The sequence below is a fragment of the Heterodontus francisci genome, chromosome 18 (assembly GCF_036365525.1).
Source record: "Heterodontus francisci isolate sHetFra1 chromosome 18, sHetFra1.hap1, whole genome shotgun sequence".
Taxonomy (NCBI): domain Eukaryota; kingdom Metazoa; phylum Chordata; class Chondrichthyes; order Heterodontiformes; family Heterodontidae; genus Heterodontus; species Heterodontus francisci.
The window spans coordinates 22,234,746-22,306,834 of NC_090388.1; the positions used below are offsets into that span (position 1 = coordinate 22,234,746).

Below are 72,089 nucleotides of genomic sequence, written 5' to 3' on the forward strand. Positions count from 1 at the left end.
CTGATAGAAATGGAAAGTCATTCTGCTCATTGTATCCCTGTGTCGATGTAATAGATCCACAAATGTCCAAATGATTTTTTTCTTGACTTTGCATAAGATCTGTGATTATTGAGGGAAGTATTTGTTTTTTTTTAAAAAAGGGATAAAGGAAAGATGCAAGACCCAAAAGATCAACCTTGAGTATTATGAATTTTTTTGCACCATGTTAGAATTCTCCAATCAATAGCAGTATGGACTTGGATAGCCATAGGTATTACAACTGATCACAGCTTAGGCTAATTGGCAAGGGAATCCAACCAGATCCACCTCAAAATATGTGTGGATATTGTGTGAAGACAGGATTGAGTTTGGTGATGGAACCCGCCCCAGTCAGATCTCTTACTGACACCTTACAAATACTGACATGAGAAATGGCCACTAATGTGAGGTACTGGAGAGGAATCCCTCAGTTCCATTCCCCCACCTTCTCCCCGTAACCTTACACATTTTTCCTTTTCATTTAACTGTCTAATTCCCTTTTGAATGTTTCAATTGAACCTCCACTACGTTCTCAGGCAGCGCGTTCCAGACCTTAACCACTCGCTGCGTGAAAAAGTTTTTCCTCGTGTCACTTTTGCTTCTCTTACCAAATACTTTAAATCTGTGGCCTCTTGTTCTCGATCCTTTCATGAGTGGGAACAGTTTCTCTCTATCTATTCTGTCCAGACCCCTCATGAATTTGAATACCTCTATCAAATCACCTCTCAGCCTTCTCTGCTCCAAGGAAAACAGTCCTAACTTCTCAAATCTATAACTGAATTCCTCATCCCTGGAACCATTCTCATGAATCTCTTCTGTGCTCTCTCCAATGCACTCACATCTTTCCTAAAGTGCGGCGCCCAAAACTGGACGCAATACTCCAGCTGAGGCCGAACTTATACAAGTGTCTTATACAAGTTCAACATGACTTCCTTGCTCTTATACTCTATGCCCCTCTTAATAAAGCCCAGGACATTGTATGCTTTGTTAACCGCTCTCTCAACCTGCCCTGCCACATTAAATGACTTAGGCATATATACATAAAAGCAAAATACTGCGGATGCTGGAAATCTGAAATAAAAACAAGAAATGCTGGAACCACTCAGCAGGTCTGGCACCATCTGTGGAAAGAGAAGCAGAGTTAACGTTTCGGGTCAGTGACCCTTCTTATAGGCACATATACACCCAGGTCCCTCTGCTTCTGCACCCCATTTAGAATTGTACCCTTTATTCTACATTGTTTCTCCATGTTCTTCCTAACATTATTCCTCTGCATTGAACTTCATCAGGATTTAGAATCAGTATGGGTGAAGCTTGGAAATAACAAAGGGCAGAAAACACTGGTGGGGATAGTTTATAGGCCCTGTCATGCTAGGACCCCACCTGCCAAGATTTTGTCATGAACATTGATTTTAAACTGTTACTGGAGTGAAGAAAGGACTTGTTAAACAAATCAGCTGTGGCTGGAAAAGACATTTGCATATTAACAGACAGTGTTTGGAAGGACAAAGCAGCCATTCCCTGATACCTTCAACCTACAATGGACTTCTGAGCACCAGATGTTGAAGGTGGAGAAGCTCGCATTCCAGGTTGACTGCTAAGATGGCCGAATACACAAACAGACATGGTCAAACCAGCTCATCACATGACTAACCTGCTGGGCAACTTGAGTTTTTTGACTTTGTACAAACAGTTTGGGCAGAAAGCAGAATGTCCCTGGACTGAGAAGATCGCTCCTGGCTGGCTCGCCACAGCCTCTCCTGTCTGCCTGCTCCCATCTCTTTCTGACAAGCCTCTGAATCCACTGAAGACACATGAACCCCAAGAGAGAAAAGTGTCCGACAGCGAACAAGGTTTAAGAAGAATACTGGACCCCAACGAAAAGCAAGATCTACCTACAATCAAGGACTCGACAGTGAACTCGAGGAACCGTAACAAAAACTCTGTTTGCACATGTGTATCACTTTTGCATGCTAGCGTGGGCGCGTTGTGTATCTGTAGGCGTCAACTGCATTAGAGTTTAAGTTTCATAAATTTCAACTGCTTTAAACCTAAGAAAGCATGTTTGTTCTGGTTTCTTTGCCCTATAATTGGAAAGCGGTGAACAAGAATTCACCAAGGGGGAGCTAAAAACACTGTGTTTAAAATTAAACCGTGTTACGATAAGACCAGGTGAAGGCCGAGAGGGACCCCTAGACACCTTCTCACTTAGTCATAACAGGCCCTCTAAAGCAATCATAGTGTTGGACAGTGTATAAATCAGAAAATTAGAGGACCATGTAACAAGGAGTTAAAAAGTTTGAGGGATCAGGCAGCAAACATGGTGAGCAGCAAATATAATATACTAAATTGAAAGAAGTACAAGTAAATTGTTTCACCTGGAAGGAGTGTTTGAGGCCCTGGATGAGGGAAAGGGAGAAGGTAGTAGGGCAGATGTTTCATCTCCTGTGCTTGCAGGGGAAAGTGCTGTGGGAAGGGGAGGGGGTGTAGGGGGTGATTGAGAAGTGGACCTGGGTTTTTTTGGGGGGAGAGAATAGTCCCTTCAGAATACTGAAAGGGGAAGAGAGGAGAAAATCTGTTTGGTGTGGCATCACACTGGAAATGGTGGAATGGAAGGTGAGGACAAAGGGGGGAAGGGGTGAGAAGAGAAGTGCGGGAAATGGAACAGGCATGATTGAGGGCCTTGTCACCCATTATGTGGCGGGGTGAATCCTCTGTTGAGGAAAAAGGAAGACACGGCAGTGCTGGCGCTTTAAAAGTGTTTAATTGTGAACAGTATTGGAAAGTCTTGAGCCCTAAATAAATGGCACTTTGCTCTTTTTTTGAAACAATACTTGCAATAACGAGATTCCTTAATAAACGGTAGAATTCCAAAATGTATAGTGTAACTTTACCAAAAACTGCTACATTAGGAAAAATGTATCAGATTAAAAGTGGCCATCAAATTTACTGCAATAAAACAGGATTAACTGGGAATGACTGAAGGTGCAGCTAATGGAAAGTGGGTGTGCTCTTGCCTCACAGCTGGAGCGTCAGTTCAGCCTCGGTGGCAACGTTACCAATATTGAGCGGACATCTATCTCAGCAGTTGTAGGTTTTGTGACTCTGCTGGCCGCGGAGGCTATACGTCACATCTGAGAAGGAAACGAGTGTGCGGAGAGACTGCACATAACCGAAGGTAAACATAGCTTCTCAAAGTCTACTTGCGAGTTTCATGGGAGAAAAAGTGACATTTTAGTCGCAATGATTCGAATTATGGAAGAGGCAGGGCGACAGAGTCAGGAGTAATAAAATAAATGGCTCTCCTTCTAAAGTGAAGCGACCTGCCCAGAGGTCACAGTGGGTGGAGAACCAGGGCTCAAAGTGAAATCACAGCGTGGATCAGTATCTGCAGCCGATATTTCACCATCTGGTTTCCAAGGCGAGTGGTTTGATGTTAAGGCAGTCACCGTCACCTCACCTCTGGAATTCAGCTCTTTTGTCCATGTTTGGACCAAAGCTGTAATGAGGTCTGGAGCCACGAGGCCCTGGTGGAACCCAAACTGAGCATTTTGTTTTATTCGTTTCATGGGATGTGGGCATGGCTGGCCAGGGCAGATTTTATTGTCCATCCCTAATTCCCATGAGAAGGTGGTGGTGAGCAGGTTATTGCTGAGTAAGTGCTCCTTGATGGAACTGTCACCGACACCTTCTGTTACTTTGCTGATGATTGAGAGGAGAGAGGAGACTGACAGGGCAGTAACTGACCAGATTAGATTGGTTATGCTTTTTGTGGACAGAACATACCATTTGGTCATTGGGGAGACCAAATGCAGACTGGGTGACCGCTTTGCGGAATACCTCCACTCAGTCTGCAAGCAGGACCCTGAGCTTCCGGTTGTTTGCCATTTCAACACTCCCCCCTGCTCTCATGCTCACATCTCTATCCTGGGCTTGCTGCAGTGTTCCACTGAACATCAACGCAAGCTCGAGGAACAGCATCTCATTTTCCAATTAGGCACACTACAGCCTGCCGGACTGAACACTGAGTTCAATAATTTCAGAGCATGACAGCCCCCCATTTTACTTTCATTTTAGTTATTTTTTTCTTTTTTCTTTTTTACATTTTTTACAATTGTTTTTCTTTTGTTTATTTCATTTCATTGTAGTTTGTTCAGTTTGCTTACCCACTGTTTTTTTTTTCGTGTTTGTACTTGCTGCTGCTCAATCTTCAGTTCGTTAACACCCTATCTGTATTAATGCTTTGTCTTTCAACACACCATTAACATATTGTTTGCCTTTGCTCCATGACCTCTTGGTCAGCTATGTGGCCTTGTCCAATCTACACCTTCTCCTTTGTTATCTCTTGCCCCACCCCCGGCTCACTTGCTTATAACCTTTGACATTTCTAATATTTGCTAGTTCTGAAGAAGGGTCACTGACCCGAAAAGTTAACTCTGCTTCTCTTTCCACAGATGCTGCCAGACCTGCTGAGTGGTTCCAGCATTTCTTGTTTTTATGAACAGTTTGTTATTGTCATGATGTACTTTGCTACAAAAATTATTCTGCCAAACCTGCCCACTCAACAGGTGTGCTTAACAGAAAGACACTTGAAATAATAGTGAACATGATGGTCTTTTTAAAAAAAGAGTACATGCAATTTGGTCTTATTGAGTAACATACATAATACCCCCAAGTAAAGCTGCACTGTTTGTTCATATGAGATTAAAACATTTTTTTGGAACAAACACTGAATTTTGGAACTTTTTGCTAAGCAGAGCTGTGTGAAAATAGGTTAGCATAACCAACATTTTTTTTTGTTCAGTTCTCTTTTTGAAAGCCCAAAAGAGTTTTATATGATGCCAAAAGCGCCTGGGAGCTTTTAAGTTACAAGCAACAAACATCTGAATGTCCAGACAGAGGTCAGTTGTCTGTGCCTTGTGCCTCGTTTTTGAACTTGTTACCTACAGCACAAAGAGTTGCTGAAATTTATAGCTGCTAGTTTGGTGCCGGCATCTGCTCACAAGTGAACACCGAAAAAAAAAGATCTTCAAAACAGGCAACCAAAGTAATAGCTGTTGTGGGGGTCTTGGAATGTCCCAATGTATCATCAAGCAGCACACTGACTTACAAACATATTTAATTTGTTGTGCGTGCTCCTGTTTGTATAATTGATTTCACTGAAGATTTATTTATATATGAGAAAATACAAGTAATTATATGCCTTTTATGTGAATTTTCCCAATTGTATTTGAAAGCAATTTGAACCTTTTTGTTACACTTATTTAAAAAGTCCATACATGAAATATATATTTAATACATAGAAACAAAATGACCAAACTTGCCAATAGTTCCTGACGGCAGTGGGAGGTAGATTATGGGGGTGACTTGTTCACGGCTTTTGCTGCTTCACTACCGTAACCTCCACGGAAACCAAAATATGTGGGATTTCCGCTGAATTTCTGCCAAAGTTATGGATTTGGAGCGGAAGAAGCCCCTCTTTATCTTTGCACAAGGTTTAACTGTCAAGGATTGCAATTTCATGGATTGTGTTTAAGTCTGCAAATGGCAATTTTAGTAATTTTAGGGGAAAAAAACAAAATTATTTACTGTTTACATTTTGTTTAAGAATGCTTTTTTCTCATGCAATTTCTCCAGTCATGCATTCTCACCTCGAGATTAGTGATATAATCTGGAAATACTTTGGTTGCTCAACTGAGTGACCATTTTTTCAATTGTGAAACTTGTCAGTGAATGTCTTAAGGTTATTTGACTGAGAGGTTCCAATCCTGTTGTCACCTTATACCAGGCATGCAAATTTCCAACAGATGATGGTGAACAATAATGGGAAGCAGGGACCCTGGTTTTCCCCTTTCTTATTGATTGAGGCCAATTGTAGTCAGTAGTTGTGAGTTCAAACAGTTCACTTTCATGGTTGAGAAGATCAAGCCATTCAACAGAATGATGGTTCCATCCGTTTGCGTGAGATGGAACTAAAAGGTGCATTTCTGACCAAAATAAAAATGATTGCATCCTGCACTTATCTGTCACTAGACGCCCAAGCAAGAGAGCCTCTTTGCAAACACTGCTCAAATGACGACGTTGATTAAGTAGTCGGTGAGAAGTAGCCAAGTAGCCATTGGACTCAGGTGTCTGGAACATCATTGTCAGGTTAAGGATGACAGTTGCTACTCGAGGTTACTTGGAAGCAAGGCATGGGGCACACTCATATATGCAGGGTTGTCCTCGCCACGATTGGGCTGTTGCTGAATCTCTGCATCTCCAACTTGTGGAATTACTGTTTGATGGGTTATATGTGTGTCTGTGCTGTGATCAAGGTGGTCTCAATGCAGGCACGCATTTTAAGGAGAGTTGAGCTGCTCAGCATGCTGCTTATGAGGAATCCTTGACGCCTAATGACGACACAATCCCTCGATTGTTAGTTGTCTATAGGCCAACCAATTCCCAAGATTATACCTGTGGTGATGGAACCAAATCAACACTGTGTTGTAGACATGGTAATCCGATACCTGAAGCAGGTAGGTTCGAAGTACTACAGTATATGTATGCCCCACCAACCTGAAACCTAAAAGTTTAGGCCTGTCACTGGGGCTAAGATTCTTCCATTCAGCTGCAGATAATCATGTGAATTAGTTAGCCAAACTGGTACGCTGATACTGGCAAAAACTTTACCGGTGATAAACTCTATTAGTATACCTGGGTGGAACCTCTGTTAACCTGCATCTCAGCTCTTAGATAAATGAGGTATGTTCCTACCAGAAGATTGCACAGTCGGAAACTCTACCTATTGGAGTTCTCAGTAGTTTGGTTTGGACACTCTTGAGCATGGTGGAGGGTCTCTGCATGTGACAGACACCTCACTGTTTCACAGGGCCATTGGTTAGTAGTACACCACTGTATCATAACTGTGTAATTTCAGGGGGAACTGTCAGTATGAGGAAATGTTTGGCAAATCTTATTTTCTGTTTAGGGGGAGGAGCCAGAAGGGCTGTTGTCATTTTCATCACCCTCATCTGTAAGTTGCACTATGGATTGTGTTACAACCAAGGCGGAAGTAATGCACTGTTAATTCAGACCCATTACTCCACAGGTCACAGCATATCAAATAAAGCTTCCCACCTACCAGAAATTAGCCAAATTAAACACCATATTTATTCCCCAGAATAAAGCACACTAAACCAGGTTTCTTTAAACAATAAATTAACTATTTATTAATAAACCAATTTTAAACAATAGATAAATCTATATGTATGAACAGATTTTATAACTTCTTATTTTTCCTAACCCTCATGCATACACATCCATTCAAAACCCAAAGGCTGACTGTTTTTTTAAAAGATTGGTTTTAAGTTAGAACTGTTTTTTAGGAATAATAAAATAACTGAGTTGTAACTTCTGGTAGAATATTTCCAGATCAGTGAGGTGCCCTAGAGTCAAATAGTCAAATGCCACTCAAAGTTTCCAGGTGAAATTAATGAACAGTCTGTGGTGGGTAGGCATTCAAGGCAATTTGTCTGCAGCAGGGATAACACAGATCTCCCAGTAAAAGGTGTAGCAACAGGTCTACTTGGATTTCTAAGTAGCAGTCCAACAGTATAAAACTTTCTTGAGATTTCAGGAGCTTCCAAAAATATAACAATGCAACAAGACTCACTTGAGGTAGAGATTTTCAGAGACTGGAGACTACCTTCAACAATGCAGGCTTCCTATCAGCAAAGGAGCCTTTCGCCAAAGCAGCGATTCTCCACAGAGTGCCAGAATCCCTCTTCCTGGGTCCTCTCTCTCCCTTCAGGCATAAACAGCAATACGGGTTTTAGCGTCCATGTCTTTGATTTGCAACTCCATCAAAGTTCTTGTAACTTCATGAAGAAATTAGAATTTCCCTTGATACTGGAATTATTTTTCAAGAGAAAGAGTTTCTGGGCTGTCTTCATATCCCTTCTAACAGCAAACTGGTCTTTTGATTTCTTTTAGAAAGAGTTCTCTTGTTTTGGTCTCCAGAACAGGTTCCAGCCAAGTGGTCTTTTCTTGCAAAAGAGAAACTAAAAACTCTCCAGCAATCAGTCATGTGACAGTCATTTCTCTCTGCTGAGTGGCTTGGAAAAACAGATTGCCTTGCAGTCTGTGCTACACCCAGTTCAGCATTCACTGTTCTCAGAGAAATCCTTTTCTCAGTCTTAAAGGCGCACATCTCTTTTTTAAAAACAAAGCACTCATAACAAGTGTTTGAGATTTATGTAATTGCAGAGAGAGGGAGAGAATGTGTATAAACAAAGAAAAAATGATATACCAAATGTTTTTAGTGAAGGCACTGACTCTTTAAAGTCCCTTCAAATGGAAACAAAATCTGTGCTCTTGTACAAGGAGAAACTGTGTACATAAAAATATTTCAGTGGTTGAGCAAACTCGACATCATAAGAACAGAGCAGCAGAGCCAAAGTTATGCAACATAAATCTTAATTCAAAACTCCTACACTCCCAACAAAGAGCCTCACTCGAAGAAAGCATGTATCAGAGGTACTGCTCACAACACTGGACTCTCTGACCAGCGCTTCCATTGAACAAGAATCTCCAGTGGGTTTGCAGGATTGTGAATATAGGCTATATAGTATTTTTGGATATTTCATACAAATGTATGTACATACATATGTAATATCTACATATTTCTGAATAGATTGTATGGAATCCTATAGAATGACCTACAAATTCTGTATTGATTATGCTTCTTTATAAGTTGTTAGAGTACTGTATATTAAAGACTTTTTTAATCTTGTAGGATTTGAGAGGGGAGACAAACATTTTTGAAGGCTACTGTATCTGTTTGTACATTGAGGTTTGATATGTTTCAAGAAAAGAAACAGATAGTTCATTATTTCCACAGGAACAGCTCAATAGGAACAGCTCAATTTTTTTGTGGTCTTACTGAAGGAGGAAATAAGTCTAATGCCATGAAGCCCTTTGGGGATATTAACAGCTGGAGAGACAATTTTGATCTTTGTTGATCTAAGCATCAGTGCCTCATACCATAACTCTGAAGATATTTTTGAGATTGTATGTGTGCTTCTTACCATTAATATTATTGTATTAGCATAATATTTAATATCTGAAGGAATATAAGTCACAATTTGTTTACGAGAGGTGTGACATTCAGGTAGAATTTATGCATGATGGTGGAAATTGAAAACAAATGTAAGTATTTGTTTAAGGATGTTGTTAACTAAAAAAAATGTTTCCTCTTAAAGAGGAAATCATCGAGATTTTTACATGTAGTCAAAGGATTAGGCAAATTTACTGTGGACAAAAATAAATGCAAAGTCAAAAGTTTATGTCGAATACATCCTAATTATGACTTAAGTAAATTAGTAGTTATTAAATCCTAGTTGGTATTTGACTTTTAGTCAGACATCGCTTAAAGCTTGAAATACAACTGAAGTTCAACATTCATAACACATGCTCATCTTTCGTGCTCATAAATATAACTGTTGTACAGCGGTTTGCCCACCATCAGTTTGGGGAATTCCTAAGTGAACAACACTTTTGAAACGCATTCATTTTTGCATTTACTTTACTGTAGTTATCAAAGGTGGCTTTGTAGGACTTGGCTGCCCTGCTTTTGCACTGAATAATCTTCCAACATCCATTGTCAAAGCTCACATAAATAATGGCCACTTGGTGATGCACCAGAGAGCATCCATGAAAATGTTCAAGAACTGATACCTTTAGGAAAAGGAGAAAACTGGCAAGAAGAATAAAACTTATTCACAGTCATTTCCAGAACACCTTGCTTTTTCTCTTGAAAAGTATTTTGTGTTCAAATGATTTGCTTTATATTGATGATGTATTCCCTTCACTCATGACATGCTTATGAGAAGTGCGACGATGAGAAAATAGACTCAAATTCATTAAAATTGACTTTACCTTTTTAAAAAAATGGACAATGCTGCAAAAGGTGGCCACATGTGTGTGTTTGAACATTGCCACACTGTCTGTTTAGAACAAAGGATACCTAACTAGGTTGAGAGGTGTCAATTACAGCCCTCCTGAAACATTCCTGAATTGAATGGGTTCTACTGAAACAAAGTATGAAGTGGAAACATCATGGGCTGGATTTTAAAGGCCCTCCACCACCAGGAACGGTGGCGGGGGCAATGAAGGTTGGTATGGCAGAGGCCCGCCACCAACCCCGATGGCGGAAGGTCCCTTACCGATCTTGGTGGCGGTGGCGAGACCTTGTGGCAGCCGCCTCGTCACTTGGTGACAGGACCCGCATTAAAATATGCTAATGCATACCTACCATGCTGGCCACAGTGATTCCACCAGCACGTTGCAATCTTTATTCTGATGGCCGGCAATGCTGCGCCTTCAAATCCCCGTTTGGGGAAACGTTGCACGACACCTGTGGGGACAGGGGAGGAGGTTTTTTTCTCTGTACAGGTGGGTGGAGGGGGGGGGGGTGATGGGAAGATGTAAAGCACAAATGTGTGAAACTTTGGTGGGGGGAGGGAATAGTCAAATTTTCAATATAGGTATTCCGGGGTGGGCAGGAATGTTGTGATATGCCATTGGGCTTGGTGGGGGGTGGGGGGGGGGGGGGGGGGCGGTGGTGTAACTGGCCCTTTAAAAATTAAAATGCTAATTTCAGGCTGCAAGCCCTTTCAGACACACGAGGAAAAGATCTGCACAGACTTACATTGAATTTGAAAGAATTAAACATATGGCTTTTGATTGCTGGATATGATCTCTCAAGCTAGAAACTTCATATGAAAATTTGAGAGAAGTGATGATGCTAGAAGAATTTAAAAATAGCATCCCAGTTAGTATAAGGACCCACATTGAAGAACAAAGAGTCACAAGAGCATGAGAAGCAGAAAAAATGACCACGATTATGAGTTAATACACAAATCCTGAATTCAGAGTAAATTACAGGCGAGGGAGAGATAACAGAAAGAGAAAGCAGAAATGGGCTCAAAAGAAAAGGAGAGTAGGGAAGGAAAACCACATCGGTCTCCAACTTTTAAAAGAAGGAACCCAGGTGATAAACCAGTAGGGTTCACTAGACATGTTTCCAGTCTGGCAAATCTGGGCATGTCCAGGCAAATTGTTGGTATTCCAAAAAACCAATAGGAGGCGCTGCAGTCAAACCAGAGTCTGTGGCTATGAAAGTGGTAAGCATGTGTTCTAAAATATCTGAAGAACAGAACATATACCAGTACTTTTTACAAAAAGGAAAAATTACTCATTTTATATCCCAGGCACCAGGTAAAGAGATAACCATCCTCAGGGATACCAATTGTTTTCAAACCCTACTGGCAACCAGGTTTATAGAAATGCCACCCGAAAGCAGAACAAATGCTATGGTATTGGTAAAAGGGCTTACTAGCAAATGCTTAAAAGTTCCCTTAGTAAAAGTTTACCTGCAGTGTAAGTTGGTGGTGACAGTTGGGATCATTCTGAGCTTACTAATGCAGGGCATCAACCTGTTGCTGGGCAATGACTTGGCAGGAAGCACAGTATTGTCCCCAGAGAGTCCAGAACAGTCCACAGAGACTGGAGAAACTGAGGGGAACAAACAAAACTCTGTACAGTTGCAGAAGGCTAAGGAAATCCCAAAAATTCCACAGGGGTGATAGAGCCAGGAAAGATGAAAAAGGCTAAAGGAAAGCCAAAAGAATTTAAAAGGCCAAGATAGAGCCAGGAAAACCCAAAGAGCTAAGATAAAGGAGCAAAGGTTGAAGGAAAAGCACCAAAGATATACTTAGCTGAAACCTTCTTTAAAGATTTAAATAGAGATAGACATTCCCAAACAGACGAGCTGAAAGTGAGGGAGATACCTCATCTAGTTGAAGTGCCACAAGAGAGTGCAGTGAAAGCTGGACAATCACCTGCAAGCAGAAGTGTCCCAGAGGACTTGGGGCAGATTAGGGAAAAACTGATCCCTGAAGTGAAAGGAAAAGGGAAGATAAAATGCCCTAAGGTTAACAACACTTGTGAAAATCTCGAGAAAACTACAAGTGAGGTCAGTGTGGATCTACCCAGTGAAGAATCAAACAATCAGGTTCCAAATCCAAAGCTAATCAAACCCAACAATTTATATTCAGAACTCAACAAGAACAAGGGGCAGGAGGAAATCCCAGGTATTTCACAGTGGCTAAAAAAACAATGTATCGCCCACTATTAATCCAGAGATAAGAATTATCAATGTGCCAGAACCTGAATTGTTAAAGCCATGTGTTGTGGAAGCAGCAGTTAAGAGGTTAAAGCTTGTACCAACAAGGAAGCTTTCCATCAGCTGAAGACAATGCAGTTATGGAAATTTGCATACTACAAGCTTCACCAACAACCACATGCTTATTAAGGTTAATGTTCCCAAAGTACTACAAACTGATGCTAGAGAAACTACAACACCATTTAACAACACATAAGCAAAAGAAATGCAATTTTTAATGATACCTCATCCAAAGGAAGGATGGTGGAAAAACTCCAAACTTGAACAAGGAATGGCTGTTACAGGCAATGCCAGCTGTCGCCGCTGTAAGATTGAGGTGTGAATGAATGTGTGCAGTCGTGTGACCCTCTATCATTCTTTTAAAAAAAAAATTAAGAAATGAAATCCTAAGAATTTCATTTTGTTCCCCTTTCCTGGGAGGTGTCACGCTTACAAGAAGTGCGACAATGAAAAAATACAAAATCAAACTGAAGAGACATAAAAATTTACTTTATTTTTTTAAAAATGGACAATGCTGCAAAAGCTGGCTGTGTATGTATTTGAACATTGACACATTGTCTGTTTAGATCAAAGGATGCCTAAGTGGGTTGAGAGATGTCAATTACACCCATCCTGAAACATTCCTGAATTGAATGGGGTCTACTGAAACAAAGAAGGTATGAAGTGGAAACATCATAACCAGATTATTCTCATTCTGGGCCATTGTATGATCACTATGGGGGAGTGATCAAAGCATCTCCTACCAAAAAATGGCGTGACAAACTTTTTACCTTAAAAAGGCAGCCCTCGGAGAGAGAGAGACACTCAGAAAGAAGCATCACCAAGAGCTCGTCCAGCTAAGAGCTGGGAGAAAATCCAGCAATCCAGAAGGGAGGCACCCTGCTGTAAATTCTACATTTTCAACTTAAGCAGCATTGAATTAGAAATGACCCTCTGTCTTCAAACTGAACTTTCAACCAAGAGAGAAATGTACAAAGACCTCAGGCCTGCAACCAATGAGAATTTGACTTCCATGAGAATTCAACAGGTTTACCATGAACCCTGAAACCCTACCTCACTTGAAAACCACTTCTTCTGTATCTGTCTCTTCGTGTGTGTGTGTGTGTGTGTGTGTGTGTGTGTGAGTGAGTGAATACGTGAGTGGATGCAATTTCAGGATAAGGTGTATTGTTCAATAAATAATTAATCATTTGTTTTAAGCCCACAAGAAAACCTGTCACTGTCTGTTTATTTGACAAATAAAACACAAGGGGTTAAACCCTAATAACAAAAAACACTTGCTGTGGTCAGGTGGGAGTTGAATAGTGGGAACAATACATGCCCCTCACCACGTGGCCGTAACACACAGATGAGTGCTGAATCTCAGGCAAAGGCTGCTATGAAGAGGGGCCTGCAATTTCCTAGACAGGATTCTACAGGCCGTCATGAACTAATTTGAGTGAAAGCCAGGTAGGCTCCTTAGCTTCCCCACATCCCAGCCCTCATGTACAGTCTGAAGGTGGGTGTGGAAGGACATAGCAGAGGCATTGAGCGCCACCTCTATAGTCCCCAGGAGGGCAGGAAATTTAATGACCTCACCAGAGCAGGGAAGATAAGTCAATCACCACGCTCTCCCTTTCTTCCTTGCCCACTGTGGGCACCAACATCCTCAAATCTCCAGTCACGAACAACTTGCACTTACATAGTGCATTTTATGAACCCAGGCCATAGCAAAATGCTTTATAGCCAATTAAGTACTTAACTTGAAGGCTCTGTTGCACATTCACCTAATGCACAAACTATCGTTTCCACTGATCCACTGCTGACATCTTTATTTTATTTACTGTAATTCTGCAATTTATTACCATTAAACCAAGTTTTTCTAACCTCTTAAATATTTATTAAACTTTAATGAAGTGCTCATTACATTTTTAAAATTGAAATTACAAGTTGTTTATATTTTATACTAGTTTTAACTTGTAATAGCATTGTTAGTGGACAAAATACATCAGTATGAGACCCTTTACTACATTGGGGCCTTCTGCTTAGTCAGTGAAAACCTTGGGCACTGACTGCCCTCTGACCTCAGGCTGATGCACAACAATCCTCACTCTCTATCGCAGCTCAGAATCATGCCCTCAAACTGGCTCCTTCTCTGGTACGTTAAGGCTCAGACATTCTAAAATGGCAATTTCTTTGGAGGTGATGCTACAATGGGTGCTACAATTTATAACATATCTCCCTTGCCAACAGAGACATGCATGCATCTTAAGACGTACTATCACTAAGTATTTTTAAGCTTAATGCGCTTAGTGAAATTTTTCTACACATTCCACCATGATTTTCAGTAGTGTATTCTACATCAATTATTATGTATTTTGATTATCAGAATCTGCGTTATTTTGCTACAGTAAAGGGGAAATCCTAATTTTTAATTAGATAGTGTAACCTACTTAAACTTCTTCAAAGGGAGACGGTGGTGTAGTGGTAATATCACTGAACTAGTAATTGTCATGGAACTGTTTTATTTCTCTGTTTAAAAACAGTGTGTCTTTAAGACTCTGTTTAAAAACAGTGTGCCTTTAAAAACTATAAGGCACAGTGTGCCAGCAGCTGCACCCATTTCCTAAGCAACTGCAGCAGAGAGATGAGGTCACATGTTGTACTGCAACTTTTGACTGTGTGTAAAGACTGGCTTAAACCAGTCTGATCCAGAAACCAGTGAAATGCGCTTACTGAAGGAAGGAACCCTCTCTCCGAGCAGAAAAATCTACATTTATCTTCAGGTTCTGTATTGCCTAAGGAGAGGGGAAAAAAACTGGAAAAGAACATTGCATTGTTGGAGATAGTAAATTCCTTTTTTACTTTCAAATTCTAAGAAGTCTCTGCTTAAGAGTGACTCTCTGTTGTCTGTTTGTTTTTGCTGGAATCCTCAATAAGGTTTCTACTGAAAGACTACCAATTTCAAAATCCAAATAGACTTGTTGCTATACTCCTTGTTGAAAGAACCATGTGATGCCTGCTGCAACCAAAGTGATTTGAATGCCTATTCCTTAAAGTCTGTTCGTCGAATTCACCTGGAGACTTCGACTGGCATCTGATTATTCTACTCTGGGACACCTCACCAAGCAGAAACGTAACCCACAAAGACTTACAACCCAGCTACTTATTTATTCCTCAAAAACATCATTTTTAAAGTGGTTAACCATTGGTTTTTGAATGTATGTGTGTGTGCATTAGGGTTTAGAGAAATGAGAAGTTATAAAGTCTTTTAGACATATGTTTTTCTCAATAGTGTTTAAGATTTAGTTTATTAATAAATAGTTAATTTGTTGTTGTTTAAAGATACCTGGATTGGTCTTTTTTATCTGGGGGATTAATAAAGTATTTAATATGGTGGGAAAACTTTAATAATATGTTATGACCTGTGGAGTAGTGGGACTGAATTGACAGTGCATTACTCCACCTCGGTCATAACATATTAATCGGGGGCTAGCGTCTGGGATCATATTAATTGCTCACGTCTGGGATCATATTAATTGCTCTCGATTGTCTGGGATCCAATCCAAATCCTATGTCAATTATAAGGGCAGTAATAACTTGAAAGAAAAATAATAAAAGTAATCAGGTTTCTTGTATATATGGGTAAAGGCTGCACCATCAGAATGGCAATAGCTTTGCAGCAGAGTTTCTGGGAAAGTAGAATGTGTCCCTCAATGACTTGATAACTTTAACCTAGGTTAAACTAAAAGATCTGGCAGCAAAATTGGGGTTAGAGTTGAAATCAAAGAAGCCTAAAAAGCAACGAAAATTGACATAATAACCCAACATCTGGAATTAGAAAAAGAAGAAGACGAGGAACAAGAAGATAGTAAGTCAGAGAGTAATGCAGTGGTATTGGCTAGGATTCAGTTAGAAATTTAAAAAACTTGAGGCTGAAAAAGAATTAAGAAAACATGAACTGGAAAACGAGGAAAGGGAAAAAGAAAAAGTATTTTCAGAGTGAAAGAGAAGAAAGGGAATTTAAATTAAAAGAGATGGAACTAAGACAAAGGGGTAGTCTTGAATCCAGGTTCTGGTCAGGAAGAATCTGAATTCAGCCCAGAACCCAGCAAAAAGCTGTTTAAATTCAAGCAAGCTCTCCCTAAGTTTGAGGAAAGGGATGTAAAGGCAATTTTCATATCTTTTGAAAAACGAATGGAATGGCCAAAGGAAAGTTGGGCACTGCTTATGCAAAGCAGATTGATAGGCAGAACTCATGAAGTTTATGCTATGCTTCCTGAAGATGCTTCTGCAAATTATGAGATGGCAAAAAAGGCTATTCTCACTGCATATGAGTTAGGCCTGATGCTTACCATCAGAAGTTTTGGAACTTACAGAGATTGACTGGACAGACATATGTAGAATTTGAGAGGGTGAAGCAAATTAATTTTAACCATTGGATACGGGCATTAAAGATGGAAACCACATATGAGAACCTTTGAGAATTGATTCTCTTCGAAGAGTTTAAAAATTCAATTCCTTCAGTAGTGAGAACTTGTGTAGATAACCTGAAAGTTTTGAAAGCTCAGCAAGCAGTGGAAATTGCTGATGATTTTGAGCATGAGAACAAGTTTAAAACCTTTTGTCTGTCACTCCCGTAAATCCGAGAAGGATAGAAAGTGGGAGAGTGAAAGGAAGGCAAGTAGCCGGGGACAAGAAGGAACAGCTGGGAAAGCCCCAGGATCACCTCCTTAGGCCAGAAATGAGGTGCTGAGGGTAGGAGTGAGGTCCACAAGCTAAAGTGTTATCATTGCCACAAAACGGGTCATCTTCATTCAGAGTGCTGGAATTTGTGAGGTAAACCCATACGACTTGTTAGGGAACACAAAGCTAATGCAGAGAAAAGAGCTCTGACTGAGAATACAGCAGACTAGGCTATAGCTTTAATGGCAGCTGTAAAACCAGATACAAAAACTAAAGTGTGTGTAGAGGTTAAAAATAATATACCCGAATGTTATAATGAATTCCTGTCAAAAGGAAAAGTAACTCCATATCCTTTAAGTAGGCAGGAAAACCTATCATTATACTCAGGGATACTGGAGCAACTCAAACACTCTTGCTGGGGAAAGGTATAACGTTTCCACCAGAGAGCGCCCTAGGCACTGGAAACAGCAACAGCAAACAAGCCCTGTCGACCCTGCAAAGCTCGACTTACTAACATCTGGGGGCTGGTGCCAAAATTGGGAGAGCTGTCCCACAGACTAGTCAAGCATCAGCCTGACATAGTCATACTCATGGAAACAAACTTTACATTCAATGTCCCAGACACCACCATCACCATTCCTGGATATGTCCTGTCCCACTGGCAGGACAGACTCAACAAAGGTAGCGGCACAGTAGTATACAGTTGGGAGGGAGTTGCCCTGGGAGTCTTCAATATTGACTCTGGACCCCAAGAAGTCTCATGGCATCAAATCAAATATGGGCAAGGAAACCTCCTGATGATTACACCTACCACCTACCTCCTCAGCTGATGAATCAGTGCTTCTCCATGTTAAACAGCACTTGGAAGAAGTACTGAGGGTGGCAAGGGCACAGAATATACTCCGGGTGGGGGACTTCAATGTCTATCACCAAGAGTGACTCAGTAGTACCACGGCCAACTGGGCAGGCTGAGTCCTGAAGGACATATCTGCCAGACTGGGCCGGCAGCTGGTGGTGAGGGAACCAACAAAAGGAACTAGACCTTGTCCTCACCAATCTACCTGTTGCAGATGCATCTGTCTATGACAGTATTGGTGGGAATGACCACCTCACGATCCTTGTGAAAATGAAGTCCCATCTTCACACTGAGGACACCCTCTATTGTGTTGTGTGGCACTACCACCATGCTAAATCGGTTAGATTCAGAACAGATCTGGCAACTCAAAACTGGGCATCCATGAGGCGCTGTGGGCCATCAGCATTAGCAGAATTGTACTCAACCACAATCTGTAACATCATGGCACAGCATATCCCCCACTCTACCATTACCAGCAAGCCAAGGGATCAACCCTGGTTCAATAAGGCATACAGGAGAGCATGTCAGGAGCAGTACCAGGCACACCTAGAAATGAGATGTCAGCCTGGTGAAGCTACAACTCAGGACTACTTGCTTGTCAAACAGTGGAAGCAGCATGCAACTGTGATCCCAGACCAACAGATCAGATTAAAGCTCTGCTGTCCTGCCATATCCAGTCACGAATGGTAGCGGACAATTAAACAACTAAAAGGAGGAGGAGGGTTCACAAGTATCCCCAACCTCAAAGATGGAGGAGCCCAGCAAAATGCTGGCCTGCCAGCAATGCCCACATCCCATGAAAGAATTTAAAAAAGGCTGAAGCATTTGCAACCATCTTCAGGCAGAAGCGCTGATTGGATGATTCATCTCGGCCTTCTCCTGAGGTCCCCAGCATCACAGATGCCAGTCTTCAGCCAATTCAGTTCATTCCATGGGATATCAAGAAATGGCTGAAGGCACTGGATACTGAAAAAACTATGGGTCCTGACAACATCTGAACTGTAGTACTGAAGACTTGTGCTGCAGAACTAGCGCACCCCTAGACAAGCTGTTCCAGTATAACTACACTGGAATCTACCCAACAATGTGGAAAATTGCCCAGGTATGTCCTGTCCACAAAAGTCAGGCCAAATCCAATCCGACCAATTACCGCCCCATCAGTTTACTCTCGATCATCAGCAATGTAGTAGAAGGTGTCATCAACAGTGTTATTAAGCACCACTTAAACAGCAACAACCTGCTCACTGACGCTAAGTTTGGGTTCCGCCAGGGCCACTCGGCTCCTGACCTCATTACAGCCTTGGTTCCAATATGGTCAAAAGAGCTGAACTCAAGAAGTGAGGTGAGAGTGACTGCCCTTGACATCAAGGCAGCATTTGACTGAGTATGGCATCAAGAGCTCTAGCCAAAATGAAATCAATGGGAATTAGGGGGAAAACTCTCCACTGGTTGGAGTCATACCTAGCACAAGGAATGATGGTTGTCGTTGTTGGAGGCCAATCATCTCAGCCCCAGGACATCGCTGCAGGTGTTCCTTAGGATAGTGTCCTAGATCCAACCTTCTTCAGCTGCTTCATCCATGTCCTTCCCTCCATCACAAGGTCAGAAGTAGGGATGTTCGCTGATGATTGTACGATATTCAGTAACATTCGCAACCCTTCAGATACTGAAAAAGTCCGTATTCAAATGCAGCAAGACCTGGACAACATTCAGGTTTGAGCTGATAAGCGGAAAGTAACATTCACGCCACACAAGTGCCAGGCAATGACCATCTCCAACAAGAGAGAATCTAACTATCTCCCCTTGACATTCAACGGCTATCGCTGAATCTCCCACTATTAGCACTGTGAGGGGGCGGGTGGTTACCATTGACCACAAACTGAACTGGAATAGTCATATAAATACTGTGGTTTCAAGAGGCTGGAATCTTGCGGTGTAACTGACCTCTTGACCCTCCCAAAGCCTGTCCTCCATCTACAAGGCACATGTAAGGAGTGTGATGGAATACTCTCCACTTGCCTGAGTATGGCTCCAACAAGACTCAGGAAGCTCAAAGTCACATAAATACTGTGACTACAAGAGCAGGTCAGAGGCTAGGAATTCTGCGGCGGGTAACTCATCTCCTGTCTCCCCAATGCCTGTCACCCTCTACAAGGCACAAATCAGTGGTATGATGGAATATTCCCCACTTGCCTAGATGGGTGCAGCTCCAACAACACTCAGGAAGCTCGACTCCATCCAGGACACAGCAGCCCGCTTGATTGGCACCCCATTCACAAACATTCACTCCCTCCACCACCGACGCACAGTGGCAGCAGTGTGTACCATCTACAAGATGCAATGCAGCAACTCACCACCACCTGCAAGTTTCCCTCCAAGCCACTCACCATCCTGACTTGAAACTACATTGCCGTTCCTTCACTGTCGCTGGGTCAACATCCTGGAACTCCCTTCCTAACAGCACTGTTTGTGGACTTACACCCCAAGGACTGAAAGGGTTCAAGAAAGCAGTTCACCACCACCTTCTGAAGGACAATTAGGGATGAGCAATAAATGCTGGCCTAGCCAGCGACACCCACATCCATAAACAAAAAAAATCCAGGATTAAGCAGCCCGTGTTTGATGGGCTCCCCCATCCACCACCTTAAACATTCACACTCTCCACCACCAATGCACAGTGGCAGCAATGTGTACCATCTACATGATGCACTGCAGCAACTCACCAAGGCTCATTTGAAAGCACCTTCCAAACCACTGACCTCTTCCACCTCGAAGGACAAGGGCAGCAGATATAGAAATATAGGGCTCAGGAGCAGGGCATTCGGCCCTTCAAGTCTGCTCTGCCATTCGATAAGATCATGGCTGATCTGGTTGTGGTCTCTGTCTGCCCCCCATAACTCTCCATTGTGTATCAAAAATCCATCTAACTCAGCCTTTAATAAATCCAATCACCCAGCCTCCACTGCTTTCTGTGGAAGAGAATTCCACAGACTAATAACCTGAAAGAGAAAATTCTCCTCATCTCTATCTTAAAAGGGAGACCTCTTATTCTTAAACAGACAGGTGGGAACACCACCATCTGCAAGTTCCCCTCTGAGGCACATACCTTCCTGACTTGGAAATATATCACCGTTCCTTCACTGCCGCTGGGTCAGAATCCTGGAACTCCCTCCCTAACAGCACTGTGGACTGCAGCGGTTCAAGAAGGCAGCTCACCACCACCTTCTCAAGGGTAATTAGGGATGGGCAACAAATGCTGGCGTTGCCAGCGAAGCCCACATCCCATGAAACAAATTTTTAAAAAACCCTTTTGATTACATATTTAGATGAGCTGCTAATCCTGTTTCAAAAAATGTTCCTGCACATATAACCTCAGTTTTGGCTAGGGTAGTAGTTTTGTAATGTCTATCTTTTTAAAAATGTACCAAATAGAATAAAGGGCATTGCAGTATGGCAAAAGAAAATTCAGTGCTCCTGAATTTCCATGACAAATTCTAAAATATTGATTGGAATGTGATGAGACAAAAGTCAGATAACGTACTGGACACTATCATATGTAGGTCCTCCAAGGTCCGTTCATGCATGGAGGTCAAAATAATGGATCAGAAACAGGTAAAAAGATCCTGAATGTTCATCACCATGGAAAGCATGAAAAGCATTTTTTGGTCTGCTTGGAAAATAGTTTAACTAAGGGTCACAGTGAAGTAAAGAGTTCAATTTCTCCCATTTAATGCACAATAAAAATGTAAGTCCGAAGTATCGATATTATTGGGTTTACTTACTTTTGAAATAGTTATATTTTTGTGAGAAGAAAAGCAGAATTCACTTGAAACATTCTGAACTCATAAATGTTGAATCCTTCACATTCAATACAAAACCAGATAAATTCCATTGGTGCAATATTTTCTTTATTTTTCCAATTTATTCCTACATATGCTTCATCACATATGGTCATAACACATAGGTACAAGGAACATGTTTATATATATTTGATAAATCCATATAATTATAAAAAGTAACTGAATACATGAGTAACAATATAAATACACATTTGTGCCCTGTGTTTACATAGGCATTACTTATTTTACTAGTTTTAGGGCTGAATTATATCTTTCAGATTTACTTTTCTTTTTATTCATTCATAGGAGGTGGGCATTGCTGGAAAGGCCAACATTTATTGCCCATCCCTATTTGCCCTTGAGAAGGTGGTGGTGAGCTGCTTTCTTGAAATTGAGTTTTTCCTGACAACGCAAAGCATGTGCAGAGCGAATGTCGACATCATCAGTGCATCCGAACATTTGCCCAGCTTGCCAGTATGAATCTGCGCATGAGCGCACTGACATCCACGCAATGACACCAGACGTAATGATGTCCGAGCGTTGCCTCAATGGCTGAAATTGCTGCCTCCATTCCCCCCAACCCTCCCACCAACAGTACCCCTCTTTGGCCGCTCGCTCCCAGGCTCACCGCTTCCCCCCTTGGCCAAGCGCTACCTACCTCCCTGCTTTCCCCGACCCTGGCTGTTCCCTCCTGGCCTCACCACTCCCCCCTCCCTGGATGCTCACTCCACGCCTCATCGCTTCAGCCACTTGCTCACTGCTTCCCCACCCCCTCAGCCGATTGCTCCCCACTGCGCCACCCAGAGAAGCGGCAGGGAACATGCCGCCAAGGGTGGAGCGAGCAGCCGAGGGATGATGGGGCGACACGGGGATCGAGCTGTCGAGATGGGGGAAGCGGTGTGGCTGGGAGCGAGCTGACGGACATGGGAGGGAAAGGGGGAGTAAGTGGCTGAGGGGAGGCAGCGGTGAGGCGGGGAGCGAGCGACAAGCAGACGGGTGTGGGTGGGATCGACGAAGAGAAGTGACGGTGGCAGGAGGGAGTGGGATACTGTTGGATAGGATGGAGGTGGCGATCGCAGTAATTGAGGGGGTTTGGGCTTAATTTGTTTTTTGTAACAAATTGAGCAGTGCCATTTTTATTACCGCAGCTGCCTGAGCGCAGACAATGACTTTTCAGTGGATGAGGCTGCATTTGCGCGTGTCAATACTGCACCATCTAGTGGTTGCATTGTCAGCAAACACAGCCCTCTTGAACTGCTGCTGTGTGTGGTGTAGGTACGCCCACAATGCTGTTAGGAATGGAGTGCCAGGATTTTGATCCAGTGACTGTGAAGAAATGGCGATATATTTCTAAGTCAGGATACTGTGTGGCTTGGAGGGGAACCTGCAGGTGGTGGTGTCCCCGTGCATCTGCTGCCCTTGTCCTTCTAGGTGGTAAAGGTCACGGGTTTGGAAGGTGTTGCCAAAGGAGGTTTGGCGAGTTGCTGCAGTGCATCTTGTAAATCAGGGGTGTCCAACCTTTTCATGTGAAGAGCCACATTACAAATTTTTATCCTACATAGGGGGCCGGTGAGCAAATTTCAGAAAGATAAAGGCATTAAAAATTTATCTTACTATTAATCAAGACAACAACAAATGTGTATTTTTATGAACAGCTTTAAATGAGAAGTCTAATTTATTCTTTCTCTTCACTATGTTGAACACCCCACTGATTTAGTGAGATACCTGGCATTGTTTTTGCTTGCACAATGTCTGCCCACACACTTGATGTAACGCTGCGGAGTATTCCGAATAGATGTCCATCTGTCAGGACTGATCTTGATCTCTTTCCATCTCCCCCCTCTCTGTGTCTCCCCACCCTCTTGTGTCTCCCCCTCTCTGTCTCCCTCTCTCCCTCTGTCTCCCCCCTCTCTCTCTGTGTCTCCCCCGTTTCCACCAGTACTGTACCCCAATGTTATACAGTAACAGACCTGTCCCCATCAGTACTGTACCCCAGTATGGTACAGTGACACCTGTACAGCAATACAGTGAAATGTCCATCAGTGCTGTAAAAATTCACAAGGACAGTGTTTGCAATGTATTGGATTCTTAGTGGCAACAACAGGCCAGTTAGGAACAATGGGGAGGCTCCAGGCAGGTGCTGTGAAATTTCCCATCAGAAGAGAGAACTGATGAACATCATCACTACTTGGGTTTCTGTTGAGTCTCCTGCCCAATCAGCCCCTCGATTGGGGGCCTTGCCAATGGGCTCCTTATTCCTACAATGTCAGTTCTCAGTACAAGCCCAGTAACATTGGCGAGTCATAGCCCTTCACTAGACAGCAAACAACCGCAGGGGAACAAAGATAACATGTTAAATCCCTGCTGAGGCACGTGCATATTCCCACTAGAGGAGCAATTGGCTATGCAGCTGCTGTCCCCACATGCTCAGGTTAAATTGATCACCTTCCTCAGCGGTTCGTGAGGCAGGTAGGACAAGTGTGCGGTATCCATCGCTCCAGTCTGGGTGAGTGTTGTGACCATCGCTCCACTGGTGCAGCCAATCCACAGCCATCCTGCTGTCAGTCACACAGGATTAGCGGGTCGGATTCAAACCTTTGGCGGGCTGGATTCTGGACAATCATGTCGGAGTTGGTACAAGCTGCTGCCACTGTGCGCAGGTGGTGGAGGTAGTGACTGTTTAAGGTGGTGGATGAGGTGCCGATCAAGCAGACAGGTTTGTCTTGGATGATGTTGAGTTTCTTGAGTGTTGTTGGAGCTGCACTCATCCAGGCAAGTGGAGAGTATTCCATCACACTCCTGACTTGTGCCTTGTAGATGGTGGACAGGCTCTGGGGAGTCAGGAGGTGAGTTACTCTCTGAAGAATTCCCAACCATCTGACCTGCTCTTGCCGCCACAATATTTATATGGCTGCTCCAGTTCAGTTTCTGATCAATGGTAACCCTCCTGGGATGTGGGGGATTCAGCAATGGTAATGCCATTGAACATCAAGCCAAGGTGGTTAGATTCTCTCTTGTTGGAGATGGTCATTGTCTGGCCCTTGTGTGGTGTGAATGTTAATTGCCACTTGTCAACCCAAGCCTGAATGTTGTCCAGGTCTTGTTGCCTGCGAGCATGGGTAACTTCAGTATCTGATGAGTTGCGAATGGTGCTCACCTTTGTGCAATCATCAACGAACATCCCCACTTCTGACTTTGTGATGGAGGGAAGGTCATTGATGAAGCAGCTGAAGATTGTTGGGCCTAAGATTTACGCTGAGTAATCTTGCTTGTTGCAAGAGTTTAGATGATGATCTGATTTTTTTCCCTATCCATGGGCTCTCCATTGCAGAGCTGAAATCTCCATATCCAAATCATCCTGTCCCTGCTGCTCAGTCGGGAACTCTTTAATCTCGACAGGTGAACCAGTGGTTTATGTGTACATCTTTCAATTTAGTATACTGTATTCGCTGCTCACAATGTGGTCTGCTGTATATTAGGGAGACCAAATGCAGATTGGGTGACCGTTCAGTCCAGAAGTGTGACCCCAAGCTTCTTGTTGTCTGTCATTTTAATTCGTCATCTTGCTCCCACTCTGACCTCTCAGCCTCCTGCAGTGTTCCAGTGAAGCTGAATGTAAGCTCGAGGAACAGCACCTCATCTTTTGATTAGGCACTTTACAGCTTTCTGGACTCAATATTGAGTTCCACAATTTCACATTATAACCTCTGCCTGCATTTAGTTTCCATTTTCTTTGCAGGTTTTGGTTTTCCTCTCATTTTCCTCTTGTTCTTGCTTTTAGACAGCAGCTGTTCATCAGCCATTCACAGCTTCTCTACACACAACTTTCCTTGTCCTATTTCCATCTCTGTAACATTGCCAGACTTCTCCCCGTCTTAGCTCATCTGCTGCTGAAACCCCTGTTACCTCTAGACTTGACTATTCCACTCCTGGCTGGTTTCCCAAATTCTATTCTCTGTAAACTAGAGGTCAACCAAAACTCTGCTGCCTCTGTCTTAACTCACACCAAGTCCCATTCCCCTTGTGCTCAAGTCCCTGTGCTCGTTGACAGACTTTGACTCCCATCAAGCAGCATCTTGATTTTAAGATCCTCACCCCCTCCCTATCTCTGTAATCTCCTCCAGCCCCACAACTGTCCAAGATATCTGCACTCCTCTAATTGTGGTCTCTGGTGCATCCCTGATTTTAATTGCTCCGCCATTGGTGGCTGCACCTGCAGTTGCCTAGGCCCCAAGCTCTGGAATACCCACCCTACACCTCTGCACCTCGCTTTCCTCCTTTAAGACACTTCTTAAATCCTACCTCTTTGACCAACCAAGCTTTTGGTCATCTGACCTAATATCTCCTTCTGTGCCTTTGTGTCATGCTTTGTTTTATAATGCTCCTGTGAAGTACCTTGGGATATTTTATTACTTAGAGGCACTACATAAATATAAGTTGTTGTTGATTACCACTCCCTTTGGCCTTGCACTACCAACTTGTTTGTCATTTAATCTCTCCTATTACAGACCTTCCCTTTGTTCTTTTATCTACCTTCCCCGCCTTTCATGGAATGGTTACAGCACAGGAGGCCATTCGCCCCGTCATCTCCATGCCAGCTCTCTGCAAGAACAACCTACCTAGTCCCACTCCCCCGCCTTTTTCCCGTAGCCCTGCAATTTTTTTCTCTTCAGATAATTATCTAGTTCTCCTTTGAAGGCTTCAAATCTGCCTCCACCACACTCTCGGGCAGTGCATTACAGATCCTAACCACTCGCTACGTAAAAATATTTTTCCTTATGTCGCTGTTGCTTCTTTTGCCAATTACCTTAAATTGGTGTTCTGTGCTTCTGGACCCTTGGCTAATAGGAACAGTTTCTCCCTATCTACTCTGTCCAAACCCCTGGTGATCACACCAAATTGCTCAAAGCCTATTACATTACTAACTTTTCCCAGTTCTGATGAAAGGTCACAGACCTGAAACACTAACTCTGTTTCTCTCTCCACAGATGCTGGAGAGTTATTGCTGGCTGAAAACAAAAGCAAAGTACTGAGTATGCTGGAAATCGGAATCATAAGCAGAAAATGCTGAAAATACTCAGCAGGTCAGACAGCATCTGTGGAGAGAAACACTGAGTTAACATTTCAGGTCTGTGACCTTTTGACAGAAGTTGAGTTATGAGGGCGAGCAAAGGATTCGCCATGTTCGTGAGGGAGCGAGGCGGGAGCTGTGTCCGCCATGTTGATGAGGGAGTGAGGCGGGCGAGTGTGTCCGCCATGTTGATGAGGGTGCATCCACCATGTTGATGAGGGAGTGAAGCCGGTGGCGCGAAAAGTGAAGGCACTCCGGGAGTGAGCAGTCTGGCTTGGCTCCGTGTAATTGAGAGCGTTGGCGGGAGGCTGAGGCGAAGCGGGTTAGTTCCTCCCAGAGACCGGCAGCGGGAGCGGAGACCGGGCGTGGGCAGTGCGAGGGCGGGGAGTGGAGAGGAGGCCGTTGCGGCCTAGTGGCTCCAACTGCTGCTGCCGAGAAACCGCGGGCTGGGATCTGATTCCGGAAGCGGCGCCGCTCTAACAATATGTTCAAGAGAATGGCGGAATTCGGTCCTGACTCGGGAGGGAGAGTGAAGGTAAAGGCGTCTTCTCAGGCTTGCAAGTAGTAATTTCGGAAGAATTTCCCTCCGCGAACAGGAAAAATAAAGTTTTAATATGTTAAAAATATATTTATGGTAACCGTGGAGTTATATTTAACTACCATATGCGGCAGAAGTAGCATCGCAAACGGCCTTTTGTTAGAAGTCAGATAACAATGCAAATGTAATTCTTTTCTAGAGAATATATGTTGTATAGACTGGATGGGCTGAATGGGCTCCATCTGTACTGCCCATCCTTGAGGAAATACACAGTGAGCTTGGGTACAAAATAGCTACTAGTTCCAGAATATGCCAGTTCCTGAGTACACATGTTATCTGCTTTGTCCTGCAGTCTTATCTGTGAGATCAGCAGTCTTACTTGAAGAACTGTGAAGCAGAGGGCTATCGAAGAAGTGATTAAAAGATGTAAACTAGCTTCAAATTGATCATGAGAATGAAATTGTAAATATTTCTCAATAGGAAAATGTAAACGCTTCCATGCATGCCTCAAGGAAAGAACACCCAAACTACAGTAAGCATCAACCTTCCCTCTGCCAAATCTCATAACCTTATGACTCCCTGTACCAAATTTCATCTTTGATTAAATTTATTCAGATCATTTTGAACTTGTGCATATTGATAATCATCATTTGCTACTGTCTGCAAATGTGGACACTTTGGACCCTGGTGGAACCAACCAAAAAAGAGGCTTTTTTAGATCTTGTTTTGTGTAATGAGACAGGTTAATTAGTTTGTTTTATATTCATTCATGGGATCTGAGGGTCGCTGGCAAGGCCAACATTTATCGCCCATCTTTAATTCCCCTTTAGAAGGTGGTGGTGAGCTGCCGCCTTGAACTGCTGTAGTCTGTTTGGTGTAAGTACACCCACAGAACTGTTAGGAAGGTTGTTACAGGATTTTGAACCAGTGATGATGAAGGAACAATGATATATTCCCGAGCCAGGATGCTTGCTGTCGTTGTCCTTCTAGGTGGTAGAGGTCACGGGTTTGGAAGGTGCTGTTTAAGGAGCCTTGGTGAGTGCATCTTGTAGCTGGTACACATTCCTGACTCGTGCCTTATAGATGGTGGACAGGCGTTGGGGAGTCAGGAGGTGAGTTATACACCACAAAATTCCCAGCCTCTGAACTGCTCCTGGAGCCCCAATGTTTATATGGCTCATCCAGTTAATTTTCTCATCAATGGTAACGCCCAGGATGTGGACAGTGGGGGAATTCAGCGATGGTAATGCCGTTGAATGTCAAGGGCAGATAGTTAGATCCTCTCTCGTTGGAGATGGTCATTTCCTGGCACTTCTGTGGCATGAATATTACTTACCATTTGTCAGCTCAAGCCTGAATGTTGTCTAGGTCTTGCTGCACGTGGGCACGGACTGCTTCAGTATCTGAGAAGTTGTGAATGAACACTGTGCAATCATCAGGGAACATCTCCACTTAAAACCTTATGTTTGAGAGAAGGTCATTGATGAAACAGCTGAAGCTGTTTGGGCCTATAACACTACCCTGAGGAACCCCGACAACGAATTCCTCGTTGAGATGATTGGCCTCCAACAACCACAGCCAGTAATATCATAGTAAGGGATCCTCTGGGAAGGAGTGATCATAATATGATGGGTATATCACTCTCAAAATCAATGTGAAATTCTAAGTTTGAAATTAGCGTATTGAACTTAGTCAATTACCAGTTGGCTATGGTGGATTGGGAAATTAGATTAAAAGGTATGATGGTGGATGAGCAATGGTAAACATTTAAAGAAATATTTCATAATTCTCAATGAATCTGCCTTCCAGGTGGTTAAGGGTAGTAGCGTTAGATTAAAAGAGGCTTATGATATTGCCAAGAGGTGTAGTAAGTCTGAGGATTGGGCGAGTTTTAGAAACCAGAAAAGGATGGCCAAAAGTTGACTAAGTAAGAGAGTAACAAAAGTAAATGTGGATCCCTTGGAGGGTCAGACAGGAGAAATTACAATGGGAAATAAGGAAATAGGCAGAGACATTAAACAAATATTTTGTGTCTGCCTTCACAGTAAAAGGCAGAAAACACATACCAGAAATTTTGAAGAACCAAGGCTCCAATGAGTGTGAGGAACTTAAAGATAATTAGTATCAGTAAAGATAAAGTACTGGAGAAATTGGACTGAAACACAAGAAGTAGGAGCAGGAGTAGACCTTACAGCCCATCGAGCCTGTTCAGCCAGTCAATATGATCACGGCTGATGTTCGACTTCAACTCCACTTTCCTGCCCGCTCACCATATCCCTTGATTCTCTGAGAAAGCAAAGATCTGTCTATCTAAGCCTAATATGTATTCAACGATGGAGCATCCACAACCCTCTGAGGTAGAGAATTCCAAAGATTCACAACCCTTTGAGTGAAATAAATTCTCCTCATCTCAGTCCTAAACGATCAGCCCTTATCCTGAGACTGAACCCCGTGTTTTAGATTCCTCGACCAGTGGAAATAATCTCTGTGTTTACCCTATCCAGCCCCTTCAGAATTTGATATGTTTCAATGAGATCGCCTCTCCATTCTTCTAAACAGAGAATATAGGCCCAATTTACGCAGCCTCGCATCATAGGACAACCCCCTCATCCCAGGGACCAATTTAGTGAACCATCGCTGTACCCACTCCAATGCAAGTATATCCTTTATCCAAAACCACACCAAATCCAAACCAAAACCACACAGTACTCTAGATGTGGTCTCACCAAAACGCTGTATAATTGTAGAACGACTTCTTTATTCTTGTACTCCAGTCCCCTTGCAATAAAGACCAACATGCCATTTGCTTTCCTAATTGCTTGCTGTACCTGCATGTTAACTTTCTGCGTTCCTTGTACAAGCACACCCAAGTTTCTTTGAACATCAACACTTACAAGTTTCGTGCCTTTTAAAAAAATATTCTGCTTTTCTATTCCTGCAACCAAAGTGAATAACTTCACACTTCCCCCCCCCCCCCCCAATTGTACTCTATCTGCCATCTTGTTGCCCCCTCACTTAACCTGTATATCTGTTTGCAGCCTCTCTCTGTCCTCCCCACAGCTTGCCTTTCCACCTACCAATGTATCATCAGCAAACTTAGATACATTAATCTCCTTCTCTTCATCTAAGTCATTAATATAGATTGTAAAAAGCTGAGGCCTCAGCACTGATCCTTGCAACACTCCACTGTTCACGGCCTGCCAACTTGAAAATGCCCCATTTATGCCCATTCTTTACTTCCTGTCCATTAACCAGTCCAGAATCCATGCTAATATATTACCCCAACTCCATGAGCCCTTATCTTGCCTATTTCTCTCCCTCCTTTCTTGAAGAGCGATGTAGCATTTACCAATTTCCAATCTGATGGGACCATTCCCGAATGTAAGGAATTTTGGAAAATCATAGATACTGCAAGCAATTAGGAAGCAAATGCTATGTTGGCCTTTATTGCAAGGGGGGTTGGAGTACAAGATTAAGAAGTCTTGCTGCAATTGTACAGGGATTTGGAAAGACCACACCAGAAATATTATGTACAGTTTTGCTTTTCATACCTAAGGAAGGATATACTTGCCTTAGAGGCTGTGCAACAAAGGTTCACTAGATTGATTTCTGGGCTGAGAGGGTTTTCCTATGAGGAAAGATCGAGTAGTTTGGGTGTAGACTCTGGAGTTTAGAAGACTGAGGTGATGTCATTGAAACATATAAGATTCTGAGAGGGCTTGACATGGTAGATGCTGAGAGGCTGTTTTTGCCCGGCTGGAAGGTCTAGAACCAGGAGGCATAGTGTCAGGATAAGGGGATGGGCATTTTGGACTGAAATAAGGAGAAATTGCTTCACTCAGAAGGTGGCTAATCTTTGGAATTCTTTATCAGAGAGGGCTGTGGATGCTCTATCATTGAGCATATTCAAGGCTGAGACCAATACATTTTTGGGCTTTTAAGGAAATCAAAGGTTATGGGGGTTGGGCGGGAAAGTGGAGTTGAGGTTGAGGATCAGCCGTTATCTTATTAAATGACGGCGCAGCTCAAGGGGCCATATGGCCTACTGCTGCTCCTATTTCCTATGCTTGTTATAATTCCTTCCTCTAAGTTATTTATAAAAATTATAAACAACTGACCCCCAGCAATGAACTCTGAGGCACTTCATTGATAACTGGCTGCCAGTCAGATATCTGCCCATGATTTATTTATTGCATGTTGTCTGTCTACCAACCATTTGGCAATCCATTTTAATATGTACCCATCTATCTCATGGACTTTGACCTGGTGTAGTCAGAATGGTTTTAGGAGTGGGAGTACATGCTCGACTAATTTATTGGTCTATTATGCAAATAATGTCAAATGCCTTCCTAAAATCTAGGTAGATAACATCCACTGCCTCTTCCCTATCTCCTAGGTATGTCGTCATCTCAAGGAATTGCAATAATTTAGTCAAGCCTGACTTCCTACTCCTAAAAACATGCCCCTCAAGATGCTCTTGTATACCATCCTTCATAATACTTTAAAGCATTTTCTCAACAGTTTTAAGTAAGGTTTAGAGGTCTATAATTTGATGGCTCATCCTCGCCTTTTTGCTTTCTTCCAGCCCTTTTGATTTGCTTTGTGCCCAGTGAACTTTGGAAAAATATCCCCTAGAGCAGGGGTTCTCAACCTTTTTCCTTCTGAGGCATCCCTCCTGCGTTATAAAACTTGCACAGATTCCCTGTAACACAACGCGAGTATATTACCTGTACAAAAATTGTTATACAATTAAACATAAATATTTTTGTTTTGCTTAATGTGAAACTTGTTGCTGATGCTGGGCACCAGATCAAGTGAGGCGTGTAATGATGTGTTGCAGCTGCAGACTTTCTTGTGCCTGCATGAATGGTGAAGCCCAGTTACTGGCCGATGGCTGAATCAAATGGTCGTGGTGCTCAAGCACAGGTTTAAAATTTAATTAGAGAGGTGTAGGCTGATTATGCAAGGCTCATATTCTACACATTCTCTTGTTATTTTTGGCAGACCCCTTGAAACCTTCTCACTGACACCTCAGAGACTGTGGACCCCTGGTTGAGACTGCCCTGCCCTAGAGTATTCAGTCATTTGAATCAATTAGTTCAGGAACCTGGAATGAAAAATGTCAGAACCAGGAGCCTAATCTACCTTGAGTTACAACCTCTCCAATTATGTTGTTTCTTGTGATTTGATTCCTTTTCAGTCCATTTTTACATAAAAACATAAGAAATAGGAGCAGGAGTAGACCATACAGCCCATCGAGCCTGCTCCACCATTCATATGATCATGGCTGATCTTCGGCTTCAACTCCACTTTCCTGCCTACTCGCCGTATCCCTTGATTCCCTGAGAGACCAAAAATGTTCCTTTCTCAGCCTTAAATGTATTCAACAATAGAGCATCCACACCCTCTGTGGTAGAGAATTCGAAAGATTCACAAGCCTTTGAGTGAAGAAATTTTTCATCTCAGTCCTAAATGATCGACCCCTTATCCTGAGACTCTGCCCCAATGTCCTAGATTCCCCAGCCAGGGGAATCAACCTCTCAGTGTCCACCCTGTCAAGCCCCTTCAGAATTTTGTATGTTTCAATAAATCACCTAATTCTTCTAAACTCCAGAGAATATAGGCCCAAATTGCTCAGCATCTCATCATAGGACAACCCTCTCATCCCAGGGACCAATCCAGTGAACCTTCACTGTACTGACTCCAAGGCAAGTATATCCTTCCTTACATATGGAGAACAAAACTGTACACAGTATTCCAGATGTAGTCTTACCAAAGCTGTGTACAATTGTAGCAAGACAACTTTATTCTTGTACTCCAGTCCACTTGCAATAAGGGCCAACATGCTATTTGTCTTCCTAATTGCTTGCTGTACCTGCATGCCAACCTTCTGGGTTCCTTGTACGAGCACACCCAAGTCTCTGAACATCATCAATATTTCGAAGTTTCACGTCTTTTAAGAAATATTTTGCTTTTCTATTCTTACGACCAAAGTGAATAACCTCACACTTCCCCAGATTATACCCCATCTGCCACCTTGTTGCCCACTCACTTAACCTGTCTATATCTCTTTGCAGCCTCTTGGTAGCCTCCTTACAGCTTACATTCCCACCTAGCTTTGTATTGTCAGCAAACTTAGATACATTATTCTCTGTCTCCTATCTAAGTCATTTATATAGATTGTAAATAGCTACGGCCCCAGCACTGATCCTTATGGCATTCCACTTGTCACGGCCTGCCAACTTGAAAATGCCCCATTTATCCCTACTCTTTTCTTCCTGTCTGTTAACCAATCCTCTATCCATTCTACTACATTATCCCCAACTCCATGAGCCTTGATCTTGTGTATTAACCTTTTATGCAGTGCCTTATCGAATGCCTTTTGGAAATTAAAGTATACTACATCCACTGGTTTCCCTTTATCTGCCCTACTAGTTACATTCTCAAAAAAAGCTAATAAATTTGTCAAACACGATTTCCCTTTTGTAAAACCATGTTGACTTTGATCATACTATGATTTTCTAAGTGCACTGCATGTGTCAGAGGAAACCTACAAGCTATGTACGAAGGAATCAAGAGGGCACTTGGTCCTACCATCACCAAAGTTGCTTCCCTGAAGTTGGCAGATGGTGAAGTACTCGCAGACAGAAGTGAACAGATGTCCTGCTGGGCTGAACACTATTGTGAGCTGTATTCCTAAGCGTCGGACATCTCCCAGTCTGCACTCAATGCTCTACCCCAACGTCCTGTCATGGATGAGTTAGATGAAAAACCCTCATCACTGGAGCTCGAGACACCATAGACAGCAAAGCGAACAGAAGGGCACCCAGCAAGGGCGGAATCTCAGCCAACTACTCAAGCACGGAAAGTCCCATCTATTGCCACACCTTTTATGACCTCCTTCTCTGTAGGCTCTGTTTCACAAAAACAAAGGCAACAGGAGACTGCAACTACAGGGCATTTCATTCCTCAGCGTCACAGGGAAGGCCTTTGCTAGGGTCATACTTAAAAAAAAAACCCCCTCCATTTTCTGAGAGACCGAGTGTACCCGGAAATGCAGTGCGGTTTCCATGCCAGCAGATCTTCTGTGGATATGATCTTCTCCATACACCAGCTACAAGAGAAGTGTAGGGAACAGAGTATACCCCTTTACTTTACTTTTGTAAATTTCACTAAGTCATTTGACACCGTCAGCAGAGCAGGGCTGTACAAGATTTTGGAAAACAAGATCGAGTTTCGGAGCCACGAGGTCATGCTGCAGCTGTACAAAACTCTGGTGCGGCTGCACCTGGAGTATTGCGTGCAGTTCTGGTCACCGCATTATAGGAAAGATGTGGAAGCTTTGGAAAGGGTGCAGAGGAGATTTACTAGGATGTTGCCTGGTATGGAGGGAAGGTCTTACGAGGAACGGCTGAGGGACTTGAGGTTTTCGTTAGAGAGAAGGAGGAGGAGAGGTGACTTAATAGAGAGATATAAGATAATCAGAGGGTTAGATAGGGTGGATAGTGAGAGTCTTTTTCCTCGGATGGTGATGGCAAACACGAGGGGACATAGCTTTAAGTTGAGGGGTGATAGATATAGGACAGATGTCGGAGGTAGTTTCTTTACTCAGAGAGTAGTAGGGGCGTGGAACGTCCTGCCTGCAACAGTAGTAGACTCGCCAACTTTAAGGGCATTTAAGTGGTCATTGGATAGACATATGGATGAAAATGGAATAGTGGAGGTCAGATGGTTTCACAGGTCGGCACAACATCGAGGGCCGAAGGGCCTGTACTGCGCTGTTATGTTCTATGTTCTAAGAATTGGCTGCCCACCGAAGCTCCTCAGTCTTATCCGCTCCTTCCATGACAACATGGACTGCACTGTACAGTTTGATGGCTCCACTTCCAATACTTTCAAATGAAGAATGGAGTGAAACGGGGTTGTATCCTAGCCCCCATTCTGTTTGGTATCATCATCTCCACGCTCCTGACTTTGCCTTCCTTGCAGATATGGAAGGAGTCTACTTGCACACTAGGTCAATGGGCAAGCTCTACAAACTACCAAAGCTGAAATAAAAGACAAAAACACAGCACGTCCTGATCAGAGAACTCCTCTACACTGATGTTGCTGTGCTAGTAACTCACATAGAAACTCACTAATAAGACTCATGGACTGCCTCTCCAGTGCCTGTAACTTGTTCTCCTTGACTATAAGAGTCACAAAAACAGTGATCAAGGAACAAGGTGTTGCATCTCCACCCCTGATCACACTAAATAACACTCCACTGGAAGTGGTTAGAAAATTCTGCTACCTTGGGTCCACAATGACAGACAATCTGTCCCTTGATGCAGAGCTCGATACACACATAAGGAAAGCAGCTACCACCTTTGGCCGACTTGCGAAACGTGCATGGAATGACACCAAGCTGACCCTGAGGACCAAGCTCATGGTTTAAAAGGCCTGTGTTCTCAGCACCTTGCTGTATGGCTGTGAAACATTGACAACTTACAGCTACCAGGAAAAGAAGCTTAATAATTTCCATCTTCGCTATCTGCGGCACATTATGGGTATATCCTGGCAGGACAAAATCACGAATGTGGCAGTCCTGTCAGGCAGAGCTCCCAAGTATATTGGCACTAATCAAACCGAGGCGGCTTTGGTGGATCGGACACGTCCACAGGATAGAAGATGGTCACATACCCAAGGACCTTCTGTATGTGAGGTAGCTGGGGCCAGACGACCAGTAGGGTGCCCAAAGTGCGGCTTCAAGGATGCTTGCAAGCGTGACATGAAGGCCCTAAATGTCGACTATCGCACTTGGGAGTCACTTGCTGATGAAAGAGGAAAATGGCGCCACATCCTGTGGACTAGTGTGCAGTACCACGATGACCAATTGCTACAGCAGCTTGACAATAGGTGCCAATGTCAAAAACAACAGCTCACAGCATCACTTGGCAGCTTCACTTGCAGCACTTGGAGCAGAACCTGCCTCTCAAGGATTGGCCTTCATAGCCATCAGCAAAGGTGCACCAAGAGAAAATACCCCATCTAAATGGATTTTTTGCTGCATAGATGAAAGGATGCCAACCCAACTGTTAAGACTTCCTTAACAATAGATTCCAGCACTTTCTTCACGACTCATGTCAAGCTAACTGGCCTGTAGTTCCCTATTTTCTCTCTCCCTCTTTTCTTGAATAGCAGTGTTACATTTGCTAACTTCCAATCTGCTGGGACTATTCCAGAATCTAGGGGATTTTGGAAAGGCATAACGAGCGCATCACTATCTCTGCAGCTATCTCTTTTTGAACCCTAGGTGTAGACCATCAGGTCCTGGGGATTTGTAAGATTTTAGTCCCTCGAGCTTCTCCAATACTTTTTCTCTACTGATATTAGTTACCTTAATTTCTTCACTCTTTTTAGCCTTTAAGTTACCCTCTATTTCTGGTACGTAACTGTGTCGTCTTCTGTGAAGACAGACACAAGCTATGCGTTCAATGTCTCTGCCATTTCTGCATTTCCCATGATAATTTAAAGGGACCTTTAAACTGTACTTCCAACTTTGTCATTTTTCCAAGTTCCTTTGTAAACATTGTTAACTGTTAAGTGCTTTAGCAATTTCTCTAACTTTAGTCACAACTTCGCCATTGTCATTTCTTGGGCCAACCCCTTTTGCACCTTGTTGGTAACACATAATCTCTTGCTAAATTTGGTATGGCATGGAATCAATTATGCATTTCTCAAACATGCTAGTAGCATATGGAAGGGAAAAATGTTTGGAAATTTGGAAATGAGCCTGTTGTGTAATTTGTTAAGTATTGTGATATTTCAGATTTCTTCTCTATTTATCAAATTCCTTTACGGCCCTGTGCCATGTACCATTTTCTGCAACGGAGTGTCTCCTAACAATGGAGGGCATGCACGGTGCGATCACGGATGCCGTCAGTGCATCTGTACATTTGCCAGCTTGCCAGTATGAATGTGCGCATGCGCGCGCTGACGTCACCATGCAATGGCGGCGCAGTGGTTAGCACCGCAGCCTCACAGCTCCAGCGAACCGGGTTCGGTGCTGGGTACTGCCTGTGCGGAGTTTGCAAGTTCTCCCTGTGACCGCGTGGGTTTCCTCCCACATGCCAAAGACTTGCGGGTTGATAGGTAAATTGGCCATTGTAAGAATTGCTCCTAGTGTAGGTAGGTGGTAGGAGAATTGAGGGAAGGTGGGGATGTGAGAGGGAAAAATGGGATTAATGTAGGATTAGTATAAATGGGCGGTTGATGGTCGGCGCGGACACTTTGGGCTGAAGGGCCTGTTTCAGTGCTGTATCTCTCTACGACGTCGGACATAATGATGTCCTCACCCCTCAATGGCCGCGCTCACTGCTTTCCACCCACTTGACCGCGCTGTCCCAGCCTCGCTGCTTCTCCACCCCTCAGCCGCTCGATTTCTTCCTCCCCCGCACCCCCAGCTGCTCACTTCCCACCGCTTCTTCAGGCGGTGTGTTGTAGAGAAAATGGCTGAAGTGGCGAGGCTGGAAGTGAGCAGCAAGCAGGCGGAGCTGGAGGGATTGGCGAAGAGAAACAGCGATAGCGGGAAGGAGCAGCGTACTGTTTGGGGTGGGATGGAGTTGGCGATTGCATTCATTGGGGGGGGTGGGGGGAGTTGGGTTTAATTTTTTTTGTGTCAAATTGAATTGCGCCATCTTTATTACTGGCAGCTGCCTGAGACATCTCAGACAGTGACGTTTCAGTTGGTGTGGCTACATTTGCTCATGTGCCAGTACTGTGCCACCTAGTGGTTGTGTTAGCAAATGCAGCCTTTCTGAAAATCGGGCAGCCATTGTGCTCCCAGGTATCTGCCAGTTTTTCTCTAAGGTAAATAAGATTTTTTTTTTTATATAAGAGTTGGTCTCTTTTTTTTTTGATGCTGGGCCAAGATAATAATTGAAATTTATGGCACAGAAGGAAGTTATTCGGCCCATCGCGTCTGTACCAGGAAAGCCTCATTCCCTGACCTGGAAATTAATCCGGGCCACTCTCCAGTGGGAGTGCCATATCCTAATCACTAGATCTGATAAGCTTGCATTGTGTTGAGTGAAGATCATGAACAGGTAGGTGGCATGTCTAATATGGCCTGAAAGCACTGACTGTTGCTTGGGTTATAGTTCCATAAGTGCCTTCCAGTATGCTGTCCCACTGTCCAGTCCTCACATACGAGTCGAGGCCAACATAAAACTGTGTGTATAAATTTAGGGCATAAAATAAACCAATGCGTACAAGACAATATATACACTCCTGAGTGATTTACATAAGATCAGAAATAGGAGCTGGAGTAGGCCATTTGGCCCTTCAAGCCTGCTCCACCATTCAACAAATCATGGCTGATAATCTACCTCAACTCCACCTTCCTGCAGTATCCCCATATCCCTTAATTCTCTTAGTACCCAAAAATCTGCCAATCTCTGAATATTTAATTCTTGGAATTCAGGGGAGTGTTGTAAACAGCTGAAGCTTTGCTTCTGTGGTTAACTAACTCTTGATTTTGATCACTATATTGCAATTACTCCCTGCTGGACATTATTCTTGAGTAAGTTACAACTGATTGACTCTCAACAAGAAAAGCTGCTTTGGTGATTGAGGGGTGGTTGCTTTTAATTTATTACTTTTGCATTGTTTGCTGCAACTTGATACTGAAATGTATAATTTCTGGTTTCCTGCTTTCTTTACTGCAAGTTTTTTAAGAGCTCAACATTTCCTAAAGTTCAGGGAACATTCAGAGACTAAAACATATTTTCTTAATATTCTTACATCTACAGGGTGTCACGATAGTTAAACCGATAGTCTTTGGAAATGTTGCGCGTTATTTTGGAAAGAAACGAGAGGAGGATGGACACACCCATCAGTGGACGGTGTATGTAAAACCTTACAGGAATGAAGTGCGTTCTGCTTTTATTTAATCCTTAGTATGTACACTAGAAATACAGTAACTGTAGCTGTGTATGGAACACATTGTAAGGCAAAGCATAGTCTATAAATCATAGTATCATGCCTTTTTTTCAACCCATTAGAAGGAGGAATGTAGAACATATCATTACTTGTACACTGTAACATAAACAAGATGACTTTTTTTTATTTTATTTAGAGATACAGCACTGAAACAGGCCCTTCGGTCCACCGAGTCTGTGCCGACCAACAACCACCCATTTATACTAACCCTACAGTAATCCCATATTCCCTACCACCTACCTACACTAGGGGCAATTTATAATGGCCAGTTTACCTATCAACCTGCAAGTCTTTGGCTGTGGGAGGAAACCGGAGCACCCGGCAAAAACCCATGCAGTCACAGGGAGAACTTGCAAACTCCGCACAGGCAGTACCCAGAATTGAACCCGGGTCCCTGGAGCTATGAGGCTGCGGTGCTAGCCACTGTGCCGCCCATTTATTAAAGCTTTTGATTTAACATTGTTTTAAGATGATTGATTTTGCTCTGCTTCAAGTTTGTGACTAAAACAAAAACAAGAAATGCTGGATTCACTCAGCAGGTCTGGCAGCATCTGTGGAAAGAGAAGCAGAGTTAACGTTTCGGGTCAGTGACCCTTCTTCGGAACTCTAAAGCCTGGCACAACCCTCACCAGAAAAATTAAATCATGACTGCTCCTTGTTTTCAAAATTTCTATTTCCCTAAAATACAAAGAAAACTTTGATTAGCACCCTAAGAGTTAAGAGGAACCTTGCATTGCACATATTTCTCGATGAATATTGAAGTATCTGCTGTGTACATTTCATTCTTCTAGTTAGGAGTGAGTAGCTGAGTTACCTATGAACACGCAAATAGTAAAATTCATCTCATATACCCATATTTTATGTTGCCATAAAATAAGGATGTTAAAATAACACAGCATCAAAAAGCTCTGAGCTTCAGTAAGTGGCTATGTTGTCTAAAATGAGTGTCTCAGTTTAATAATCATAGTCCAGGCTTCCAAGCTCTCACTGGTTAAGACAGTGAGCCGTTGAGCTTTATGGATCAGGGAAGTCATTGGTTTGATGCCAATTCGTTGTGTTAGCCTTTTGCTCAGTGGTGGCACTCTCACATCTGAGTCAGATTATGGGTTCAAGCCCCACTCTATAATCAGAGTGTCTGTAATATCCATTTTAACATTGCTTTAATTTTTTTCTTAACTTTAAGATACCAGCATGATGAGTATCAAATATTTATTTTTGTTGCAGGACATGTCTGCATATGTGAAGAAAATTCAGTTCAAGCTGCATGAAAGCTATGGGAACCCTCTGAGAGGCAAGTTTTTTTTAAAAAGACATTTAAAGAAAATCTTACTGAAACATATTTACTAGAATTGTAAAAATAAAAACAAATTACAGCTTCAGCATCTGAAAAGACAGTTAATATTTCTGTTGCAAATCCTTTGCCAGAACTGGATATTGGAAGATAATTGAGCACATTAATAATTGTTTTGTAATCTAGAATTGCGGTTACTATAATCTGAGAGATATTCTGGACTAATCAGGATTCCCGTGTTACATTGTTAGTATCAACAGGTCAAGTTCTGTCGTGAACATAAACTCAGACAATGAGCATGCTATATCTATGGTTATTCTGATCTACACAAATGATTCTAAGCCAGTGGTTTCAAAAAACTTCAATAATGCAAAAGTCTCAAATCAAAAAAATTCTGTAAAGGGATTCTATACTAACTTTTGAGCAATTTTTATGTCTTTCATGGTTGTGCATGGTTTCTAATAAACTATCAAAATAACAGCCAAATTACAAATTTGGTGCCCATCAGCACTTGGCTATGTTTTCAGGATAACTGAATTCCTTCTCATTTAATGGAAAATCTTGGCTGACACCTTACAATTTAAATACAAAAGGAAATATCAGGAAGATCATTTCTGACTAGTTCAGTGCACCTCTGTATGGGGGGTTTGGTGGTTATGATATTGGACTAGCTACCGAGAGGTCGTGAGTGCTGATTCCACCAGGATAGGAAATTGAATTCAGCAAATCTGATCATATTGACAGGCAGAAAGATCTGGGCATTAAGGTCCACAGGTCACTGAAAGTGGCAACGCAGGTGGATAAGGTAGTCAAGAAGGCATACGGCATGCTTGCCTTCATCGGTCGGGGCATAGAGTATAAAAGTTGGCAAGTCATGCTGCAGCTGTACAGAACCTTAGTTAGGCCACACTTAGAATATTGCATGCAATTCTGGTCGCCACACTACCAGAAGGACATGGAGGCTTTGGAGAGGGTACAAAAGATGTTACCTGGTCTGGGGGGCATTAGCTATGAGGAGAGGTTGGATAAACTCTGATTGTTTTTACTGGAACAACGGTGGTGGAGGGGCGACATGATAGAGGTTTACAAAGTTATGAGTGGCATGGACAGAGTGGATAGTCAGAAGCTTTATCCCAGGGTGGAAGAGTCAGTTACTAGGGGACATAGGTTTAAGGTGCGAGGGGCAAAGTTTAGAGGGGATGTGCGAGGCAAGTTCTTTACACATAGGGTGGTAAGTGCCTGGAACTTGCTGCCAGGGGAGTTGGTGGAAGCAGGTATGATAGCGATGTTTAAGAGGCATCTTGACAAATACATGAATAGGATGGGAATAGAGGGATACGGTGCCCGGAAGTGCAGAAGGTTTTAGTTTCAACAGGCATCAAGATCGGCGCAGGCTTGGAAGGCCGAATGGTCTGTTCCTGTGCTGTACTGTTCTTTGTTCTTTATTTGTAGGCTAGCATCAGGTATATTTATCATAAACATTCAACAGGTTCACTAATGCCCTTCAAGGTAGGGATTTGGCCAACATGTGACTTCAGTCCCACACATTGTGGCTGACCTTTAATGCCCTCAGGCACTGGAATGGGCATTAAATATAGCCTTGCTAGTGTCATCTACGTCTCCAGAATAAGTTTCAGAAAAGAGCTGTACAAAATTTCAATGGAGTGGGTTTCTATAAAATGTATTTTAAAAAGTTAATTTACCTTTTTTTCCCCTCTCTGCAGTTGTTACCAAGCCACCATATGAAATCACAGAAACTGGATGGGGTGAATTTGAAATCATAATCAAAATTTTCTTCATAGATCCAAATGAAAGGCCGGTAAGAAGCTCTTCTTTTGATTCTCTTTCCTTACTAGTGGCAAGGGGCAGAGTGGAGGCCAGGCACCTTCCTACAGGGTGATGACTGTTGTGAGATTGGGAGCCGGGGGGAGGTTGAGTGAAACTTCAATCTATTCCTCTCTCAAATTGTGTTTTATCTGTCTTTTAAAGGTAGTGGGATATTTTCCCGATTGTTCGGAGTAGCTTCAGCCGATACCACACAAAACAATCAAAAGTTGCAGTAGGAATGCAGGATAATAGCCATTGAAATTCTTCCCCAATGTTTAATTGTTCCATATGAGGTGATAGTTCTCAAGCACATCTGTTTAACCCAGTGCTCTGATAGTTTTAAATTCCCGAATGTGGTCTACAACAACCAAGGAGGGTCTGTCTGTCCTACCGTAAAATCAGTTCATTGATGTACAACCATACACCCTTGAACAGTTTTACTCTGTGCGTTAACTCCTCGGTCATATCTTATTTTGTTGATTTTTGTACCACATTGTTGAAATGTTCTGTATTTAAATAACTTGCTATGCTCTTTCTGTTGAACAGGTAACACTCTATCACTTGCTGAAGCTGTTTCAGTCTGATAGTAATGTAATGCTGGGCAAGAAGACGGTGGTTTCTGAATTTTATGATGAAATGGTAAGCACAAGAAGCAGCTTTTGTAGGGTCACTGTGAATATAAAGTTTCTACACTATTTCAGTAAAATTTCAATTTATTCAAATTAAAGGACTACAATGGTAGTTTTCAAACTTTTTTGTGAGGGTGAGAGTCCCCTGTAAATATTGCACATTCCTGGGGACCCATGTTTTAATTTAGGCAGAAAACAGAAGTTGGAAAACCTCGAGCTCCAGTTTGAAAACGTTTATGCTATTAAAGTAGCATAACTGCAGCACCTGTGGAAGAGCCTGTCACTCCAAAATTGGCCTTTATAGCCACTCCAGGCGCTGCTTCACAAACCACTGACCACCTCCAGGCGCGTATCCATTGTCTCTCGAGATAAGGAGGCCCAAAAGAAAGAAAGAAGAACTCAGAATAGAACAAAATCTTTCACAAAAAAATTATTTTTAAAATGACAAAAAATCTATTATTGTGACGTTATAAAATTGCAGGGAAATCTATATAAACTGACTTAAAATTTGGTCAATTTATTACTTCTGTTTTTGGATCTAGATTTTCCAAGATCCCACCGCAATGATGCAACAGCTGTTGACAACATCTCGACAATTGACACTTGGAGCCTACAAACATGAAACTGAGTGTAAGATCCTGTTATTACATTGGTATAGTTAAATTACATGAAAAGTACAATTATGTAATTCTAAAAAGTGATCCTAATTACAATGTTTCAAGTGTAAAGTCAATCTGCAAGAAAGACTTGCATTTATATAGGGCCTTTCACAACCTCTAGACATTCCAAAGTGCTTCAGAGCAAATTATGTACTTTTTTGAAGTGTCACAGTTGTAATGCACTGCCCCAATATCAAGTATTGCAAGTTCAAAGTTCTCTTTGCAGACAGATCAGTCTGCATCAAATTGCCATAAATAATTGGCATTGTGCAGTAGCTGTGACTCAGATGAACATCTCCAAGTTATCGTAAAGGAGACAAACAAGTAGTGTGACCAGTTTAATACAGAAAGGGCCACTTCTTACCACTCACCTTTACATTTTATGGGCTAGCAGTGCAAAAGCACCCCACAGCATGAATTCAACATTAAAAGTTGAGTAATCAAATTCCTTTCCAGATCATGAACGCATTATCTGGGCTGATACTTCAGTGCAGTACAGGGAGTGCTGCACTGTCGGAGGTGCCGGCTTTTGTATGAAACATTGGATTAAAGCGCTGTGTGTTTGTTCAGATGGGTGTAAAAGTTCCTAATATATTATCTGAAGAAGAGCAACAAGTTGTCTACGCGTTCTGACCAATATTCAGCCCAAATTACATAGAAACATAGAAAGATTTATGGCACAGGAGGAGGCCATTTGGTCCATTGTGTCCAATAAAGAGCTATTCACCCTAAACCCACCTTCCAGCTCTTGGTTTGTAACACCTTGCTGTGAAAAAATTGGCTGCTGTGGTTGTCTACACAACAATAATGACTGCATTGCAAAAGTAATTCATTGGCTGTGAAGCACTTTGGGATGTTCTGAGATTATGAAAAGCACTCATCTTGTGCAGAACCCAAATCTTACTGGGATATTGGTTTCCACTGGTTGTGGCCACTCGCTAGTCTCTCACCAACTTAGTCCTTCAAGTATGAACCTAGACAATGTGTCCAGTAGGTTACTTAACTGTGCAAGTTACACCATAGCCAAGCTCAATCCTGTCCTCAACTAAAGTCCACATACTGGGATAGGCGACAGAAGTGGGAACCCTGACAGATTTTTCCATTCCCTAGCTCAGTTACTGAGGCCACTTGTACTACTGCTATTTTCACCCCAGTTAGATCAGCTAACTCAGCACATGAGAGATTGAATCTGGGCCAGTAATGGTTTCACCTCAAATGGGACATTCATTAGCTGCAGTGAAGAGCTCAACAGCCAATGATTCTATTATACGTATTATCATAATCTGTGGTAGTTCATTACATAAAGTGTATATTTTCTTCATCTCTTATTCTCCCTTCCTGCCCTTTTTTTTTGTAAGTTGTTTTTTTAAAGTTCCTCAGCGTAAGCATAATCGGTGCTGTGAATGGAATATTTATCCATTTTGTTTAACTAGTGTTGATGCCAAGCTCTCTCTAGCTGGGTATAGCACAGGCCAGCTGGAGAGTAAAACTGTTGCTAATCTGGGCCAACAATGTGTCTTAACCCTGCTTCCCCGAGAAAGATATATATTTTGAGAATTTTTAAAAGCTGTTGTATGCTTCACAGTATCTGTGTGAAATCTATTAGTCATCTATTTTCAGCTGTTGGCACTTCTTGATTTGAAACTGAATGATTTAATTTAAAAATCCCTTTGTTGTTCATAAATGAGTCCAAGTCCAGAGGCAATTAATTTTCAATGTATAATTCACCCAAAAATTCTAAGTTGTTGAAAAAGGAGGTTTTAAAGTACACAAACAGTTACCCTGGCAGTTTTTAAAAATTCGTTCATGGGATGTGGGTGTCACTGGCTGGGCCAGCCTTTATTGCCCATCCCTAATTGCCCTTCAGAAGGTGATGGTGAGCCGTCGGCTTGAACCGCTGCAGTCCATGTGGGGTAGGTACACCCACAGTGCTGTTAGGAAGGGAGTTCCAGGATTTTGACCCAGCGACAGTGAAGGAATGGCAATATAGTTCCAAATCAGGATGGTGTGTGGCGTGGAGGGGAACTTGCAGGTGGTGGTGTTCCCATGCATCTGCTGCCCTTGTCCTTCTAGTTGGTAGAGATTGCGGGTTTGGAAGGTGCAGTCGAAGGAGCCTTGGTGCGTTGCTGCAGTGCATCTTGTGGATGGTACACACTGCTGCCACTTTGCGTCAGTGGTGGAGGGAGTGAATGTTTGTGGATGGGGTGCCAATCAAACGGGCTGCTTTGTCCTGGATGGTGTCGAGCTTCTTGAGTGTTGTCGGAGCTGCACCCATCCAGGCAAGTGAAGAGTATGCCATCACACTCCTGACTTGTGCCTTGTAGATGGTGGACAGGCTTTGGGGAGTCAGGAGGTGAGTTATTCACTGCAGGATTCCTAGCCTCTGACCTGCTCTTGTAGCCACAGTATTTATATGGCTACTCCAGTTTCTGGTCAATGGTAACCCCCCAGGATGTTGATAGTTGGGGATTTAGCAATCGTAATGCCATTGAATGTCAAGGAGAGATGGCTAGAGTCTCTCTTGTTTGAGATAGTCATTGCCTGGCACTTTTGTGTCACGATAGTACTTGCCACTTATAACCCCAAGCCTGGATATTGTCCGGGTCTTGCTGCATTTCTACACAGACTGCTTCAGTATCTGAGGAGTCATGAATGGTGCTGAACATTGTGCAATCATCAGCGAACATCCCCAGCTCTGACCTTATGATTGAAGGAAGGTCATTGATAAAGCAGCTGAAGATGGTTGGGCCAAGGACACTACCCTGAGGAACTATGCAATTATTAAAATAACTGTCAGCAATTCTTTACAAAAGTGAAGCATGTAAAATATCTATATTTGATCATTTTGGAGAATTTATGCTTATTCAGATAAATCTTATTTTTTCTAGTTGCAGAGCTTGAGGTGAAAACCAGGGAAAAGCTAGAAGCTGCCAAGAAGAAGACCAGCTTTGAAATTGCAGAGTTTAAAGAAAGATTGAAAGCAAGTCGTGAAGCCATCAACTACTTAAAGAGTGAAATCAAAAAGATTGAAGATGATGATCAGGGAAAGGAAACTTGAAAAATGCTCTTTAAATTAACTGGAAATCTTTAAGAAGAATTGAAGACATTTGCTGAGAGCAGTATTGCTCATTATAAAGCAAACGTTTGCATTGCCTGCTCAATGACTGGAGGTCAAATCATTTAATCAGATTATACTTCGGAGAATCCAGAGCTAATGGGTTTTTTAAATTTTAAGATGAACACGTTTACATCTAACTTAAGAACCCCGTCTTGAACAAACACTGGTGGTCCAAACAGTATTATGCAACAAGAAGAAAAGGGAAAGGATGTGGCTGTTTTGTATGTGGACTTTCTGTGTATGCATTTTTATGTTTTATACTTAAGGTATTTGTTAAAATTGATTTTAAAGCATACATCTAAATAAATTAATTTTTCTTTAAGGCTACAGTGCTGTAAGAATGCATTGGATTGGTATTGGCCAAAGAATTGGGACTCTATTTTGTGCATTATAACACCTTTAAATCTGACTATATCTTTCTGTGAGCTGTATACTTTTCTCAGTAAGATAATGGAAAGTTACAGAGCAGTTCAGCTATTTTTTGAATTGGTGGGAAAAATTCTGCTAGATTCTTTCAGTAGTTAATGCACTCCTTTTGTGTGCCTTCACAGACAAGCTTTAAAAAAAATCCACCCCCCCCCCACATAGCTGATAGTTCCAAAGATTTTGCTCAGCTTCTTCAAATGGGAGTACTTGACAAGCTGCTCAGTCTTTCTCGGTTCCCTAATATCCATTTGATTATTGGAGGAAATTTTAAATTTGATTTTGAATCCATATCACGATTGATGCTGTTGACTCTCCACACGGGTGCCAACTTGGCATTTGACAGGGAAAATTCATTTCTTGCTGTTGGAATCAGATCAGTGCAGATGAATAGACCGAAGGAGAATGGCTTGCTCTATAACAAAATCTGATAGCAACATGAAACCAAGTGCCTTGGCTGCAAGCCTATATGAAGAGATCTAGCAGTAGAAGTCAAAATCAGGTCAAAAATTGAGCCGAAATAGTGAGGTAATCCTTGCCACGTTATAAATCGTGGTGTGAGCACACTTAAAATATTGTGTGCAGTTCTGGTTGCCACCCAGAAAAAAAGACACTGCAAGTACTGAAAAGATACAGAAAAAAGCAACCAGAATGAGGGAGGTTATGAGGAGCAATTATGTAAATTGGGCATGCTGTCACTGGAAAAGAGATTGATATAATTGCTGTTTTTAGGATTTTAATTAGACTAAATAATGTAGGTTATGAGAAGTTATTGCACCCTGTCCAGGACATGGCCTGTACTTGAAGGCGTTAATTCAAAACTAATTTTGAGCGAGTGGTCAATGTGTGGAACAGACTGCCTTGGGAGATGGTGGAAGCAGTTAGTATTGATTCATGAGAATAGAAATTAGATTTATTTCAAAAATAACAATTTGGGATGCAGTATGTGAGTAATTTGGGACATTACATGCTTGGGAGAAACGGGTAGCTTTGGATCTATGCTTCCCAAAGCTTTCACCACTGGGATTTTCCTCGTGTCACGTCTGGGTCAGTTATGTACTAATTGATATTGATAGCAATGGTTAGTCAACAACTACATTATCATTGTATCATGCAACAACAGAAGGGTTGAAGGCAAATTAGATAGACTGTGGTCTTCTTTTGTCTAGCACTTCCTATGCTCCTGAGTTAGAGCATTTGCTTAGAATTGCTAGCCCTCAAGCCAGATCTCTGTCAAAAATATAAGAGCAGTTGGAGCCATACTTTTTATTATGTTTCATTCCAAATGTCTGCATAAATGCTAACATTGAAGCTTGTTCATGGATCTCATTCCCATACTGTGGGATAGGGCCCCATGCTAGGGAGTTACATTCACCCAACCTAATACTTGGTCAATTGGTGTTCTGAAACATGATAAAATAAATAACAGCAATTGCATTCCTACCAAAGCTCTTCTATTCAAAATGCATATCATCTTCACATACATGGGCCATATACCCCATGATTCCTGAGGATTCAACACTTCCTTTTCATATTATCCCTTCAACAGACACTGAGATTGAGAAGTCATTCATTCATGGGATGTGGGCATTGTTGGCAAGGCTGGCTTTATTGCCCATCCCTGTACAAGTGAGTGGCTTGTTCGGCCATTTCAGAGTGCAATTTAGAGTCGATCTGAAGTCACTTATAGGCCAGACTGGGTACAAAGAGATGATTTCCTTCTGTCATGCTAGGCCCCCACCTGCCAAGAATGAGGTACATTAATTTTATCATGAACATTGATTTTAAAATGTTGGAGTGAGAAAATGACTTGTTAAACAAATCAGCCATGGCTGGAAAAGGTATTTGCATATTAACAGACAGGGCTTGGAAGGACAAAGGACCATTCCCTGACACATTCAACCCACAATGGATCTTGATCACCAGGTATTGTGTGTAAGAGGAGCATTCCAGAGACTGCTAAAGTGATACAATCCAGGACTGATTAGACCAGCTGATCACATGACTAACTGGCTGCTCCAGGGTTTTTTGACCTGGCCAGAGAGTTTACACAAAGAAAGATTGTTTGCTCCTGGACTGAGAAGATCTCTCCTGTCTGCTCCCATCCCTTTCAAGCCTCTGAATCCACTGAAGATACATGAACTCCAAGAGAGAAAATTCTACAGCGAACAAGGTTTAAGAATAATACTGGGCCCCAATGAAAAACCAGATCTACCCACAATCAAGGACTCTACAGTGAGCTCGAAGAACTGTTAACAAAAACTCTTCTGATATTGCCTCAAACTTTTTATGCTTCTTATTCTCTTTTCTGTCTCTATTTGTATGTGTGGCACGTTGTGTATCCGTAGGCGTCAACTGAATTAGAGTTTAAGTTTAATAAAGTTCAACCTTTTCTTTAAACCTAAGAAAACTTGTTTGTGCTGGTTTCTTTGCCTTATAATTGGAAAGCGGTGAATGTGGATTCACCAAGGGGGAGCTAAAAACATAGTGTTTAAAATTAAACCCTGTTACAGTAAGACCAGGTGAAGGCTGAAAGGGAACCATAGACCTCTTTCTCACCAGGTCGTAACACTTCCCTGAAGGACATTCATGTCCTAATGACTAGCAAAGAACCAGATGGATTTTTATAACAATTATTTATTCTAGATTTATTTAATTAACAAATTCAATTCCCCAGCTACCATGAAGAAAGAAAGAAAAGGAAAGACTTGCATTTATCTAGCACCTTTCATGACATCAGAACATCCCAAAGAACTTTACAGCCAATGAAGTATTCTTGAAATGTAGTCACTGTTGTAATGTAGAAAATGTGGCAGCCAATTTGTATACAGCAAACTCGCACAGCAATGTGATAATGATCAAATAATCTGTTTTGAGATTGAGAGATAAATATTGGCCAAGACACTAGGGATAGCTTCCCCTGCTCTTTGAAATAGTGTTACAAGATCTTTCATGTCCATCTGAAATAGCAAATGGGGCCTCCGTTTTCTTTTAATGTTATTCTTGCGTGGGATGTGAGTGTCACTGGCACACCCAGCATTTGTTACCAATCCCTAATTGCCCTGGAGAAGCTTAACATCGCATCCAAAAGGTGGCATCTCTGACAGTGCAATGCTTCTTCACTACTGCACTGGGAGTGTCAGCCCAAATTTTGTGCTTATGTTTCTGCAGTGGGATTCAAACCCACACCTTCTGACTTAGAGGCAAGAGTGCAACCAACTGAGTTATGGTTGATGATCATGGTGGGATTTTGAACTCATGTCTCCGATTACTAGTCCAGTAACAACTGCTATGCCACACCCCCTGCTAAAGTTTCTGTAGTTTTAAGATTGGCAGAACCAAATCTTGTATTAGTAGAGCATTTATTTGATAAACTAGGATGGGGGAGTTCAATAAGAATTGTCAGGTGGGCTTAAACATGGTTCTGCAAATATTCCCCCACTCTACTGCTCTCTGTTGCACTTTACCAGATGCCTAGTGCTACTTTTTTCTGATAGTCATGGATTTTGTCTATTTAAAAAGGTCCCCCTCAAAGGTGATACTGAAGACCATCCCTGACACAGGAATTTCATTGGAAGCCATCAAACCCTAAATATATTTTCACAAAATCTAGATACGATATTTATATTATAGCTATTAATCCATTTTCAAATTCTAACACTGCTTGATAACAAATTTACTTTTTTTTTGTTGATTTCCCAGTTGTTTGTAAGCCAGATAGAGCAATCACTATGATTGAGTCAAATTTGATGGATATGCTGTTGAAAAGTGCTTCAATGTACACACAAAATGATTAGCTTGGCGATTTCATGTCCACAATTATATGCAAACATGAAGGATATAAAATTGTTAATTTTTATATTTTTCCAATAATCAAACTTTTTTTTATTAGTAGAGCCTGAAGACCTGGGATAATCTGGAAGCAGCTTTGAAACTGCAGAGTTTACAGAACGGTCTAGTAAATACTCTCTAATGCACACAAGTTATAGTTAAATGTTTAACGTTTTATTCAGTACAACTTAACTTTTCTTAGCCCAGTTTTATACCAAGTTGCATACAATCTTGATCAGTTTGATGTTTGGTATAATTGAATCTTCACAATCTTCACACAAAAGAAAATTACTTTTGTGTATCAGACAGGCATAATCATATAAATTATATTGCTTCAAATCCATTTTACATATTTTGCAAACAAGTTTCAAAAGTTTGTATTTTAAAAATGGGAAGTAATTACTCTGCTCATGGGAAAGATTATGCACTATAGCATTTAATTTCACCAGTCCTATTCAGAAGGTCTCATTAAAGTCATGTTGCATAATTAATAACACAGAATCCTACTTTATCATGTAATCTTGGTTTGAAATAGTTTTTCATCTTCATCCTTCCAAATGCCATCTACCTTTAAACCTTGTGTTTAAAAACTGGCCTGCAATTCCAAAATTAACCACCAGAGGACACTTGATAGCAGTTATTTCCCTTTGGTCAGCCAATATATAGATAACTGGATATTATGGGGGGTTAACTTTGTCGCCAGAAGGGGTTGTTTTTGTTCTAAAGTTGATGTTTATGGCTCAAATGAAAGCTGGCTGAGAATTCAGTTTGAAAAGTACAATTTCCTAAAGTTGTCGCTGAGTGATTTGTACTTGTATAGGATTTGTGTCGGATTTTCAGAGCTGCACGTTTTGAACACTGATGCAGGTCCAGTAGGATTTTGTGCAAATATAATTGTACTTGCAAGTATTACAAAAGTCGGAATTGTGGTGGGGTGTCTTGATCACAAAAGGACAGGTTAAGAACATGTGTGCTGGAGCAGAATATAAAAATGTCAGTAAAGTATTAAAAACAAGAGAAAATGTGCAAATAAAGCACATTTATGCATGATTTCCATGATTAAAAATGAAGATCTAAGCGATCTCTTATATTTTACAAACACTAAGGTTTTACCGGCCCCATTACAAAAATTCTGCATGGCCAAACCTCTGAATTTAAAAAAAAGAAATGAGGGCTGTGACTTGTCATTGAATGTTATCAAGTCCTCTCTGTCAAATATAGCACTGAAGAAAGAGCCCTTTACTACACATAAATACCATACAATATCCTAACTCAGAAGAGCAACATCCACACATAGTCTTTATAGATTTTCCTATGTGAGATTGCCAATTAATGCCACATAATGGGTGGTTTTGGGCTGTGACTCCTTTACTCAGAACAGGACTAAGTCTGCTCAAATTAATTTCATGTAGTGCCCTTAAAACTAAAGAGACTTTCATCCCATCAGTCTGGGTTGGCATCTCTGAATCCATCGGAGCTGTGCAGAGGTACTGAGTGATCAGAGCACATGATACACATAAATTATAAAACACTAGTGTTGTCATAAGGAATAAAGGTGACATTACAAGGAACCTCAAACATATGGAGCTGTCTTTATTCATGTGTCATACATCAAAACTGATCATTTTTTAAAAAAACTAAATGAATAGTTGGCACTCCTAGTAACTAGTTTAACTATTAGTCATTAAATATAATTTATAAAAGGAAACTAATTCTGCAGGCACCACAATGGAGTTATGACTCTGCCATCACCATCCCTGGGTATGTCCTGTCCCACCGGCAGGACAGACCCAGAAGAAGTGGCGGCAAAGTGATATACAGTAGGGAGGGAGTTGCCCTGGGAGTCCTCAACATCGACTCTGGACCCCGCGAAGTTTCATGGCATCAGGTCAAACATGGGCAAGGAAACCTCCTGCTGATTACCACCTACCGCCGCCTCTCAGCTGATGAGTCAGTACTCCTCCATGTTGAACAGCACTTGGAGGAAGCACTGAGGGTGGCAAGGGCACAGAATGTACTCTGGGTGGGGGACTTCAATGTCCATCACCAAGAGTGCCTTGATAGCACCACTACTGACCAAGCTGGCCGAGTCCTAAAGGACATATCTGCTAGACTGGGTATGCGACAGGTGGTGAGGGAACCAACAAGAGGGGAAAACATTCTTGACCTCGTCCTCACCAATCTGCCTGCCGCAGATGCATCTGTCCATGATAGTATTGGTAGGAGCGACCACCGTACAGTCGTTGTGGAGACGAAGTTCCGCCTTCACATTGAGGATACCCTCCATCGTGTTGTGTGGCACTACCACCGTGCTAAATGGGATAGATTTCGAACAGATCTAGCAATGCAAAACTGGGCATCCATGAGGCGCTGTGGGCCATCAGCAGAATTGTACTCAACCACAATCTGTAACCTCATGGCCCGGCATATCCCCCACTCTACCATTACCATCAAGCCAGGAGACCAACCCTGGTTCAATGAAGAGTGCAGGAGAGCATGCCAGGAGCAGCAGCAGGCATCCCACAAAATGAGATGTCAACCTAGTGAAGCTACAGCACATCTGCATGCCAAACTGCGTAAGCAGCTTGCGATAGACAGAGTTAAGCGATCCCATAACCAACAGATCAGATCTAAGCTCTGCAGTCCTACTACGTCCAGTCGTGAATGGTGGCGGACAATTAAACAACTAACTGGAGGAGGTGGCTCCACAAATATCCCCACTCTCAATGATGGGGGAGCCCAGCACATCAGTGCGAAAGATAAGGGTGAAGCATTTGCAACAATCTTCAGCCAGAAGTGCTGAGTTAATGATCCATCTCGGCCTCCTCTTGAAGTCCCCAGCATCACAGATGCCAGACCTCAACCAATTCGATTCACTCCGCGTGATATCAAGAAACGACTGAAGGCACTGGATACTGCAAAGGCTATGGGCCCTGACAATATTCCGGCAATAGTACTGAAGACCTGTGCTCCAGAACTTGCTGCGCCCCTAGCCAAGCTGTTCCAGTACAGCTACAACACTGGCATCTACCCGGCAATGTGGAAAATTGCCCAGGTATGTCCTGTACACAAAAAGCAGGACAAGTCCAATCCGGCCAATTACCACCCCATCAGTCTACTCTCAATCATCAGTAAAGTGATGGAAAGTCATCAACAGTGTCATCAGGTGGCACTTGCTTAGCAATAACCTGCTCAGTGACGCTCAGTTTGGGTTCCGCCAGGGCCATTCAGCTCCTGACCTCATTACAGCCTTGGTTCAAACATGGACAAAAGAGCTGAACTCAAGAGGTGAGGTGAGAGTGACTGCCCTTGACACAAGGCAGCATTTGACTGATTATGGCATCAAGGAGCCCAAGCAAAATTGGAGTCAATGGGAATTGGGGGGAAAACTCTCCACTGGTTGGAGTCATACCTAGCGCAAAGGAAGATGGTTATGGTTGTTGCAGGTCAATAATCTCAGCTCCAGGACATCACTGCAGGAGTACCTCAGGGTAGTGTCCTAGGCTCAACCATCTTCAGCTGCTTCATCAATGACCTTCCCTCCATCATAAGGTCAGAAGTGGGGATGTTCGCTGATGATTGCACAATGTTCAGCACCATTTGCAATTCCTCAGATACTGAAGCAGTCCGTGTAGAAATGCAGCAAGACTTGGACAATATCCAGGCTTGGGCTGATAAGTGGCAAGTAACATTCGCGCCACACAAGTGCCAGGCAATGACCATCTCCAACAAGAGAGAATCTAACCATCTCCCCTTGACATTCAATGGCATTACCATCGCTGAATCCCCCCCCACCTCCACTATCAACATCCTAGGGGCTACCATTGACCAGAAACTGAACTGGAGTAGCCATATAAATACTGTGGCTACAAGAACAGGTCAGAGGATAGGTATCCTGTGGTGAGTAACTCACCTCCTGACTCCCCAAAGCCTGTCCACCATCTACAAGGCACAAGTCAGGAGTGTGATGGAATACTCTCCACTTGCCTGGATGGGTGCAGCTCCAACAACACTCAAGAAGTTCGACACCATCCAGAACAAAGCAGCCCGCTTGATTGGCACCCCATCTACAAACATTCACTCCCTCCACCACCGACGCACAGTGGCAGCAGTGTGTACCATCTACAAGATGAACTGCAGCAATGCACCAAGACTCCTTAGACATCACCTTCCAAACCCCTGAGCTCTACCAACTGTAAGGACAAGGGCAGCAAATGCATGGGAACACCACCACCTGCAAGTTCCCCTCCAAGTCAGACACCATCCTGACTTGGAACTATATCGCCGTTCCTTCACTGTCGCTGGGTCAAAATCCTGGAACTCCCTTCCCAACAGCACTGTGAGTGTACCCACCCCACATGGACTGCAGTGGTTCAAGAAGGCAGCTCACCACTACCTTCTCAAGGGCAATTAAGGATGGGCAATAAATGCTGGCCTGGCCAGTGATGCCCACAACCCATGAATGAATTTTTTAAAAATGACGATAGCCTAATAATTCATTGTTGCTATCCAGCTTTATTGAAATGTGTAAGATGTCTTCATGAAACTGACCACAATTAGTTGAAAAGATTGACTAGAAGGATTATGAATGACACTTGAAAACTTTCCTGATCCATTACATTGTAGTCTAAGATATTATTATTGATTCACAATCATTATCATCTGACATAAATATGCTGATTTTAACAGTTCAGTGGAGTACTTTTTGGACCATTTAGCCAAACTCCTCCTTTAAATAAATGTGTAAACATTACAGAAACATTTTAAAAATGTTTTGGATTTTGTATTGTCCCCTTTTTAGAAGCCATTGAATCATGCTGAGATATGACTCCATGAGAAATAGCAGTCATAAGCCCCTCAAATAGCCATTCTACATAAGTGAGGCCAGACACGAGTGTGAGCAGGGTATTTATCATGAGGGAGGAGGAGGCAAATCGCAGCTGATCCCATTGCTGCCCTGAATTAAAACACGTCGATACATAGTTATTTTCCAGAAAGGGTCACAAGAGTTCAGGAATGGAAACTGTCTGATTTCCACCCCCACCCTCATATCCCTCTACCTGTCTAACCTCAGGATGTTGTCTAAGTCTCAAAGCCACGCCACACCACAAAATGCATTTGGCAAATGAACGATTGAGGAATTTCACTTTTAAATTTCAACTATATTGCCTTGAAAAAGCTTACCAACTACTTAAGAAGAAAGTAAGCTAAGGATTACGGAAGGTATCTGTGAAGTGTTTTAACTGTGTTGTCCATTGACCAGCTGTGATGGCTGACCTGGAACTGACCAGGAAGACCCAGCATTACTCCTGGATTTCAGCAGGAGAAAAAAAATACCAATTCCATGTCCAAAATCTGATGGGGGAAACCACACTCGTTTCTTCTGTTAAATCACTCCAAAGAGCCTTTTTAACCAGCCACTGAAACGACGGCGTTTCGAACAATGACCTCTCATTGCTACTTTGGCTTACCAGCATTTTGACACTTGTAACAATGGCGTTTTGCTCCTTTGCAGATTTGATATTCATTAAGAGTGATTCCCAGCAAGCCCACAGGCACCAATGACTGACCTATCTCCATGTGGAAGTCCAGTGGCCAGCCACAGCTCTTTCAATAAAAGCAAAATACTGCAGATGCCGGAAATCTGAAATAAAACTAAAAAAGTGCTGGAAATACTCAGCAGGTCTGGCAGCATCTGTGGAGAGAGAAACAGAGTAAACGTTTCAGGTCAGTGACCCTTCATCAGAACAGCTCTTTCAATATTGCCTCTGGAAACATTTAAACTATTGGAATTCACACCTCAATGCTCTGCATTATATATCTCACTTATCACCCATCTCAGCATCTAGACATCAATTTGTCGCTGAATGTAACCACATCTATGTAGCTTAGTTAGAGTGCCCAGTGACGTGCACGTTGTGGCTGTTGCTATGGCCCCAAGCACAACACTTTAATTTTCCCCTTTCTCTCCCTTTTTACTCTTTTTTTTCTTTATCCTTCCTGACATAATCTTTCATAGATGGAAGGATGCCAACCAACCTGACATCATATCCTTTCTTATCGCCACCTTTGGGTTCTCTACCTTCAAAAACCCCTATTCTTCAGTACTCATCATTCCTACTGTCCTGACACCCTCCCAGGCTCGACTCCCTCTTAAATTATCATACAGCTTCCCTCTGTGCCTCTCTTGGCATTCTCCAAAGGGCCCGCCAAGGCACTTGTCACTGCCTCCCAAGAAGCAGTGACCCCGATTGCCTCATTCTTCTCTCTCCCTGCATTTCCTGCCTTGCACACCTGCTTGCAACCTCCTTCCTGTCCCTCTCATCCCTCCCAGTTGTTACCCTCTGGACTCTTGTCAGTGGATTGGCCATCACCTCCCCTCCCCACATCTCCCTCCAGAATGTACATCACTTCTAATAAAGGCCTCGCCATCCATGACCTTAATCCCATTGACATCACAGCCTTAATGGAGATGTGGTTGAGGGGTGATGACACCTTTCTCCTTAATGAAGTTTCACCGCCTGGCTACACTTTCTACCATCGACCCTGCTGAAACCGTGGTGGTGGTGTAACCCTTGGTATGTTTCCCTATTCCTGTGGCAACTTCTCCTCCTTTCAGCATCTCATTTTGTTCCACCCTGACATCTCTTTTGTAAAATCCTTGTTCTTTACTGTCCACCCAAATACCACACCAAGTTTCTCACTGAGATATCGTCTCTGATTTCCTTCCTTTGCACCAAAGCGACTTCTCGTCCTTGGTGATTTCAACCTCCATCTCACCACTTCTTGCTCTATCTCCTCTGAGTTTACGGCCCTCCTTTCCGTCCTAAAATCTCCTACCTTATAAACTCTCCAACCCATAATCACGGCATGACGGAAAAACCCACATGCCTAATGGAAAATAATAATCTCATCGTATGAAACTTTGAGAACATTTTACTGGACATTATCACAAATAGCTTTTTTTAAAAAGCAGAACAGAACATCTAAAGATGGGCACACACAATTTGCATGTGAGAAGGCTGGCTGGGAGACAGAGGTAAATTACCCAGTCTAGCCAGAACAATGGAAGGGGGGGGGTGCTCCTTGATTCAATTAACGAGAATGGCTTTGTCAATAGTGGTGATCAATAGGCATCGACACCTTTTGACTTCGGAAGAGCCAAATCACCCCCCTCTACCAAGTATGTCTGAAGAACTTTGAATTTCAAACAACCTTCCAGAAACTTCTGTTTTCAAACAAAGAGGTTCTCACATGACATACATGCTGGTGTAACACTGAGTTTTGTAAATTGTGCCTCAGAAAGGAAGAGACAGTAACTGGACTCCAAGAATAAAGCACCTTTCTCTCTGTTTCTCTATCTCTCCAGCAAAGTCCCAGGAAAGCCTCGGTGGTAGCTACTAAGCCTCAAGATTACAGAACTTTACAGACAACCAACAAGATGATGGATAAAGCCTCTCTTTGGCCTTCTGGAGCCAGAGAAGCAAGCCTGAATTGTGCATGTGGCCCCAGTGAGGACTTCAAGACTTTAACTTCAACAAAGGACATTGAAATTCAGTATTTGAATTCCATTTATTACGGACGTTACTTCAACCTCCCAACTCTTTTCTCCCCTCTGCATCTATTTTGTGTGTGTGTATGTGCCTCTCGTATGAATGTAAGTGTGGATACGTGGCATATTTTAGTAATTTCAACCAGTTTAGAGTGATAAGGTTAATAAACTTACATCTTTATTGTGTAAACAAAAAAAATCTGTCTGATTGGTTCATTTGTAATTCTATTCAAGGAACAGTGAGCAAGTGCTCACTGAGGTGGTAAGTTAAAATCAGTGTGTTAAAAGAATAAACCCTGTTGCGGTTAAACCAGAGAAGGAGCGAAAGGGGAGCCTGAGACCTCCTTCCTCACCTGGTCGCAACAGAAATTTGGGGGCTCTAGTTCAACATTGGACCCATGGGCAAAGGAGAAATTGGAAGTGGGAAATCAAGTTGATCCCAATCAAAAAAAGAGAAAAAGACTTCAATACAGGTTTTCTTGTGGTTTGTGTTGCTGGAATACTAACATGTTTGCGACTGAAGCCAGTATCTCCCAAGCCAAGGTGAAGTAACTTGGGAGAATTTAAAGACACTATCTATGGAAGAGGTGGGGAATATGGCTGAGCAGTGTGGGATCACTTTCCGTGCCAAAGCTAGGAAATTCAAACTCCTAAGACATGTGGCAAACCATTTTTCCCTCGATCCTGAAGAGTCAGAGGTAGAGTTGGAATATGATTTAGACAGGGTAATGTTCGTAAAAATACAATTAGAACAGAGGAGACGTGAATTAGAAGACAGGGAAAAAGAGAGAGAGAAGACAGGGAAAAAGAGAGGAGAGAGAAACGAGAGAAGAGGAAGAAAAAGGGAGACAGGAGAAAGAAAAAGAGAGACAGAAAAAACTTTTCAGAAGGAGCAGGAGGAAAAAGAGCTACGGCGGCTTGAGTTAGCTAGGGAGCGACAGAGTAGCCCCAGTGAAAGCATGGCCAATATGGAGGCTACAATTAATTCGGGGCCGCGTGCTGAGCTTTTTAAATTCTCCCAATTGATCCCAAAGTTCAATGAGGGAGACGTGGAAGCATTTTTTGTAACTTTTGAAAAGTTTGTAAGGCAATTGAAATGGCCAGCCGAGAGCTGGACCCTCCTGCTACAAAGCAAGCTAACAGGCCATGAGGTTTATTCCCTGTTGTCAGACAAAAGTTCATCACATTATGAACTGACTAAAAATGCTAGCCTCGGGGCATATGAGCTAGTACCAGTAGCCTAATGACAGAAGTTCCGAACCCTTCGGAAGCAAGCTTATCAAACTTACCTGGAGTTTGAGAGAAGTAAGCAGCTGGCATCTGACCAGTGGTTGAGGGCTCTTAAAGTACAGCCCACGTAGGAAAACCTCAGAAAGGTGATTCTTCTTGAGGAATTTAAAAACTCTTTGCCACTCTCTATAAAGATCCATGTGGAGGGACAAAAAGTGCACAGAGCGAGGCAAGCCGCAGTTTTGGTTGATGAGTTCGTTCTCATACACCAGTCAGTTCCTCAAGGGAAAACCTTTCCTGGTCACCCTCACAACAGCGAAAAGAATGAGGTGGGAGGGTGATAGGAGCCCAAACAGTCCTGGGAGAGAAAGAAAATTTGGACACACAGGGGGTCCTCCTCAAGCCAAAAAGGATAGTGCTGAAAGCAGGAATGAGAGCCAAAAACCTGAGGGTTTCTATTGTAACGAGCAGGTCACCTCAGAGCTGACTGCTGGAAACTACAGGGAAAGCCTGTAGGGTTATTCAGGGCAGACCCGACTAATGCAGGAGAAGGGATCCTGATGGAAAGCACAGCAGATCAGGCTGTGGCTTTAACTGCTGCAGCAGCAGTAAGACCCAGGAAACATACTGCTTTGGCTGCAGGAAAATCTAATGAGATCCCTGAAGACTATCAGGATTTTGTGTCAAAGGGAAAGGAACCCCATACCCCTCGAGTGGGGCAAGCAAGCCAATAGTCATACTCAGGGATACAGGGGCCACCAGATCCCCTTTGCTGGATAAGGGCATGACCTTTCCCCCAGCGAGTGCAGTAAATGTGAGGATGGTAGTAAATGGTTTTGGAGGGCAGTGTATGCCTGTACCTTTACATTGGGTGCAATTGGGAGTGCAACCCAGTTTCGGGACCGGTGACCATAGAGATTGTCTCTAGTTTAACTGTGGACGGGGTTGATCTAGGTAATGATCTGGTGGGGGCGAAGGTGGTAGCTTCCCCAGTAGTGAAAGAGAGACCGAAGGATGTCAAAGAGACAGGGGAGTGGCAGGAGACGGTCCCCAGCATTTCCCCTGATTGTGTGGTGACTCGGGCCATGGCCAAACCAGCTCCTCCAAAGGAGACTGAATTGGCACTACAGATAGATGACCACGCTGTCTGCTTGTTTGAAACTTTCTTTGATCCTCCATTGTAACAAGGCAGGTCACCTCAGAGCTGACTGCTGGAAACTATGGGGAAAGCCTGTTAGTTTAATCAGGGCACAGGGAATGGATTAAATGAATTTTCTCGAGTTGAGGCTCAAAAAGCCAAGCCAGCATTAAGAAAGTTAGCACAGGCTGCCCAGACTGAAATTGAAGCATAGAATGAGGTACAGATGAGGAAGTGGAGTTCTCCTCACAGACCGGAGGACAAAGAGTGGACAGTGGTTCACCAGTTAGTGGTGCCACAGAGTTACCTTAGAGAATTATTAAGAATGTCCCACTAGTTTACAATGGCTGTACATGTTGGTGTACGAAAACCAAAGCCTGCATAAGACAACAGTTTGACTGGCCAAAACTCTACAAAGATTTGGTGGAGTTCTGTAGGAGTTGCCACATGTGCCAGGTTGAGGGGAAGTCCCAACCTGCAGTGAAATCTGCACCCCTAATTCTTGTGCTGGCATTTGGAGGACCCTCCAGCAGAGGACTGGTGAATTGTGAGGGATCCCTGCCAAGAACAAAAGGGGACAGACAAGCACAGGGCTGGCAGAAAGTTAGAAAGGAAGGGGAAAAAGAGGACAGGTTAAAGGAGGTCTGGGAGCATTCCCAAATGAAAACCCCTACTGTATGGTCAGCCAAACCTGAAATATTGGGAAAATTAAACCCCGCATCCTCCTACATAAATGCAGACAAAAGCAGCATCCTACCAGGCTAGCTAACAGAAAGCTGCAAGGACAAAGAAAGTCCCCAAGAAGGCAGAGAAAAACAGTGAGGGTGATGCCTCACCTAGTTGAAGTGTCAAAGGGGCATGCAGTGGGATCTGGACAGATACTCGTCCGCAGGAATGTCTCAGAGGACATAGGGGAGATTAACAAAGAATACGCCCCATCCCTCACACAGTCAGGAGAAAAGGGAAACAACAATGCCCTAAATTGAGTCACCCTTGCATGACACACCAGAGCACTGAAAGTAAGGTCAGAAATGATCCACCCACTGCAGACTCCCATGAGCAGAGCTCAAGTCAGGGCTAATAAAATCCAACAATCTCCCTGCAGACTCCAACAAGAACAAAGACCCAGAGGAAATCTCAAACACTTCACAGGGGTTTAAAACCAATTTATTACCCATTACTACCATGGGGAGAGAAACTAACAAGGAATGGGAACCCAAAGAGTTAGAACTACATGTTGCAGAAACAGCAGCTAAGGGGTTACAGTTGGTGCACAAAGAAGTACTCACCCTAGATAATTATGGAAATTTGCAGACACCAAGCTCCCACAAAAACCACATGTTTATTGGGATTTTTTTTTATTTCCAAAATATAATTTATTCATAAAATCTGTAAAAAAAAAAAATACATTACCAAACAGTTCCAAACAGCACCAAGTCAAAAATGACAAACCGTGCAAAGGAGATCAGTTTCCTTCAATACAATCATGAGTTGCCTCACAACCCTTCCATTTCATTTGTCATGCCATATACATTTTTACATTTTACAGCACACAAAATTTTCCCGATACAGTTCGAGGGGTTTCCCATGGATCCAGCCCCTCAGTTCAGCTTGGTGGGGCGACCTGACACAGTGGTCTTTCCCCATTGACCCTTTGCTGCGGCTGCCCCAAGCTTTAGTGCGTCCCTCAGCACGTAGTCCTGGACCTTGGAATGTGCCAGTCTGCAACATTCGGTCGTGGACAACTCTTTGTGCTGGAAGACCAGCAAGTTTCGGGCAGACCAAAGGGTGGCTTTCACCGAATTGATAGTCCTCCAGCAGCAGTTGCTGTTTGTCTCGGTGTGCATCCCTGGGAACAGCCCGTAGAGCACAGACTCCTGTGTTACAGAGCTGCTTGGGATGAACCTCGACAAAACCCTGTGCATCTCTTTCCACACCTGCTTTGCAAAGACACATTCCAGAAGGAGGTGGGCAACCGTTTCTTCCCCACCACAGCCACCGCGAGGGCATTGTGCGGAGGGGGTGAGACTTTGGGCGTGCAGGAAGGATCTGACGGGGAGGGCTCTTCTCACCACCCAGCTTATCACAAGCTGATACTAAACAAACTTTAAACCCATTGGGCAACACCTAACCATCTCAGATCCACTTCAAGGGAAAATGGCAGTTTAGAGCAGCACTGCTGCAGAGAAAAGAGAGGCTGCAACAATTTTAAGATTACTGAATGGATGAGAATGAATGAGAGAAATGCAGGTGTGCTTTCCTGTATTTTCTCTTTTTAACTTATAATAAAATGCTCCCCATTGTTGCATTTCATTTGGCGTGGTACAGAGGTGTGACAGAAAAACCGACATGCCAAATAGAAAATATTAATTTCGCCATATGAAACTTTGGTTGAGAACTTTTTATTGGACATATTTACAAATAACTTTTAAATAGCAGAAGAACATCTAAAGATGGCCAGGCACAATTTACATACGAGAAGCCAAGAGGCTGGCTGGGGGAGACAGAGGTAAATTACCCAGTCTAGCTAGAGCAATGGGAGTGCTCCCTGATTCAATTAAGAAGATTGCCCCCCTCAAATCTAAATTAGGGGACACAATCACTGACCAACGCAAGCAAATAGATCGCTGGGTGGAACACTACCTAGAACTGTACTCCAGGGAAAATGTTGTCACTGAGACTGCCCTCAATGCAGCCCAGTCTCTGCCAGTCATGGATGAGCTGGACGTACAGCCAACAAAATCAGAACTCAATGATGCCATTGATTCTCTAGCCAGCGGAAAAGCCCCTGGGAAGGACAGCATTACCCCTGAAATCATCAAGAGTGCCAAGCCTGCTATACTTTCAGCACTGTACGAACCGCTTTGCCTGTGCTGGGACGAGGGAGCAGTACCACAGGACATGCGCGATGCCAATATCATTTCCCTCTATATGAACAAGGGTGACCGCGGTGACTACAACAACTGCCGTGGAATCTCCCTGCTCGGCATAGTGGGGAAAGTCTTCGATCGAGTCGCTTTAAACAGGCTCCAGAAGCTGGCTGAGTGTGTCTATCCTGAGGCACAGTGTGGCTTTCGAGCAGAGAGATCCACCATTGACATGCTGTTCTCCCTTCGCCAGCTACAGGAAAAATGCCGAGAACAACAGATGCCCCTCTACGTTGCTTTCATTGATCTCACCAAAGCCTTTGAGCTCGTCAGCAGACGTGGTCTCTTCAGACTACTAGCAAAGATCGGATGTCCACCAAAGCTACTAAGTATCATCACCTCATTCCATGACAATATGAAAGGCACAATTCAGCATAGCGGCGCCTCATCAGACCCCTTTCCTATCCTGAGTGGCGTCAAACAGGGCTGTGTTCTCGCACCTACACTGTTTGGGATCTTCTTCTCCCTGCTGCTCTCACATGCGTTCAAGTCTTCAGAAGAAGGAATTTTCCTCCACACAAGATCAGGTGGCAGGTTGTTCAACCTTGCCCGTCTAAGAGCGAAGATCAAAGTATGGAAGGTCCTCATCAGGGAACTCCTCTTTGCTGACGATGCTGCATTAACATCTGACACTGAAGAGTGTCTGCAGAGACTCATCGATAGGATTGCGGCTGCCTGCACCGAATTTGGCCTCACCATCAGCCTCAAGAAAACGAACATCATGGGACAGGGCGTCAGAAATGCCCCATCCATAAATATCGGCGACCACACTCTGGAAGTGGTTCAAGAGTTCACCTACCTAGGCTCAACTATTACCAGTAACCTGTCTCTCGATGCAGAATTCAACAAGCGCATCGGAAATGCTTCCTCTGCTATGTCCAGACTGGCCAAGAGAGTGTGGGAAAATGGCGCACTGACACAGAACACAAAGGTCCAAGTGTATCAAGCCTGTGTCCTCAGTAACTTGCTCTACAGCAGCGAGGCCTGGACAACGTACGTCAGCCAAGAGCGACGTCTCAATTCATTCCATCTTCACTGCCTCCGGAGAATCCTTGGCATCAAGTGGCAGGACCGTATCTCCAACACAGAAGTCCTCGAGGCGGCCAACATCCCCAGCATATACACCCTACTAAGCCAGTGGCGCCTGAGATGGCTTGGCCATGTGAGCCGTATGGAAGATGGCAGGATTCCCAAGGACACATTGTACAGCGAGCTCGTCACTGGTATCAGACCCATCGGCCGTCCTTGTCTCCGCTTTAAAGACGTCTGCAAATGCGACATGAAGTCCTGCGACATTGATCACAAGTCGTGGGAGTCAGTTGCCAGCGATTGCCAGAGCTGGCGGGCAGCCATAAAGGCGAGGCTAAAGTGTGGCGAGTCGAAGAGACTTAGCAGTTGGCAGGAAAAAAGAGAGGCGCAAGGAGAGAGCCAACTGTGTAACGGCCCCAACACCCAATTTTATCTGCAGCACCTGTGGAAGAGTCTGTCACTCTAGAATCGGCCTTTATAGCCACTCCAGGCGATGCTTCACAAACCACTGACCACCTCCAGGCGCTTACCCATTGTTTCTCGAGACAAGGAGGCCAAAGACTAAAAGACTAGCTAGAGCAATGGGGGTGCTCCCTGATTCAATTAACGAGAATGGTTTTGTCAATAGTAGTGATCAAAAACTATCAACACCTTTGACTTTGAAACAGTCAAACTACCCCCCTCTACCAAGTATGTCTGAAGAACTTTGAATTTCAAACAACCTTCTGTTTTCAAACAAAGAGGTGGTCACATGACACACTTGGCCATGAGTTTTGTGAATTGTGCCTCAGAAAGGAAGAGGCAGTAACTGAACTCCAAGAATAAAGCACCTTTATTTCTGTCTCTCTCTCTCTCCAGCAAAGTCCCAGGAAAGCCTTGGTGGCAGCTACTAAGCCTCAAGACTACAGAACTTTACAGACAACAACCAAGAAAATGGATGAAGCCTCTATTTGGCCTTCTGGAACCAGAGAAGCAAGCCTGAATTGTGCACGTGGCCCCAGTGAGGACTTCAAGATTTCAACTTCAACTAAGGATATTGAAACACAGTATTTGAATTCCATTTATTATGGACTTTACGTCAACCTCCCAACTCTTTTTTCCCCTTTGTATCTATTTTGTGTGTGTGTGTTTGTGCCTCACATATGAACATGAGTGTGGATGCATGGCGTTTTTTAGTAATTTTAACCAGTTTAGAGTGATAAGGTTAATAAACTTGCATCTTTCTTGTTTAAACTCAAGAAAACCTGTCTGATTGGTTCATTTGTAATTATATTCGAGAAACTCTTCATTATATTCTATCACTCTGCATCTATATTCATCTTCCCCCTTGCAACCCCATTTCTTTCTGTGTCCACCCTGGAAAAAACTCTCCCACCACTGCACTTTCTAATTTCCAATGACCTAGTCTTTGGCCTACAGTTCATCATGACATTTCTGCAGTTACTGATTTGCTAAATCACAATCTCTTCATCATCTTTGATGCCCTTGTCTCCACTAAATCCTTTTTTAAAAAATTTGTTTGTGGGATGTGGGCATTGCTGGCTATGCCAGCATTTATTGCCCATCTCTAATTGCCCTTGAACTGAGTGGCTTACTAGGCCATTTCAAAGGACATTTTAAGAGTCAACCACATGTGGGTCAGACCAGGTAAGGACAGCAGATTTCCTTCCCTAAAGGGCATTAGTGAACCAGATGGGTTTTTACAACAATTGATGATAGCTTCATGGTACCATTAAGCTAGCTTTTTAATTCCCAGATGAATTGAATTCAAATTTCGTCATCCGCCATGGTGGGATGCGAACCCTTGTCCCCTGAGCAGTAGCCTGGGTTTCAAATCCAATGAGATTACCACTACACCACTGCCTCCCCACACTTTCACCCTGGCTGATCCCCAAATATGCACTAATTTTTGCTTCCTTAAGGCTAAGGGATGCAAATGTGACCATCAATTGGTTTAACCCCCCATCGCCAGATCTGGCTGGAACACATAAAGGATTATTGTGTTCTGCTCTCTGCCACTAAAACTGCTCACTATTCAAAGATATCCAGGAAGGCAACGATAACACCTGGCTTCTCTTCACCACAAACTGTCTTCTTAAACCATCCTCCCTGCCTCCTTCACGTTCACCTCCAACAATACATGTGAGGAGCTCATAGACTTTTCTATCTTAAAAATTGAGACCATCCATTTAGCTGCCTCTGACCCTTCTCTCCTTTCCCCAGCCCACTGGGACTAACTTCTTCAAAGGTTCCCTGCCCCCTGCCCTAACCCTGAATTTGCACATTTCTCTAGTTTCTCTCCTAAGTCCCCTCATGCCCTCTCCGAGCTCATCCTGTCAATGTTCTCCAGACCGTATTCCGTCTAAACAATTGAACACTCAATTTCCATTCCTGGCTCCTATGTTAGCTGATATTTTTAATGTTTCTCTCATCTCAGGTATTGATCCCCTCTCCTTCAAGACTGCTGTCATCACCCCTCTCAACAACAACAACTTCTATTTATGTAGCACCTTTAACGTGTTAAAACATCCCATGGCGCTTCACAGGAGCATTATAAAACAAAATATGAGACCGAGCCACATAAGGAAATATTAGATCAGATGACCAAAAGTATGGTCAAAGAGTGAGATTTTAAGGAGCGTTTGCAAGGAGGAAAGCAAGTTGGAGACGCAGAGGTGTAAAGAGGGTATTCCAGAGCTTGGGACCTAGGCAATTGAAGGCGTGGCCACCAATGGTGAAGTGATTAAAACATGGGATCCTCAAAAGGCCAGAATTAGATGAACGCAGATATCACAGAGAATTGTGGGGCTGGAGGAGATTACAGAGATAGCGAGGGGTGAGGCCATGGAAAGATCTGAAAACAAGGAAGCAAATTTCAAAACTGAGGGGTTGCTCAACCAGGAGCCAATGCAGGTCAGTGAGCCTAGCGGTGATTGGTGAACAGGACTTGATGTAAGTTAGGACACAGACAGGAGAGTTTTGGACGACCTCAGGTTTACAGGAGATTGAATGAGCAAATTGTTATGTATGAAATGAATCTAGAAAAGTAAGACTGGTCACAAACCCATCAGAACATGTCGATTATTTTGATGTAGCTCATTCTTAACAGAGTAATTTTCAACAAGAATGAGTGAAACATTGCATTTTCTTTCATCTCCTCACTGCACTGGTGCCTCTCCCCCACTCTGGTCTTCACAGAACTGGTGCCTCTCCCTTCCCTGCTCACTGCAGTGGGGCCTTCCCCCCACCTCCCTCAAACTGCTCTGGGCCCCTCCCCCACCTTCCCCCTCTCACTGCACTGGGGTCTCTCTTACACCCCTCCCCTCACCCTCTCGTTGCACTGGTGCATCTCCCCTTAGTTCTCCACTCCACTGTTGCCCCTCCCCCATTCTGGTTTTCACTGCACTGGGGCCTCTCCCCCACCCCTCACTGCACTGGTGCATTTCTCCTTAGTTCTCCACTGCACTGGAGCCCCTCCCCCACTCTGGTCTTCATAGCACTGGTGCTTCTCCCTCCCCCCCTCCCCTGGCTGCAGTGAGGCCTTACCCCCTTCCCCTTAAATGTCACTGGGGCCCCTCCCCCTCTCACCGCACAGCGACCTCTCCCCCACCCTTTCCCCTCTCACTGCACTGGACCCTCTCGCCCACCCCTCCCTCCCTCACCTCTCCATACCTTCTCCCTCCCCTCCCTCACCCACTCCCTCTTTCATCGGCTCCCTCAATCCCACCCTCCATCCCTCATCACCTCCCTCCCTCCCTCCTCGGCTCCCTCCCTCCATCCCTTATCCCCTCCCTCACCACCTCGCTCACACTCTCCCTCCCTCTCTCACCCCCTCCATTCATCACCTCCCTCATCGTCTCCTCACCAACTCCCTCTGTCCTCGCCTCCCTCCATCCCTCATCGACCTCACTCCCACCCTCCATCGCCTCCCTCAACCCCTCCCTCCCTCATCCCCTCCTTCCATCACCCCCTCCTACCCTCAGTCATCCCTCCATCTCTCACCCATCCTCCCTCACTCGTCCCTCCCTACCTCCTCATCCATCTCCCCTCTCCATCATTCCCCCTCCCCTCCCTCCCTCACTTCCCCCCACCCTCCCTCTCCCTCATCCATCCCCACTCCATCATGCCCCCTCCCTCAATCCCCCTCCCCCATCCGCTCCCTCCCTCATCTTCCCTCCCTCCCTCATCCCCCTCCCCTCATCCCTCCTCCTCATCCCCCTCCCCTCCCCTCATTCGCCCTTCCCCCCCTCAACCACCTTCCCCTCATCCCCCCTCCCTCCCCCTATCCCCTCTTCCCCCTACCCCTCCCTTCATTTCCCCTCATCCCCCTCCCCTCCCATCACCTCACCCCTCATCCCCCTCCCTTCATCCGTCCCCTCCCCTCATTCCACATCCCCCCTCAACACGCCCTCCCCTCATCCGTCCCACCTCCCTCCCCCCCTCCCGTCTCCCCCCTTCCACCCTACCCCCCTCCCCTCATTCCCCCTCTCAACTTCCCCCTCCCCTCCCTTCATCCCTGTCCCCCCTCCCCTTCACCACCCATCCCCTCATCCACCCTCCCCTTCTCCTGCTGCCCCTCCCCCCTCTCCTCTTCCTCCCCTTTCCCCCCTCCCTCCCCCCTTTCCCCAAATTTCCACCTCCCACCTGTTCTCCCCCTCTCCCACCACCTCCCCCCTTTTCCCCCTCCCTCTCATTTCCCCTCCCTCCGTTTCCCCTCGTCCACACCCAAGCCCCCTCTCGCCCAACCCCTTCAACCCACTTTCCCCCCTCTCCATCCCCCTTTCCCCCCCTCTCCACCCCATATCCCCCGCGCCCCCTCCCCTTTTCCCCTCCCTCTCCCCCTTTCCCCCTCCCTGTCCCCACCCTTTTCCCCTCCACCTCCCCTTCCCCCCACCCTCCCCCGCCCCTACCTCCCCTCTCCTCCACCTCCCCTCACTCACCCCTCCTTTCCCCCTCATCTCCCTCCATTCCTCTCCCCCCAACCACCCCTCCCTTCCCCCCTCCCCCTCTCCACCCCCTGTTCCCCCCTCACCTTTCCCTTCCCTCTCCCCCCTCCCTCCCCCCCTTTCCCATCCCTCATCCCCCTCCCCTCATCCTCCTTCCTCCCCTCATCCCCCTTCCACCCTCTCCTCATCACCTTCCCCAATCATCCCCTTCCTCCCCCCTCATCCCATTCTTCTCCCCCCTATACCTCTCCATCCCTCCCTTCCCCATCATCCCCGCCCCCCTCCTCTCATCCCCTCCCCCTCCTCTCATCCCCCTCCCTCCCTCCCTCCTCTCATCCCCTCTCCCCCCTCCTCTCATCCCCTTCCCCCCTCATCCCCTTCCCCACCCCTCATCCCCTTCCCCCCTCATCCCCTTCCCCCCTCTCATCCCCTTGCCCCCCTCTCATCCCCTTCCCCCTCTCTCATCCCCTTCCCACCCCCCATCATTCCCTCCCCCCCTCTCATCCCCTTCCCCCCTTCTCATCCGCTTCCCTCCTCTCATCCACCTCCCCCCCTCTCTCATCCCCTTCCTCCCCCTTCCTTCTCATCCTCTTCCCCCCTCATCCCCTTCCCCACTCTCCCCCCTTCATCCCCTTCCCCGCCTCCCTTCATCCCGTTCCCCTCTCCCTTTATCCCCTTCCCCCTCCCTTCATCCCCTACCCCCCTCCACTTCATCCCCTCCCCACCCATCCCCTCCCCCACACTTCATCCCCTTCCCCCCCTCAACCCCTTCCCTCCCCCCTTCCCCCAGCTTTATCCCCTTCAGTCCCTTCCCCCCTTCATCCTCCCCCACTTCCCTCCCCCCTTCATCCTCTTTCCCCCCTCCCTTCCATTGCCTCCCCTTCCCTCCCTCCCCTTCCCCTCATCCCCCTCCTGTGCCCTCCTTCCTTTCCCCCCTCCTCCTCCCCCCTCCCCTTTACCCCCTCGCCCTCCTCCCCTTTCCCCCGCCCCCTCTCCCTCTCATCCCCTTCCCCCCGCCCCCTCTCCCTCTCATCCCCTTCCCCCCGCCCTCTCATCCCTTCCCCTCCTCCCCCTCTCATCCCCTTCCCCTCCTCCCCCTCATCCCAATCCCCTCCTCCCCCTGATCCCCTTCCCCTCCCCCATCCCCCTCATCCCCTTCCCCATCATCCCCCACCCTCCCCTTCCCCATCATCACCTACGTCCCCCCTCCCATTCCCCCGCCCCCCATCCCCTCCCCCTTTCCCCCCCATCCATCCCCTACCCCCCCATCCATCCCCTTCCCCCCCATCTCCCCGCCCCCCATCCCCTCCCCCTTTCCCCCCCATCCACCCCCTTCCATCCCCTACCCCCCCATCCATCCCCTTCCCCCCCATCTCCCTCCCTCCATCCCCTTTCCCACCCTATCCCTTCCCCCTCCTCCCCCATCCCTTTTCCCCCCCATCCATCCCCTTTCCCCCCCATCCATCCGTTTTCCCCCCATCCATCCCCTTTCCCCCTCCTCCCCTTGCCCCCTACCCCTCCCATTTCCCCCGTACCCCCTCCCTTCCCCCTTCCCCGCCCCTCCTTCCCCCCTCCTCTACCACCCCTCCATCCCAATCCTCCCCCTCCACCTCCCCTCCATCCCCACCCCCTCCTCCCACCCATCCCCTTCCCCCTCCCCCTTCCCCTCTCATCCCTTCACCCCCTTCCCCATGCTCATCCCCTTCCCCCCTCCCCTCATCCCCCCCTTCCCCTTCCCCCGCCGCCCATCCCCTCCTCCCTATCCCGTTCCCCCATCCATCCCCTTCCACCCCCCATTTATCCCCTCCCTCCCATTCCCTCCTCCCTATCCCGTTCCCCCATCCCCTCCCTCTCATCCATCCCCTTACCCCCAATCCATCCCCTTCCCCATCCCCTTACCCCCAATCCATCCCCTTCCCCCACCATCGATCCCCTCCCTCCCATCCATCCCCTTCCACCCCCCATCCATCCCCTTCCCCCCATCCCCTTCCCCCCCCATCCATCCCCTTCCCCCCCCATCCATCCCCTTCCCCCCCTTCCATCCCCTCCCCCCCACCCCCTTTCCTCCCCATCCATCCCCTCCCCCCATCCCCTTCCACCCCCTTTCCCCCCCATCCATCCCCTGCCCCCCACCCCCTTTCCTCCCCATCCACCCCCTTTCCCCCCATCCATCCCCTCCCCCCCACCCCCTTTCCTCCCCATCCATCCCCTCCCCCCACCCCATCCCCCACCCCCTTTCCCCCCATCCCCTCCCCCTCCCCCCCACCCCCTTTCCCCCCCATCCATCCACCTCC

The 72,089-nt window shown here is 44.3% G+C and overlaps 1 protein-coding gene across 2 annotated transcripts; it reads left to right on the forward strand.

Moving 5' to 3' along the window:
• The first annotated feature begins 26,848 nt into the window (after window positions 1-26,848).
• yeats4 (YEATS domain containing 4) lies at window positions 26,849-47,046 on the forward strand. Of its 2 annotated transcripts, XM_068050402.1 has the most exons (8): window positions 26,849-26,997; window positions 27,694-27,745; window positions 39,006-39,125; window positions 40,420-40,486; window positions 42,211-42,305; window positions 42,860-42,952; window positions 43,485-43,572; window positions 46,490-47,046. In XM_068050402.1, exons 2-8 carry the CDS (start codon window positions 27,716-27,718, stop codon window positions 46,657-46,659), a joined length of 663 nt encoding a protein of 220 aa, XP_067906503.1. In that variant the 5' UTR covers window positions 26,849-26,997; window positions 27,694-27,715; the 3' UTR covers window positions 46,660-47,046. The 2 variants fall into 2 exon arrangements, with proteins under 2 accessions (XP_067906503.1, XP_067906501.1); XM_068050400.1 differs by lacking the exon at window positions 27,694-27,745 and having other exon boundaries at window positions 26,851-27,210.
• Window positions 47,047-72,089: the final 25,043 nt, after the last annotated feature.

Coding starts and splice junctions, on each gene's coding strand:
- yeats4 (XM_068050400.1), top strand. CDS start 27,160: ATGTTCAAGAGAATGGCGGAATTCGGTCCTGACTCGGGAGGGAGAGTG. Junction 42,953..43,484: donor CTGAATTTTATGATGAAATG/GTAAGCACAAGA, acceptor TTTTGGATCTAG/ATTTTCCAAGATCCCACCGC. Junction 43,573..46,489: donor CTACAAACATGAAACTGAGT/GTAAGATCCTGT, acceptor TATTTTTTCTAG/TTGCAGAGCTTGAGGTGAAA.